Here is a 72089-nt window from a genome sequence, read left to right as displayed (position 1 = left end):
AAAAGTCCTACCTGTTCTGCTTCTTGCATCCTATCTGGCATGTTCATACTCCCACACTTATAAACCTTGTTGGGCTTCCAAACCCACCCTAATTATTCAATTTCTGGAAAATTTCTGAAGTTATCTCCTGGATCTTGGGCCAAAGTCTCTTGGACATGACGGTTCATATACAGTCTTGGATTTGTTTTCACTTTGGATCATGAAAGACCTATTGTTTCATAAACACACCCACATAATTATTGTGTATTACCTGATAACTGTATCAATTATTGTGATACTTTCAACGGTTAAACATTACAAAACTTCCTTACAGTAAACCCAACTACCCCCAACCCCCCCATATGAAACCATGGCAGTATGAACTCTGTACCCTGACATGCAAAGCTCATTGAATGTCAGCATTTACAGTATCGAGATGGTGTGACCAATCACATCGTCTCCTGCTATAGGGTATTTATGTGACATCACCATACGCAGAATGCCTCACTTACTGGGTAGGAATGTTAGCATTCAGCTTGAATGCTGCAGAAACCCAAAACTATAAACTGTAATTAGGCTGCAGAGGGACACCAAACAGCTGCTCAGACAACTTAAATGCAACATTTTAATCAATTTTAAGCAACTCCTCCATATTAATTGGCAGCATTGAACTGTAATGATTATGGAGTCACTTTCGCTGTTGTCATGGCAACAGTTTCAGTCATCTCTTTCAGTTTAAGTTAGTACTGTGGTCACTGTCCCTGTTTGAGCCTGCTGTTTGGAAAAAAAAACAGCTTCATTTCATTGTTTGACTTCTGCTTAAAATTTCATATTTACATGTTTGAAGACGAATATCAACACCAGAATGTTGAAGATTGTGTGTTTTTATTTTTGTTTTTTTGTTTTTAACTGTGAAACAAAATGTTGATTGAAACCCATTTCTTTGGTTTCTTGAAACCCTTATCCTCTGTCTAAATATCTCACATCACTTAATACGGGAAAAGAGGTTGGGATCAAGAAATGTCATTTACATTTACATTACATGGTTGATGCTCATTTTCAGTGTTTTTTTACTGGAGTACTTTCTTTTCTGTGGTTGTGGCTCAACCACTTCCACCATCAACAACAATGATGTTATAAAGAGAAATTCATGACTGTGCAACAGACACGGGTCTGATCTTCATAGCGATGTACTTGAGACCATAATCATAGCCTTTCCAATGTTGCCACACATTTCCAATGGCATAATAGGTGCCGTCACGTCCCCACAGGTATATTCCATTAGGGTTAGCATGGTGGCACTGACTGTACCAAAATCCCCCAAGGTAGGATTTAGCACAGTTTCCACTTGCATGTGAATCCTGGTCTTTATCAAAGGTGGTGAATTTCTGTCCATTGTTTGTTGCCAGAGAATCCCCTGCAGATAACAAATGCGGTCACTACACACTCTGTGGATTATATGTACATTATTTTCCTTGTCATTGCACTTCAGTGTTCATCCTCCTTGGTGTTTGTGGTTGTCTACACATCTCTGACTCTCCCTTACCTGCACCTCCATTGATGAAATTACTAATATGGAGTTTATATCCATCAGTTTCAGATTCTATTGAGAAAGAAGAATACTGGGCATAAACTGTCACTCCATCAAAGTCCTGCAGGTCCACTTTCAGCTCGTATTTCCTCTTGCGTGTGAGTTGGTAGAGATTTTCTAATCCTGGAGGTAAAAAGTGGAATATCATATGCTGAAAGATATTCATGAAAAATTAGGTTCAAGTGCAAAAGGCAGTGGCCATTTGTCGTACACAAATGTGTTACTCAGTGTGACCACATGGGGGAAGCATTGAGTTTAAGTGTTTGGCAATTTTCAATATAAAACAACATTAAATATCAACATTAACCTGGTGATTTGCATCTCAAACAGTTGATGTTACTTAGTGATTTAGAAAATGGTCATTTAAAAAAAAACATAATAGTCACATTGTTGTATCTGTGCTAACAACATATAAATCAAGTGTTGCCAGGCAAAACAAACATCGCCTGGCAGCACTTATTTTATACCTCTGTGTTGATAATGGTAATACAGTGGTGCTTGAAAGTTTGTGAACCCTTTAGAATTTTCTCTATTTCTGCATAAATATGACCTAAAACATCATCAGATTTTCACATAAGTCCTAAAAGTAGATAAAGAGAACCCAGTTAAACAAAGGAGACAAAATATTATACTTGGTCATTTATTTATTGAGGAAAATGATCCAATATTACATATCTGTGAGTGGCAAAAGTATGTGAACCTTTGTTTTCAGTATCTGGTGTGACCCCCTTGTGCAGCAATAACTGCAACTAAACGTTTGCGGTAACTGTTGATCAGTCCTGCACACCGGCTTGGAGGAATTTTAGCCCGTTCCTCCGTACAGAACAGCTTCAGCTCTGGGATGTTGGTGGGTTTCCTCACATGAACTGCTCGCTTCAGGTCCTTCCACAACATTTCCATTGGATTAAGGTCAGGACTTTGACTTGGCCATTCCAAAACATTAACTTTATTCTTCTTTAACCATTCTTTGGTAGAACGATTTGTGTGCTTAGGGTCCTTGTCTTCCTGCATGACCCACCTTCTCTTGAGATTCAGTTCATGGACAGATGTCCTGACATTTTCCTTTAGAATTCACTGGTATAATTCAGAATTCAGTGTTCCATCAATAATGGCAAGCCATCCTGACCCAGATGCAGCAAAACAGGCCCAAACCATGATATGACCACCACAGATGGGATAAGATTCTTATGCTGGAATGCAGTCTTTTCCTTTCTCCAAACATAACGCTTCTCATTTAAACCAAAAAGTTCTATTTTGGTCTCATCCATCCACAAAACATTTTTCCAATAGCCTTCTGGCTTGTTCACGTGATCTTTAGCAAACTGCAGACGAGCAGCAATGTTCTTTTTGGAGACCAGTGGCTTTCTCCTTGCAACCCTGCCATGCACACCATTGTTGTTCAGTGTTCTCCTGATGGTGGACTCATGTACATTAACATTAGCCAATGTGAGAGAGGCCTTCAGTTGCTTAGAAGTTATCCTGGGGTCCTTTGTGACCTCGCCGACTATTACACGCCTTGCTCTTGGAGTGATCCTTGTTGGTCGACCACTCCTGGGGAGGGTAACAATGGTCTTGAATTTCCTCCATTGGTACACAATCTGTCTGACTGTGGATTGGTGGAGTCCAAACTCTTTTGAGATGGTTTTGTAACCTTTTCCATCCTGATGAGCATCAACAACAGTTTTTCTGAGGTCCTCAGAAATCTCCTTTGTTTGTGCCATGATACACTTCCACAAACATGTGTTGTGAAGACCAGACTTTGATAGAGCCCTGTTCTTTAAATAAAACAGGGTGCCCACTCACACCTGATTATCATCCCACTGATTGAAAACACCTGACTCTAATTTCACCTTCAAATTAACTGCTAAGGTTCACATACTTTTGCCACTCAAAGATATGTAGTATTGGATCATTTTCCTCAATAAATAAATGACCAAGTATAATATTTTTGTTGTATTTGTTTAACTGGGTTCTCTTTATCTACTTTTAGGACTTGTGTGAAAATCTGATGATGTTTTTGGTCATATTTATGCAGAAATATAGAGCTATCATGAACCATTTTAAAGTTATAGCCCTTTGAAAACCCATGACCTTCAGTTTGACCTTTCAGGGTCACTCAAGGTCAAAGATCATGGTGCCAAATGAATGGCCATATGGAAATTCCTATATGATCATAATATCTCTTTATCTGCAACCGTTTTTGAGTTATAATGGAAAATGTTATTTTGACCAAAAGGTTGACCTTTCTGGTGACCTTGACCTTCACCTTGACCTAATTATCCCCAAAATTTAAACAGGCAATCTACAGACCATTGCCCACCTACCCTGAAAATTTGAAGTCAATCGGTGCAATTGTCTTGACGCTAAATTGTTAAGGCAGCTGGGCCATAGAAGGTTCACGCTGCATGCTGCACACTACACGCTACACGCGTGTAAAGAAAAGTGGACAAACGTAGCATGACTTGCTCTGGGCCATAGAACGGCGTTCACGTTGCACGCTGCACGCTGCACACTTCACGCGTGAAGCGTGAAATGAACATGCACACTTTTTTCTAGGCGTGAAGATGGAAATTCCAGTCAATGCATGCGGTCACCGCTGCGCCAGCCAATCAGAACGGGTCTAGGGAGATAACTCTATGCTTTCAGGGGAAAACTTCAGAAAAAATATAATTGAATGGTATAATTGAAAAATAGTTCTTCATCGGGATTGTCAAGCAGATTATAGAATGTTCGGTGAAATTCACCATGGGTTTCTCTCAGAAGGAAGTGTTCTCGGCTCCAAATTCTGTTCCTTTTTCTCTTCCTCTGTCTCAGTAAAAGCAGAATGAGGCAATCGTCGTCATCCGAAGAGTCCATATTGTTGGTTACTCGGTCAAAGTAGAACAGGCGCAACACGTGAACATCCAAGCATGAAGTTTAATGGCCCAGGGTCCGGTTCTTCACGTGAACGTGTAGCGTGTAGCGTGCAGCATGCAGCGTGCAGCATGAACCTTCTATGGCCCAGCAGCCTAACAGACAGTCAGACACACACACAAACAAACAAACCGCACTGATTACAATACCTCACCTCACTTACTCCATCGCAGGCGAGGTAAACACTCAATAAAGTGTGTTACTCAGTGTGGCCACATGGGGGAAGCATTGAGCTTAAGTGTTTGGCATTTTCAATAAAAACAATATTCAATATAAACATTAACCTGGTGTTTTGCATCTCAAACAGTTGATGTTAATTAGTGATTAGTGATAGAAATGAGTCATATTTTTAAAAAATGAAAAAACAGTCACATTCTTGTATCTCTGCTAAAACTGTATATAAAGTAACAGTATTTATATGAAATGGACGACTTTTCACTGACTCTTAAAGGGATAGTTCGGGATTTTTGACATGAATCTGTATGGCATCCCCATCGATAGTGTCATGCAAACACACTGACTTACCCCTGACAGCATCCTGTGAGTCCAGTTCTTGTCCAGTTTTGGTCCAGACGAAAGTAGTCCGGCAAGTTTGTTGGGGTCACGAAAGTAAAACGTTTTTTGTCTCAAAACAGTGCGTGTTCAAAAGAGTGATATATTTGCATCACAAAACCATTGTCAAATAAAAAGTCAGACCTCGAAATCGCTTGGCGCTATTTTCTCTCCCTTCTTATCACTGCGCGCTGCCGGCTTCATCCAGCTGCGGCTCCAGCTTCAAGGATAAGCTGGAGCCACATAAGTAGGAGTCCCGGCGGGTGGTTTGTATTCGATTCGTTTATATCCCGACCTTGTCAGCTGTCACATTTATGTTCATGGACCCGGTAAGCTGGTAAATAATTTTTTTTTTTTTTACCAAATTCTAACAGAAAACGAGAGCGCCCGAAAGGGAAAACCGAGCCGCCTCACAGCTGTAATGCAAGTTGCTTTCCTCCTCAGTATACAAGTGCGCTTCCATGTCAGGGAAAAAGAAACTACCACTGCTGCCTATGTAGTGCCCTATTTATACAAATAGGAGTCATTCAGGATTCAGCCATGACACGGAGCAAAAACATGGCTGAATCCTGAATGACTCCTATTTGTATAAATAGGGCACTACATAGGCAGCAGTGGTAGTTTCTTTTTCCCTGCCATGGAAGCGCACTTGTATACTGAGGAGGAAAGCAATTTGCATTACAGCTGTGAGGCGGCTCGGTTTTCCCTTTCGGGCGCTCTCGTTTTCTGTTAGAATTTGGTAAAGAAAAAAAATAATAAATATTATTTACCAGCTTACCAGGTCCATGAACATAAATGTGACAGCTGACAAGGTCGGGATATAAACGAATCGAATACAAACCACCCGCCGGGACTCCTACTTATGCGGCTCCAGCTTATCCTTGAAGCTGGAGCCGCAGCTGGATGAAGCCGGCAGCGCGCAGTGATAAGAAGGGAGAGAAAATAGCACCAAGCGATTTCGAGGTCTGACTTTTTATTTGACAACGGTTTTGTGATGCAAATATATCACTCTTTTGAACACATACTGTTTTGAGACGAAAAACGTTTTACTTTCGTGACCCCAACAAACTTGCCGGACTACTTTCGTCTGGACCAAAACTGGACAAGAACTGGACTCACAGGATGCTGTCAGGGGTAAGGTCAGTGTGTTTGCATGACACTATCGATGGGGATGCCATACAGATTCATGTCAAAAATCCCGAACTATCCCTTTAAAGCAGGTATCAAAAACAGACAAAACTAGTCATAGACCTGTATTTAACAAAACTTCAATGAAACACTGTCAAAAACCAACCAGAGATGAGAAAGGCTTTGCGCCATCACATGATCCTCCATAGCAACAGTAACTACACCGCCATGACAGGAAGCAGATTAAACAAAATGGCCACAAGAGAGAGAGAACACATGCCTTCTCTACTGAAATATCAGGACTGAACAGCATAAAAATTCATGAAAAAAACCTAGACTTCATCAGTAATATCAATCCCTACAATGTCATGAACTGTCATCCGTCCCCCCCCAGAATTGATGGAAATCTGGCCGGATGCGGAATTCCCCAAAAAAGTGACCTACTTGAAACTCTATGAGCCTTTACACAAAAGATCAAATCAAGCCTAGAAGCTTACTGGGGGGTTTTTTTGTGGCTGGCTGGGTAAGATGTGTTTTTGTAGGTAAAGCAACAGAAAATGTGAAGATTCTAATCGGAAGGTTGGGATTTCTGAGGGATCCATCCATCCATCTTCTACCACTTATCTGGATCCGGGTCATGGGGGTTGCAGCCTAAGCAGAGCAGCCCAGACTTCTCTCTCCCTGGCCACCTCCACCAGCTCTTCCAGGGGAATACTGAGGCATAGCTTGTGACCATATGTGAGCTGTGTCACATTCAGAAGTTCGCTGATGACACAGCCATCGTTGGGTGTATCAGTGACGACAGAGAGGAGGAGTATAGGAGCCTGGTGAGGGACTTTGCTGTGTAGTGCAACAGGAACCATCTGCAGCTCAACACCTTGAAGACCAAGGAGCTGGTCATTGACTTTGGGAGGTCCAGACCAAGGTCACAACCACTTCTGATTGAGGGAGTCGAGGTGGAGGCTGTGGATTCCTACAAGTACCTCAGGCTGTGGCTGGACAGCAAGCTGGACTGAACTTGCAACACCAACCACTTATACAGGAAGGGACAGAGCAGGCTATACTTCCTGAGGAGGCTGCGGTCCTTTAACATCTGCAGAACACTCCTGTGGATGTTCTCTCAGTCTGTGGTCACCAGTGTCCTATTTTACACCGTGGTGTGCTGGGGGGGCAGCACATCCAAGAAGGACACATCCAGGCTGGACAAACTGATCAGGCAGGCCGGCTCTGTGGTTGGCATGAAGCTGGACACTCTGGTGATGGTGGCAGAGAAGAGGACTATGGAAAAACTATTGAACATCATGGACGATGCCAGTCACCCTCTGCACACCATCATCAGCAAACAGAGGAGCCTGTTCAGTGACAGAATGCTCCTTCCCAAGTGCAGGACGAACAGACTTAAAAACTCCTTTGTACCTCACGCCATCAGACTGTACAACTCCTCTCTGGGAGGGAGGAGGGGGAACAGGAGGACAGAGGACAGGAAGGAGCTGTAGCCTAGCCTAACAATAAGCAATACCGGACAATGTGCAATATAATGTGCAATATAAAGTGCAATATCTCTCCTGCTGCCCCCTTTTCCTTTTTTCCCTCCTTCCCCCTTCCTCTCTTCCCCATATCTTATTCTTTTTATATTTGTATATGTAAATACTTAATTTAATTTTATTTATCTAGAAGTTTTTTCTCTATTTTCTATTCTCTGTTTATCCTGTAATGATGTTACTGGAATCTTAATTTCCCTGAGGGAACCCTCCCAAAGGGATCAATAAAGTTCTATCTAATCTCTAAGATAGGTCAGAGTGGGAACATAGATGGACCAGTAAATTGAGAGCTTTGCCTTTAGGCTCAGCCCACTCTCACGCAGCCTCTCAGCCTGCTCTCAGCCCGCTCTTGCGCAGTCTTGCTCTCGCTCTCAGCCCGCTCTCAGCCCGCTCTCAGCCCGCTCTCGCGCAGCCTCTCAGCCCGCTCTCAGCCCGCTCTCAGCCCGCTCTCGCGCAGCCTCTCAGCCCGCTCTCAGCCCACTCTCGCGCAGCCTCTCAGCCTGCTCTCAGCCCGTTCTCGCGCAGCTTCGCTCTCGCTCTCAGCCCGCTCTTGCGCAGCCTCTCAGCCCGCTCTCAGCCCACTCTCATGCAGCCTCGCTCTTGCTATCAGCCCGCTCTCAGCCCACTCTCAGCCCGCTCTCAGCCCGCTCTCGCGCAGCCTCTCAGCCCGCTCTCGCGCAGCCTCTCAGCCCGCTCTCGCGCAGCCTCTCAGCCCGCTCTCGCGCAGCCTCTCAGCCCGCTCTCGCGCAGCCTCTCAGCCCGCTCTTGCGCAGCCTCTCAGCCCGCTCTCGCGCAGCCTCTCAGCCCGCTCTCGCGCAGCCTCTCAGCCTGCTCTTGCGCAGCCTCGCTCTCGCTCTCAGCCCACTCTCGTGCAGCCTCTCAGCCCGCTCTTGTGAGTGGTTGGCATTTTAAAGTCAGTATAGTGTGAAGGGCTTCATACAAGGGACTATGAACATCTGGTCCTAAGTCTTAAAATAATATCCAGTGAGTGATCTGTGATGTAATTTCTCACCTAGCCAATATTCTCCATACTTGTTCCCAAACCCTTTCTTGTAGTGTTCCCATGGTCTGTAGAAATTCACACTGCCATCCATCCTCCGCTGAAACACCTGGTATAAAGGTAACATTCAACACTTTAGCTGAATCCCAGTCACTAGTATCTATTTCTGTGATTGATCTGATGATTTATCACAAAAAACACCTGCTCAGATCTACATTTAATTTAAATGAGAATAATGTCCACAGTGTTCATACCGTCCAATTCCCATCTTCTGTTGGGCTTTCTGCACAACCCATATCACAGTACACCTGGACAGGTGTTTTCCCCGTAGGGTAGATGGTGTACACGCCACTGAGTGTCTGTCCGTTAGCGTAAACATCAGAGCAGTCTGTCAGAAACAGATCCTGAGAAATAGGAGTACTTCCAACCAGCAGGGGGAGCACACAGAACACAGCAAACACTGAAAACACCATGTTCTGGAAATCGACAAATAAAAACAATGACTTTTAAAATAAAAACAAAACATGTTGTGAACCTTCCATTATAAAAAGCCATAACACTGAAAAATTGTTGAACACAGCAAACTGGATGAGCACTTTAACAAAGCAAGAGCTAATCAGAATACAGTAATTACATTATGACTTACACTCACTTTAGTCTCCTCTAACAATTTCAAGAAAACAGTCCTTCGATTCTAAAGCAGAGATTGTGGATTTGACCAGAGACACCTGTAAGTTTAACAGCAGTTTTCAGAGAACATGATTCTTTTTACTCACACTTTATCCATGACATTTGTTTTATTTCAAGATCTTATTTTTGTTCCCAAAACTGCACAATTTTAAAGAAAAGCTTTGTATCATGTAAATGAAACTTAACAGTGGAACATACCTGAGGTGTTTATCTTATCTCTTTTTCAGATGTTCATCCTTCCATACTTTTAAACCCTGCTGAACTCCCAAACCCCTCCTACTGTAACTACATCACATGAGTGTGTGTCAATAATGGAAATTACTGAATGAAATTCCAGTCATTGGGTCTATGGCCTTATGGATAAGGTGGTGGATTTGTTCCGACCTTATTTTTTTTTTTAATGAATTTATACAAAACCAATTCCAAAACAGTTGGGACACTGTGTAAACTGTCAATAAAACAATGTGAAGATTTGCAAATCATGGAAACTCTACATTTCATTGAAAATAGTACAAAGACAACATATCAAATGTTGAAACTGAGAAATTTTATTGTTTTTTGAAAAATATATGCTCATTTTGAATTCGATGTCAGCAACAAGTTTCAGAAAAGTTGGGACAGGGTCAACAAAAAACATAAAAAGTCGTGAAAAAAACCTAATTAGGTTAATTGGCAACAGGTCAGTAACATGATTGGGTATAAAATGAACATTCCAGAGGCGGAGTCTCTCAGAAGTAAAGATGGGGAGGGGTTCACCACTCTGTGAAAGACTGCAAAGAATTTGGGGAATCACATCATCTATGGTCCATAATATCATTAAAAGACTCAGAGAATCTGGAGAAATCTCTGTATGTAAGAGACAAGGCTGAAAACTGACATTGGATGCCTGTGATCTTCAGGCCCTCAGGAGACACTGCATTAAAAGCAGACATGTGTCTGTAGTGGAAATCACTGTATGGGCTCAGGAACACTTCAGAAAACCATCGTCTGTGAAAACACTTCATTACTGCATCCACAAATGCAAGTTAAAACCAGATATAAACAATATCCAAAAACACCGCCCCCTTCTCTGGGCTCGAGCTCTTTTACAATGGACTGAGGTGAAGTGGAAAACTGTCCCGAGGCCTGACAAATCAAAAGTAGAAATTGTTTTTAGAAATCATGGACACCACATCCTCCAGGCTAAGGAGGAGAGGAACCATCCGGCTTGTTATCAGTGCACTGCTCAAAAGCCAGCGTCTGTGATGGTATGAGGGGCTTTAGTGCACATGACATGAGTAGCTTGTACTTCTGGGAAGGCATCATTTATGTTGAATGAGAGAGTGTCTTGCAAAAGTATTCATCCCCCTTGGTGTTTGTCCTGTTTTGTCGCATTACAAGCTAGAATTCAAATGGATTTTTGGGGGGTTAGCACGATTTGATTTACACAACATGCCTACCACTTTAAAGGTGCCAATTGTTGTTATATTGCGACACAAACAATAATTAAGATGAAAAAAACAGAAATCTGGAGTGTTCATAGATATCCCCCCCCCAAAAAAAAAAAAAGTCAATACTTTGTAGAGCCACGTTTTGCTCAATTACAGCTGCAAGTCTCTTGGGGTATGTCTCTATTAGCTTAGCACATCTGGCCACTGGGATTTTTGCCCATTCCTCAAGGCATCACTGCTCCAACTCCTTCAAGTTAGATGGGTTGCGTTGGTGTAGAGCAATCTTCAAGTTATGGCACAGATTCTCAATTGGTTTGAGGTCTGGGCTTTGATTAGGCCATTCCAAGACATTTAAATGTTTCCCTTTAAGCCACTCCAGTGTAGCTTTAGCAGTATGTTTAAGGTAATTGTCCTGCTGGAATGTGAACCTTCATCCCAGTCTCAAACCTCTGGCTGACTCAAACAGGTGTTCTCAGGGTGGTGGGTTTGCACCACACATAGCGTTTCCCATGATGGCCAAATAGATCAGTTTTTGTATCATTTGACCAGAGGATCTTCTTCCATGTGTTTGGGGAGTCTGCCACATGCTGTTGCACAAACTCCAAATGTATTTTCTTAAACAATTACTTTTTTCTGACCACTCTTCCATAAAGCCCCACTCTATGGAGTGTACGGCTTAAAGTGGTCCTATGGACAGATACTCCCATCTCCACTGTGGATCTTTGCAGCTCCTTCAGTGTTATCTTTGGTGTCTTTGTTATACTGTATCTCTGATTAATGCCCTCCTTGCCTGGTCTGTGAGTTTTGGTGGGCGGGGTCTTGTCTTGTCAGGTTTGTAGTGGTGCCATATTCTTTCCATTTTGCTATAATGGATTTAATGGCGCTCCCTGGGATATTCAAAGTTTGGGATATTTTTTATAACCCAACCCTGATCTATACTTCTCCACAACTTTGTCTCTGACCTGTTTGGAGGCTCCTTGGTTTTCATGTTGCTTGGTTAGTAGTGTTGCAGAGTCAGGGTCCTTCCAGAACAGGTTGATTTATACAGACATCATGTGACAGATCATGTGACACTTTGATTGCACACAAGTGGATCTTAATCAACTAATTATGTGACTTATTAAGTGAATTGGTTGGACCAGCTCTTATTTAGGAATTTCAAATGAAAGGGGGTGAATACCTATACACACTCCAGATTTCTGGGGGGGGGGGGTGTTATCTTAATTATTGTTTGTGTTACAATAAAAAAAGAAAACAATTTGCACCTTTAAAGTAGTAAGCATGTTGTGTAAATCAAATGGTGCTAACCCCCCAAAAATCCATTTTAATTCCAGCTTGTAATGTGACAAAACAGGACAAATACCAAGGGGGATGAATACTTTTGCAAGATGCTGTATACACGTTTCAAAGCAATATGCTGCCATCCAGACAAAATCTTTTTCATGGAAGGCCTTCCTTATTTCAGCAAGACAACATCAAACTGCTTTCTACACATATTACAGCTGCATGGCCCTGCAGTAAAAGAGTCCAGGTGCTAAACTGGCCTGCTGCAGTCCAGACCTTGTCTTCCATTTTAAACATTTGGCACATTATGAAGCACAAAATACGACAAAGGAGACCCCGAACTCTTGAGCAACTGAAATTGTATATCAGACAAGAATGGGACAACATTTTTCTTTCAAAACTACAGCAATTGATCTCCTCAGTTCCCAAATGTTTACAGAGTGTTGTTAAAAGTCGAGGTAATGCAACATAGTGGTAAACACGCCCCATCCCACTTTTTTTGAAATGTGTTGCTGACATCAAATTCAAAATGAGCATATACTTTTAAAAAAAACAATAAAACATCTCAGTTTCAACATTTGATATGTTGTTTTTGTACTATTTTCAATGAAATATAGAGTTTCCATGATTTGCAAATCTTCATATTCTGTTTTTATTTACAGTTTACACAGCGTCCCAACATTTTGGGAATTGGGGTTGTACATGAAAGTGTTCTGTGCTGCCATATTATATTATATTATATTATATTATATTATATTATATTATATTATATTATATTATATTATATTATATTATATTATAATGTTGTTGTTTTTATTGTACCTTAAACACAAAATCGTACTTATGGCCATTTTACCTCAGGAGCAATCCAAACAGACTCTGTAAATACATGACATATTTGTTCAATATTTACTCTGTACCAGTTGTTCCAGGATTGTGAAACAGAATTACGGATGCGTGACTGTGCTCTGGAACTGTGCCCTGGAACACGCTGAACAAGTCAGTTCAGCCTTCAGTATTTCCAATTACAGATTTCAGCTCTTCCTGGTTGATCCCCAGACATTCCCAAACTGACTGTGAGATATTATCTCTCCTGCTGGTCCTGGATGTGCCCTGTGGTCTCCATCAAGTGGAATGGCCCTAATACAGCTCTGCTGGAGAATTTGGAGGAGCATCAGCTCTACTCCGAGGCTCTGCCGGATTGCTGAACTCCTCACTCTGATTGAAGAGTAAGGCCAGCAACCCTGCATAGGAAACTCACAATAAAGATCTCCTTGATTTACTGACACGTTTCCCAAAATTCCTCTCAGGGATCCATAAAGTCTACAGTATATCCATCCATCCATCTATCTACATTTCTGTTGCCTGTACGCATGCCCATAGGTGAAGACAGGGATGTAGATTGACCAGTGAACAAAGCGCTTCACTTACAAACCAAGTTCCTGCTTCATTACCACAGAATGGTACATCTGCTGCAGACCTGATCCATTTGTCAGTCACACACTCTTTTTCCATCAACAAAGATACACCTTGATGGATTTCAAATTAATACCAAGAATGTAGACACAACTCTCACTCTGCATGTACACAGACTAGATCACATGAAGAATTGACCCAGACACCCTGCACTCATATAGTACCTTCAAAAACAGATATTGAGGCACATAATCATATGCCTTCTTCAAATCCACTACACATGTGCTGACTGGGGCTGGTGATGTAGTGGTTAGCACTGTCGCCTCACAACAAGAAGGTTCTGGGTTCGAGCCCAGTGGCTGACGGGGGCCTTTCTGTGTGGAGTTTGCATGTTCTCCCCATGTCTGCGTGGGTTTCCTCCGGGTGCTCTGGTTTCCCCCCACAGTCCAAAGACATGCAGGTTAGGATAATTGGGGGCTCTAAATTGACTGTACGTCTGAATGTGAGTGTGAATGGTTGTTTGTCTCTGTGTCAGCCCTGTGATGATCTGGCAACTTGTCCAGGGTGTACCCCACCTCTCAGCCATAGTCAGCTGGGATAGGCTCCAGCTCGCCCATGACCCTGCACAGAGTAAGTAGTTATGGATAATGGATGGATGGATATTAGGGTGGAGCTAATTTTTAAAGTTATTAAATATGACCATCTTTATATATATATATATATATATATATATATATATATATATATATATATATAAAATTCTGGTAAGATATTAAGAAAAATGAAGTTTGGCAGCCAAGCCATGAAGTCTGTCACAATTAAGTCCTGCTGTCATTAGAGGCATTATTCAGTATAGGGCCTACAATAATACTACACTGGAATGGATTGGGGCAGCATGAAATATTATCAGTTCATTAAGGGTTGACTGCAAAGTATACAGTGAAATGTACACTGTGCAATTGTTATAGTGTTAATCATTTTAAAAACTGATCACTAACATTATGGAGCTAACCGATCGAGCTGATCCCATTCCACAGTGCCCGACAACATAAGGTGAAAATATGCTCAGGAAAAAAGCCTCTACTGGCCCTCAGTCTCCCTATAACCCATACTGAAGACACTTTTTTGAGTACCTCTGAAGTCTGGATACAGAACTAGTGCATGGTAAATATGTCACATTGCTATAATTGTGAATGTATAAATAAACTATTTTGTTGAACAATATTAGTTTATTTATTTTATTGATAAAATATATCAAAAAGAAAGCACTAATAGGCTAAAAAAACTTGTAGAATGGGTTCTTCTTTTGAATACATGTCTGTGTGCATTTCTCCGAATATGTTCTGAATCTGTAGTTCTGTACAATATATACAAATACAGAGCTGGCCAAGAATACGTTTCTAATTTTTCCAAAACTTACTATACACATACATGAAATAAAAGAAAATAAAATTATATAAATCTTACATTAAACAAGAAGCCATCACAGTGAGCTTTTTCACAGAAATGCAAAGGACTAGAATTGTATACAAACTATATAATAATATAGTTTACAATTTGTACACATGGCAACAAATATAAATAAAATAAATAAATATAAATGAACAAGTGATGCTATAGTACCAACTAGAATACACATAAAATGGACAATTGTAAAAAGAAAATGAATAAAATACTTTTGTAATCTTCGAGTTGATGGAGCTACCATTAAAATTTAAGATATCATGCACAAACTTTGTCTATATGGTTTTTAGTACAAATGGAACAGGTTCAGGAAGTAAGACCAAATAAAATGAATGAAAAACAATTTTCTGTCATTTAAGTTCCACCCTAATGGATATGCTGACTAGATTGGCATACTCAGATGATACGATCACAAAATTGGTCATTGACTGTTAGCCCAGGATGTTCTGATACATAATCCATGGCTCTTCACAGTCAAACACCACCAAGGATCTCCATCATTCCCACATTTTACACTTTTTTGACATCCCATTCCAGATTTATTCCCCTTTACTGTTCTCGTGAGCTCCACTCTTCTCCACGCTTCTCTTCTCTTCTCTTCTCTTCTGGGAAGGCTTTCCACTAGAGTTTGGGGCGTGGCTGTAGGGATTTGTGTTCATTCAGTTCAGCTACAAGAGCATTAGTGAGATCAGGTACTGATGTTGGAATGTTGAGGCTCCAGTTCCAGTTCATCCCAAAGGTGTTCATTGGAGTTGAGTTCAGTCAGGGATCTGTGCAGAACACTCAAGTTCTTCTACTCCAACCTTGACGAACTATATACAGTGTGGGAAATAAGGCCAGACCGATGGACATTGACTGGTAATTTTCACATTTGTCTGTCTGTATTTCAAAAGCATCAAACTGGATGGCCCATGAAAAATTGTAAAGATATGGGTCTAATCTACTTCTAATTTTCTTCCAAATGTTACACTGGGCAAATACATTATGTCATAACATGGTCTGTGAAACGGGGGCCCCGCAGGCCCGATTTAAAAATTCATAACTTGGCCACCGATGGTCCTAGCCCTGCCAAACTTTACAGGCACACCCCACTCCCCAAGCTCTTTCCAACCAGCCCAGGCACAGCCCAGTAGAACCACGGCTCAGCCTGCTATTTGCCCCGGAGCCCCTGAAAAACTTTAACACAAGCTCTGGCTCAAGCCAGCCTTTAAAAATTCCTAACTCGGCCACCAGTGGTCCTAGCCCCACCAAACTTTACAGGCACATCCCTCTGCCTGAGACCTTTCGAATCAGCCCAAGTTCAGCCCAATCTGACATCAGCAGCGAACATGTCAGGGGTTAGGTACCTTGCTCAAGGGCACTTCAGCCCAAAGCTGCCCCATGTTAACCTAACTGCATGTCTTTGGACTGTGGGGGAAACCGGAGCACCCGGAGGAAACCCACGCAGACACGGGGAGAACATGCAAACTCCAAACAGAAAGGCCCCCACTGGCCGCTGAGCTCGAACCCAGAACCTTCTTGCTGTGAGGTGACAGTGCTAACCACTACACCATCGTGCCACCCAGAATTATCTAAGTTCTAGTCCAGCAGATTTGAGTCTGAATGCCAAATGATATGACCATGTTTAATTCTGAGTCATTTTAAGTCATTTTGTTACAAAGTTACTTGGAATCTCATCCTCAAAATTTTAACTCTATTATGTAAGAATAGTTGTATTATTAATTACTAAATTTCTTATAGATTTATTATAAACATAGTATTAAAAAATAGTGTGGCAGCGGGGGCGTGGTCAAGCGCCGCTCTGTGACAGGAGGGCGGAGTCAGGGAAGGTAAGTGGCAGAATCGCGACACCTGAGGGTAATTAACCTGTGTTTTGTGTGTGTTTTCACCAGTAAACCGTGCCCTACTTAAGGAGGGAAAGGGAGAGCGGAAGGGAGCTCCTTCCTGAGCAGAGACGACAGTGTGTGTGCGATTGGGCGGGAGATAAGGTACTCATTCTGTTGCCCACGTCGAGTTCCAAATTAATCGCCAAGTGGCAAGGACCCTTTGAGGTCACACGGCGAGTCGGGTACGTCGACTATGAGGTTAGGCGAACGGACCGGGAGGGGGCGCTACAGATCTACCACCTCAATCTGCTAAAACTCTGCAACGAGGAGGTCCCCGTGGCGTTGGTGTCGGTAGTTCCGGAGAAGGCGGAGCTGGGGCCAGAGGTCCAAAAAGGGACATTGGCATCTCGTACCTCTCCGGTCCCCTGTGGAGACCACCTCTCCCCGACCCAACTCACGGAGGTCGCCCAGTTGCAGGCCGAGTTTTCGGATGTGTTCTCGCCCCTGCCCGGTCGCACTAACCTCATAGAACACCACATAGAGACGCCCCCGGGGGTGGTAGTGCGCAGCCGTCCTTATAGATTACCCGAACACAAAAAAAAGGTGGTTCGGGAAAAACTTCAGGCCATGCTCGAAATGGGCATCGTCGAGGAGTCCCACAGTGACTGGAGCAGCCCGGTGGTCTTGGTTCCTAAGGCCGACGGCTCGGTCCGGTTCTGTGTGGACTATGGAAAAGTCAACGCGGTGTCTAAATTCGATGCGTACCCAATGCCTCGTATTGATGAGCTGCTCGATCGACTAGGCACGGCTCGCTTTTACTCGACACTGGATTTGACGAAGGGATATTGGCAGATCCCCTTGATTCCATTATCCCGGGAAAAAACGGCCTTTTCCACACCGTTTGGCTTACACCAGTTCGTCACACTTCCGTTTGGGCTGTTTGGGGCGCCCGCTACGTTTCAGCGGCTGATGGACCGGGTCCTCCGGCCCCACGCCACCTACGCGGCTGCTTACCTAGACGACATCATTATTTATAGTAATGACTGGCAGCGGCACCTGCAACACCTGAGGGCCGTCCTTAGGTCGCTGAGGCGGGTGGGGCTCACTGCCAACCCGAAGAAGTGTGCGATTGGGCGGGTGGAAGTACAATATCTGGGCTTCCACTTGGGTAACGGGCAGGTGCGTCCCCAAATTAATAAGACAGCAGCGATTGCGGCCTGCCCGAGGCCCAAGACCAAAAAGGGGGTGAGACAGTTCCTGGGGCTGGCTGGCTATTATCGTAGGTTTATACCTAATTATTCGGACGTCACCAGCCCGCTGACTGACCTCACTAAAAAGGGGGCGCCAGATCCGGTCCAGTGGACGGAGCAGTGCCAGCGGGCTTTCTCTGAGGTAAAGGCTGCACTGTGTGGGGGGCCACTTTTGCACTCCCCTGACTTCTCCCCTTTTTTTTGCAGACGGATGCGTCGGACAGAGGGCTGGGAGCTGTTTTGTCCCAGCGGGTGGAGGGAGAGGATCGCCCCATCCTATACATCAGCCGAAAGCTGTCAGTGCGTGAGGGGCGCTACAGCACCATTGAGAAAGAGTGCCTGGCGATCAAGTGGGCGGTCCTCGCCCTCTGTTACTACCTGCTGGGGTGCTCTTTCACCCTCTGTTCGGACCACGCGCCCCTCCAGTGGCTCCACCGCATGAAGGATGCCAACGCGCGGATCACCCGTTGGTATCTGGCACTCCAACCCTTCAACTCCAAGGTGGTCCACAGGCCGGGGGCGCAGATGGTCGTGGCGGACTTCCTCTCCCGTCAAGGGGGGGGGAGTCGGCTGCGGGCCGGACGGGCGCCCGGCCTGAGTCGGGCGGTGGGGGTATGTGGCAGCGGGGGCGTGGTCAAGCGCCGCTCTGTGACAGGAGGGCGGAGTCGGGGAAGGTAAGTGGCAGAATCACGACACCTGAGGGTAATTAACCTGTGTTTTGTGTGTGTTTTCCCCAGTAAACCGCGCCCTACTTAAGGAGGGAAAGAGAGAGCGGAAGGGAGCTCTTTCCCGAGCAGAGACGACAGTGTGTGTGCGTGCGTGTCTCTGACTGTCGGTTTACATTGCAAGACTTAAAAGTTCGGCAATAAAGCCTTCTGTAAACCTTGATCTCTGTCCTGCCGTCCTGGGTTTCGGCACCACTGTAGCGCGAATAGCGTGTGGGTGGAGCACAGAGGACGGCAGGACAGAGATCAAGGTTTACAGAAGGCTTTATTGCCGAACTTTGCAGTCTCGCAATGTAAACCGACAGTCAGAGACACGCACGCACACACACTGTCGTCTCTGCTCGGGAAGGAGCTCCCTTCCGCTCTCCCTTTCCCTCCTTAAGTAGGGTGCGGTTTACTGGGGAAACACACACACAAAACACAGGTTAATTACCCTCAGGTGTCGCGATTCTGCCACTTACTTTCCCCGACTCCGCCCTCCTGTCACAGAGCGGCGCTTGACCACGCCCCCGCTGCCACAAATAGTCATTGTTGACATAATGTTTCATGAGTGCTGTTACAGTACCGATATATGAGGACCAGTAAGTTGTAACCAACTGGAACATCCTTGGCCCCCAGACTTTTTTCTAGACATGGAACTGACCTGTGTGTGCTACTGTTTTCTTGGGTAGAACTTTAAACATGTTTTTCTTGAAGAAGAAACCTTTATTTGTCACATGCACACTTCAAGCACAGTGAAATTCATCCTCTGCATTTAACCCATGTGAAGCAGTGAACACACGCGCACACACACCCAGAGCAGTGGGCAGCCACACTAGAGCACCCGGGGAGCAGTCAGGGGTTCGGTACCTTGCTCAAGGGCACTTCAGCCCAAGGCCGCCCTACGTTAACCTAACTGCATGTCTTTGGACTGTGGGGGAAACCGGAGCACCCGGAGGAAACCCACGCAGACATGGGGAGAACATGCAAACTCCACACAGAAAGGCCCCCGCCAGCCTCTGGGTTCAAACCCAGAACCTTCTTGCTGTGAGGAAACAGTGCTAACCACTACACCACCGTGCCGCCCAGAATTTTCTAACTTCTGGTCCAGCAGATTTGAGTCTGAATGCCAAATGATATAACCATGTTTAATCTTGAATCTTCTGACATGTTCTTGTAAATTATATTCAATTTTTAGTGTAATTAGCAACTAATGTCTGGTGTAATTTGGCCTTTGAAGATCACAAAAATATGCCTGGAAATAGCTGAGAAGCCATCTCCAGGGATCTAAAGCCCTTTGGGCCCCGGACCCCTGGCCGCATTGTTTTAGGCCTTTGGCCCGTCATTCAGACAGGCTGAAATTTGGACAGAGAGACAGACAAACAGACAACATTTCAGACTTGTCTGTCCTGTGACAGTCTGCTTCAAATTCCTTATTTCCCAGACTGTATATATGTAATTTTTTTTAACTTGAGTCGGTTTCATCTATTAGTTTTCTAACCTTGCTGTCTATAAATCATGTGCTGTCCACTTAACTACAGTGGTGCTTGAAAGTTTGTGAACCCTTTAGAATTTTCTATATTTCTGCATAAATATGACCTAAAACATCTTCAGACTTTCACACAAGTCCTAAAAGTAGATAAAGAGAACCCAGTTAAACAAATGAGACAAAAATATTATACTTGGTTATTTATTTATTGCAGAAAATGATCCAATATTAGATCTCTGTATGTGGCAAAAGTATGTGACCCTTTGCTTTCAGTATCTGGTGTGACCCCCTTGTGCAGCAATAACTGCAACTAAACATTTCCGGTAACTGTTGATCAGTCCTGCACACCGGCTTGGAGGAATTTTAGCCCGTTCCTCCGTACAGAACAGCTTCAACTCTGGGATGTTGATGGGTTTCCTCACATGAACTGCTCGCTTCAGGTCCTTCCACAACATTTCCATTGGATTAAGGTCAGGACTTTGACTTGGCCATTCCAAAACATTAACTTTATTCTTCTTTAACCATTCTTTGGTAGAACGACTTGTGTGCTTAGGGTCATTGTCTTGCTGCATGACCCACCTTCTCTTGAGATTCAGTTCATGGACAGATGTCCTGACATTTTCCATTAGAATTCACTGGTATAATTCAGAATTCATTGTTCCATCAATAATGGCAAACCATCCTGGCCCTGATGCAGCAAAACAGGCCCAAACCATGATACTACCACCACCATGTTTCACAGATGGGATAAGGTTCTTATGCTGGAATGCAGGGGGTTTTTTCCCCCCTCCTAGAACTGCCACCTTATTGTGGTGGAGGGGTTTGTGTGCTTGAATGATCCTAGGAGCTATGTTGTCGGGGGCATTATGCCCCTGTTAGGGTTTCCCAAGGCAGACAGGTCCTAGGTGACAGGCCAGACCAAGAGCAGTTCACCAAAAAACCCCTATTGAGAAAAAATCCAGGACCGTGACGTCGCCCGGTAGGATGCAGCCGGGGCCCCACCCTGGAGCCAGGCCCGGGGTTGGGGCTCGTATGCGAGCACTTGGTGGCTGGGCCTTTGCCCATGGGGCCCGGCCGGGCTCAGCCCGAAGAGGTGACGTGGGCCCGACCTCCTGTGGGTTCACCACTCACAGAGGTAGCAGTAGGGGTTTGGTGCAGTGTGGATTGGGTGGCAGTCGAAGGCAGGGGCCTCGACAACCTGATCCCCGGACACAGCGGCTGGCTGTTGGGACATGGAATGTCACTTCGCTGGGGGGGAAGGAGCCTGAGCTTGTGCGGGAGGTTGAGAGGTACCGGCTAGAGATAGTCGGGCTCACCTCCACGCACAGCTTGGGCTCTGGAACCCAGCTCCTCGAGAGGGGCTGGACTTTCCACTTCTCTGGAGTCGCCCGTGGTGAGCGGCGGCGGGCTGGTGTGGGCTTCCTTATAGCTCCCCAGCTCAGCCGCCATGTGTTGGAGTTTACCCCAGTGAACGAGAGGGTCGCCTCTCTGCGCCTTCGGATTGGGGAGAGGGCTCTTGCTGTTGTTTGTGCCTACGGGCCAAATAGCAGTATAGAGTATCCGGCCTTCTTGGAGTCCCTGGGAGAGGTACTGAGGGGTGCTCAGACTGGGGACTCCATTGTGCTACTGGGGGACTTCAATGCTCACGTGCGCGATGACAGTGACACCTGGAGGGGCGTGGTTGGGAGGAACAGCCTCCCCGATCTGAACCCGAGTGGTGTTTTGTTATTGGACTTCTGTGCTAGTCACAGTTTGTCCATAACGAACACCATGTTCGAGCATAGGGGTGTCCATAAGTGCACGTGGCACCAGGACACCTTAGGTCGGAGGTCGATGATCAACTTTGTAGTCGTGTCATCTGATCTCCGACCCTATGTCTTGGACACTCGGGTGAAGAGAGGGGCTGAGTTGTCAACTGATCACCACCTGGTGGTGAGTTGGATCCGCTGGCGGAGGAGGAAGCTGGACAGACCTGGCAGGCCCAAACGTATGGTGAGGGTCTGCTGGGAACGTCTGGCCGAGCACTCTGTTGGGGAGGTCTTTAACTCCCACCTCCGGGAGAGCTTTTCCCAGCTTCCGAGGGAGGCGGGGGACATTGAGTCTGAGTGGACCATGTTCTCTACCTCCATTGTGGACGCAGCTGTTCGGAGCTGTGGCCGCAAGGTCTCCGGTGCCTGTCGTGGCGGCAATCCCCGAACCCGGTGGTGGACACCGGAAGTAAGGGATGCCGTCAAGCTGAAGAAGGAGTCCTATCGGGCCATGTTGACCTCCGGGACTCCTGAGGCAGCCGACGGGTATCGGCAGGCCAGGCGTGCTGCAGCTCGGGCAGTTGCGGAGGCAAAAACTCGGAACTGGGAGGAGTTCGGGGAGGCCATGGAGAAGGACTATCGGTCGGCCTCGAAGAAATTCTGGCAAACCGTCCGGCGCCTCAGGAGGGGGAAGCAGTACTCTGCCAACACTGTTTACAGTGCGGGTGGGGAGCTGTTGACCTCGACTGGGGACATTGTCGGGCGGTGGAAAGAATACTTTGAGGATCTCCTCAATCCCACCGTCATGTCTTCCACTGAGGAGACTGAGGCTGATGACTCAGAGGTGGACTCGTCCATTACCCAAGCCGAAGTCACTGAGGTGGTTTGCAAGCTCCTCGGTGGCAAGGCACCGGGGGTGGATGAGATCCGCCCTGAGTATCTCAAGTCTCTGGATGTTGTGGGGCTGTCTTGGTTGACACGCCTCTGCAACATCGCGTGGCGGTCGGGGACAGTGCCTCTGGAGTGGCAGACTGGGGTGGTGGTCCCTCTTTTTAAGAAAGGGGACCGGAGAGTGTGCTCCAATTATAGGGGAATCACACTTCTCAGCCTCCCAGGGAAAGTTTACTCCAGGGTACTGGAGAGGAGAATTCGACCAATAGTCGAACCTCGGATCCAGGAGGAACAATGCAGTTTTCGTCCTGGTCGCGGAACACTGGACCAGCTCTATACCCTTCATAGGGTGCTCGAGGGTTCATGGGAGTTTGCCCAACCAGTCCACATGTGCTTTGTGGATCTGGAGAAGGCATTCGACCGTGTCCCCCGTGGTATTCTGTGGGGGGTGCTTCGGGAGTATGGGGTTCGGGGCTCTTTGCTAAGGGCTGTCCGGTCCCTGTACGAACGGAGCAGGAGTCTGGTTCGCATTGCCGGCAGTAAGTCAGACCTGTTCCCAGTGCATGTTGGACTCCGTCAGGGCTGCCCTTTGTCACCGGTTCTGTTCATAATTTTTATGGACAGAATTTCTAGGCGCAGCCAGGGGCCGGAAGGAATCCTGTTTGGGAACCACAGGATTTCATCTCTGCTTTTTGCGGATGATGTTGTCCTGTTGGCTTCTTCAAACCAGGACCTTCAGCATGCACTGGGGCGGTTTGCAGTCGAGTGTGAAGCGGCTGGGATGAGAATCAGCACCTCCAAGTCCGAGGCCATGGTTCTCGACCGGAAAAGGGTGGCTTGCCCTCTCCAGGTTGGTGGAGAAGTCCTGCCTCAAGTGGAGGAGTTTAAGTATCTCGGGATCTTGTTCACGAGTGAGGGAAGGATGGAGCGTGAGATCGACAGGCGGATCGGTGCAGCCTCCGCAGTGATGCGGTCGCTTTACCGGTCCGTCGTGGTGAAGAAGGAGCTGAGCCAAAAGGCGAAGCTCTCAATTTACCGGTCGATCTACGTTCCGACTCTCACCTATGGTCATGAGCTTTGGGTAATGACAGAAAGAACAAGATCGCGGATACAAGCGGCTGAAATGAGTTTCCTTCGCAGGGTGGCTGGGCGCTCCCTTAGAGATAGGGTGAGAAGCACAGTCACTCGGGAGGAGCTCGGAGTAGAGCCGCTGCTCCTCCACATCGAGAGGAACCAGCTGAGGTGGCTCGGGCATCTTTTTCGGATGCCTCCTGGACGCCTCCCTGGGGAGGTGTTCCAGGCATGTCCCCCCGGGAGGAGGCCCCGGGGAAGACCCAGGACACGCTGGAGGGACTATGTCTCTCGGCTGGCCTGGGAACGCCTCGGTGTTCTTCCCGAGGAGCTGGCCGAGGTGTCTGGGGAAAGGGAAGTTTGGGCTTCCATGCTTAGACTGCTGCCTCCGCGACCCGGTCCTGGATAAGCGGAAGAAGACGAGACGAGACGAGACGAGACGAGGCAGTGTTTTCCTTTCTCCAAACATAACGCTTCTCATTTAAACCAAAAAGTTCTATTTTAGTCTCATCCATCCACAAAACATTTTTCCAAGAGCCTTCTGGCTTGTCCACACGATCTTTAGCAAACTGCAGATGAGCAGCAATGTTCTTTTTGGAGAGCAGTGGCTTTCTCCTTGCAACCCTGCCATGCACACCATTATTGTTCAGTGTTCTCCTGATGGTGGACTCATGAACATTAACATTAGCCAGTGTGAGAGAGGCCTTCAGTTGCTTAGATGTTACCCTGGTGTCTTTTGTGACCTCGCCGACTATTCCACGCCTTGCTCTTGGAGTGATCTTTGTTGGTCGACCACTCCGGGGGAGGGTAACAATGGTCTTGAATTTCGTTCATTTGTACACAATCTGTCTGACTGTGGATTGGTGGAGTCCAAACTCTTTAGACATGGTTTTGTAACCTTTTCCAGCCTGATGAGCATCAACAACGCTTTTTCTGAGGTCCTCAGAAATCTCCTTTGTTCATGTCATGATACACTTCCACAAACATGTGTTGTGAAGATCAGACTTTGATAGATCCCTGTTCTTTAAATAAAACAGGGTGCCCACTCACACCTGATTGTCATCCCATTGATTGTTGAAAACACCTGACTTTAATTTCATCTTCCAATGAACTGCTAATCCTAGATGTTCACATACTTTTGCCACTTACAGATATGTAATATTGGATCATTTTTCTCAATAAATAAATGACAAAGTATAATAATTTTGTCTCATTTGTTTAACTGGGTTCTCTTTATCTACATTTATGACGTGTGAAAATCTGATTATGTTTTAGATCATATTTATGCAGAAATATAGAAAATTCTAAAGAGTTCACAAACTTTCAAGCACCACTGTAAATACATAAGAAAAATATTATTTCATGATGTTCCTAAATGTGAAATAAGCTCTGTATCTGTAATCCTACCAGTATATCCAGTGCCAGTATTTTATTTTCCTACAATTTTAAGGAACAGACACAAACCCCAGGAAGTAGATCAATACACATTTATTTCTGTAAAATCATGTGGTAAAAAAAGAAATACAGTGACGAAATCAAATCCAGGCAGACGACAAGACAGAATTCTATCAAACTCATCACTTTGTCACAATGAGTCTAAGACACAGGTCTGATCTTCAGAGTGATGAACTTGACACCATAATCAAAACCTTTCCAATGGTACCAGACATTTCCAATGGCAAAAAAAGTACCATCACGTCCCCACAGGTATATCCCGTTGGGGTTAGCATGGTGGCACTGATTGTACCAAAAACCCCCGAGGTAGGATTTAGCACAGTTAGCATCTTCTTTGGAGTCCTGGTCTTTATCAAAGGTAGAGAATTTCTGCCCATTGCTTGTCTCCAGAGAATCACCTGTGAAGCAATTTTAATGGTTATAAAGGATGTAGTTTATGTATCAGTGTTGCCTTTTGACTCATTTTCAGCAGTAATATCACAGGATTTAAAATGTTCCCATGTAGGACAATAGTCCCCTTGGTGTCCTTAATTATTCTCATATTTCCTCATTCTCACCTGCACCTCCATTGGTAAAGCCGCTAACATGGAGTTTATAGCCATCAGTTTCAGATTCTATTGAGAAAGAAGAATCCTGGGCATAAACTGTCACTCCATCAAAGTCCTGCAGGTCCACTTTCAGCTCGTATTTCCTCTTGCGTGTGAGTTGGTAGAGATTCTCCAATCCTGTCAGAATGTTAGCATTACACACATGAGATATTACACAGTGCTCATACATCAGTCAGTATAAGTGTAGAATTATTAAGACCATCGCTTCCTGAATTGTGGAAAATTTGTTTGTGTCCTCAACGTGAAATGTATTTTGAAGACAACTAAGTGAAGCTGTATTAGGTTAGATGTATGGGATATATTAATGCTGTGTATTAATCTTAATTCTAGCCCATAAGTTGGTAGAGACGATTTAAACATCTGCTTAAAGGGATAGTTCGGGATTTTTGACATGAATCTATATGGTATCCCCGTCAGCAGTGTCGTGCATCCACACTGACTTACCCCCGACAGTGTTCTGTGAGCCTAGATATTGTACAGTGTTGGTCAGTGCACAAGTAGTTCCAGCAGGTTTCCTGGGGTCTGCAAAGTAACACGTTTTTCTTCTCAAAACAGCTCGTGTTTGAATGAGTGATTTATTAGCATAACAAAACCCTTGTAGTCCAAAAAGTCACACCTTGTAATTGCTTGGGGCTACTTTCTCTCAATAGCGATCAGTGCGCGCTGTCACTGTTAACAGTTGTGTGCGAGCTAGCCAACAACTTTCATTAGTTGTTCGACAGTATTTAGCAGCAGCAAATTGCTTTCCTCCTCAGTATACAAGTGCGCTTCCATGGCAGGGAAAAAGAAACTACCATTGCTGCCTATGTAGTGCCCTATTTATACAAATAGGAGTCATTCAGGATTCAGCCATGACACGGAGCAAAAACATGGCTGAATCCTGAATGACTCCTATTTGTATAAATAGGGCACTACATAGGCAGCAGTGGTAGTTTCTTTTTCCCTGCCATGGAAGCGCACTTGTATACTGTCGTAATGGATTTTTTTCCGTGGACACTGGTGGAAAGTGCAACACCTGGTACTCCATAGGGCACTTTTGCCTTATCATCACAAAAAAATAGTTGAGCTTCCTCTTTGTACAAGAGGGCATACTGTTTCAAATATTTCAGTTGGGCCTGGCAGTAATGATCATCTGGATGACTTATCCTGAGTTGTCTATGCTGCACCTTGTACTGGACATCCAATTTGCTGGTAAATTTCAGAGCTGCATGTGTATAGGCGTTGCGGGGAGTGAACTGGAGCCTTACTAGAGCTGCAGATGGTATTTTTGTGTTTTCTGGGCATTTTTCTTCTGTTTGTTTCATTAAATCTGCCAAGGATAACCATTGAGACAGATGTGCCACATTGTGGCGTCTCTCATCTGCAGCAGTAACCTGTTCTATAACCTCGTTCATTTTTTCAAAAAAGACATCAAAGCTACAAGGATGCCCTGGGTTCAGTTCTCTCAAGTCAGGTATAATGCCAGTCTCTCCCATAAGAATCATGTACATTCTCTGCTGTACAACACTGGTTATACAAGATGCATCAATAGCTAGATCTCTGTATATGACTTCCAAAACAGATGATCATATATTTGCAGTGCGTCCTACTTTGTCCTTAAACTCCCTTTTCATGGCTCGTGTGTGAAATTCTGGAAACAGAACTTTTACTTTACACATGTACTTTCTGACACTTGTCTGACAGGATGAGCCAGCATATGGTTTGATTGTATTTCCTCAGCCTTGGATTTGAGGTAAGTAGCATAATTATGTAGACAGTCAGCAAGCCTTTTTATCACAGAACAACCCTTCTGCCACTCAGGTGTACTGTTCATCACTGGCCGGGTACAGAGACTATACACACTCTGTGCATGAGTTTCCAGAAGTCCACTCTGTAACCTTTCGGTTTTCTGTTTTGTTTTTTTTTCGCTTAATGTCATTGTAGTTAACAAATGCAGCAAACTCTGCAGGGAAAGGCAAGACCTTGGCTGATTCTCTCTGACTGGCACTGTTAATTTTATCATGATGGTTTGTCACATACCACAAGGTATTTGTCAATACCTGAAGAAAATGTTTTTTAAAAAAATTACATATAATTTGCAATAAATGACTTTGCCAAAAATAAAATAGTGTTTTTACAATGTCTTTCAGCTTTGTGGTTTGGATATGGTTTCAAAAAAATAATGTGTTACTTTACCTGCAAAATGTATTTTCCATCAGTATCTGCATTCAGCATTGTCAATTTCATATTTCCAAGTAGCTCAACTAGGTCATTGTACATTTGGTCCTTTTTGTTCAGAGAACTGCCACTACTGAAACGGTAAAAGAAATGAAATCTGAGGAAAGTTGATATTAAATTATTTCACTATCACAACACACATATTTGTAAATATTAGTAAAAATTGTTTTAAATACACAAACTTATATTCCATGACATTCTACTTTAACCTTCATCCTACCAAGTGGGGTCCATCTGGACCCCACACCTATATGTTTGTTTGTCATTTTAAAAATATGTGACATACTGCCTCACCGTTTTATGAATTTGTCGGAATTTATGTCTTAATTAAAACACTAAAGCACCGGAAGATCAGCTTTTTGCATTGTGAAGGTATAATTAATTTGTTACTGGGGTCCAACCGGACCCCAGAGTAAAGTTTATCTGTCTTTCATTTTATAATTGAATAGCACACTGAAAGTTAACTTCTTTTATTTCTTTTATGTTCCATAATGAAACTACCAAGGCATTCCTTCTTGGGGTCCGTGTGGACCCCACTGCTGCAATAAGCACAGGCTGCAAAACAAAAGCCCTAAATTATTTTACAATTACTTTTTTGTTTTAAATTCTGTAAGAAAAGGCCTAAGTTGTAATCCAGAATGTTTTACAGCTGCATGAGCTGCAAAAATCATGTATATAATGCCAGGTTTTTTTTTTGTGGCGCTATAATTTGCTACATGTATGCTAGTTATTGCAATATTATTGCAATGTTATTGCATTTATAATACATCATTGATATTCAGCCATAGTGGATTTTGTTCTTCAATAAAGTTATGTCTGTTTGCTGCGTTGAATTGGTTCTTACTGCATTGATTTCAAGGTATTCCCTCCTGGGGTCCATACGGACCCCGCCTGGTAGTTTGTGTATGTAAAATTGGCTGGTAGGATGAAGGTTAAGTGTGTTCTTTATGCCTTGGGCCCTTTAGTGTATTGCTGTTATTAATACAAGATGTTCTGAACAAAACTTATCTGGTGATTTTGTCTTTATAAGCTTTAATTTTAAAGAAAAGTATTGGGGTCCAAACAGACCCCACATGGTAAGATTAAGGTGTAAAATAGCATGGTAGGATGAGGGTTAATATCACAGGTACCAGTGCTAAAAACTTTTTTTTAAAGCCTTGAAGGTTCAGGATATCTAAACAAGCAATGAACCATGTCATGAAAAGATTTAACTGAGTTTTGATGCTGTCACAGTCCTGAATTAACTCTGATAAATTGCAGATTTTTTCTGTCCAAAAATAATATATGTTGGCATCAATAGACCACCTTACCTGGCAACTTTTTTGCTGGACAGAGAATATTTGGCACGATGGGATGTAGCTTTCATCATGATATCAAATGCATTGGTTCGTGCTATCTTGTTTGGGGGTTCAGCAGCTGCTTCAGAATCATTTTGTATACATTTCAACTTCAAAACTTTTAAATTCTTGAAAACACCGAACACATTTTTTGAGTGGCTGTCTGTACATTTGGTCAGTGTTATCCAAAGTTGTCCATGGTCCTTTAGCTGATTCTGACATCGATATCTCCAGATTTGTTGTTGACAAACATGCAAAGTCAGATTCAATATCTTCAAATGTTTTACGGGTATCCAAAACATGAAATATGTTCAATCCTCCTCCGTGTTTGCAAGAATCTTGTAAAATATTGACAACAACATTCTCGGCATCCATCATGGCGTCCATCTTCTCGCGCTAGCAACAGCAACTTCCCATCCCGTATGTAACGGGGACGCTGATTGGTTGGTGCGCTGGAACAGCCTCAATATGGCGCCGGCGATATTCCAGTCTAACTTTGGTGAAATGTTTGATAAGCATTTCGCTTTTATTTGTCAACGTGTATCTGTTTTAGAAAATCTGATAAAATAGTTAGATTTGCCAGCTAATTTCAGGGTCAGTCGGGAAACCCGAAACAGAATTTTTTTTTTTTTTCATATTTTGGCATTTAGACATGCACAGTCAGCTCCATTTCAATGGGTCGGTCGGGAAACCCGAAACAAAGGTAATTTTTTTTTTGGCCTTACCTTTACCTAGTCCCATCCTCATGCCTGAGGGTTGGGGACTATGGTGGCATCCAGTATCAGCCTCTTCCACTCCCTCCTGTCTCTGGCTCTGTGAGAACACTCTGCTAGTGATGTGCCCATCCAGTCTCGGATGTCGTCACCCCACCTCCTTTGTGGTCTCCCACGGCTCCTCTTACCGTTGATGGTCCCTTGTAACATGTGAGTGGTGATGTTACCCGCTCTTGTGACATGACCAAAGTATTGGAGTTTCCGCCTTTTTATGATGTTAAGTAGTGTTCTTCCCACTCCCAGCTCTTCTAACACAGAGTCATTTGTGCGATGGTCAGTCCAGCTGATACGCAGTATCTTCCTGTAGCATTTCATCTCCAGGGTCTGGATCCTGCGGATGTCACTGGCGTGTAGAGTCCATGCCTCACAGCCGTAGGTTACCACAGGCCAGACAAGAGTCCTCAGCACTTTCAGTTTAGTGGCTGTCTTGAGGGCTCTGTCCTTCCAGATTACATCTAGACTTCGGAGGGCTGCTCGAGCTGTTCCTAGACGTATACTGATCTTGTGGCTACAGCTGGCTGTTTGTTCCATTGTGGACCCCAGGTACTTAAAACTAGAGACCTGTTGTAATTGTTCTCCTCTGCAGGTGGCTGTTACGTGGGTAGGTTCCTTGGTTATGGCCATCACTTTGGTCTTTTTGGTGCTGATGACACGGAGCAAAAACATGGCTGAATCCTGAATGACTCCTATTTGTATAAATAGGGCACTACATAGGCAGCAGTGGTAGTTTCTTTTTCCCTGCCATGGAAGCGCACTTGTATACTGAGGAGGAAAGCAATTTGCTGCTGCTAAACACTGTCGAACAACTAATGAAAGTTGTTGGCTAGCTCGCACACAACTGTTAACAGTGACAGCGCGCACTGATCGCTATTGAGAGAAAGTAGCCCCAAGCAATTACAAGGTGTGACTTTTTGGACTACAAGGGTTTTGTTATGCTAATAAATCACTCATTCGAACACGAGCTGTTTTGAGAAGAAAAACGTGTTACTTTGCAGACCCCAGGAAACCTGCCGGAACTACTTGTACACTGACCAACACTGTACAATATCTAGGCTCACAGAACACTGTCGGGGGTAAGTCAGTGTGGATGCACGACACTGCTGACGGGGATACCATATAGATTCATGTCAAAAATCCCGAACTATCCCTTTAACATAAAGCACAATTTTTTTAATTATAATAATTCATAATACGATAAATAATTTCCTTTATATAGTTTTTCATTTTGACTGTTGCACTTTTAGCTTTCATTTTATTTATTCAGCATTTCAGCTCAGAATACAGTGGGTCTATTTATGATTTCTTTCATAGCCAATGAACAAGTCACTGCTGTAATTTCTCACCAAGCCAATATTCTCCGTACTTGTTCCCAAACCCTTTCTTGTAGTGTTCCCATGGTCTATAGAAATTCACACTGCCATCCAGCCTCCGCTGAAACACCTGGTGTAAAGGTAACATTCAACACTTTAGCAGAAGTAAAGACAATACGAGGACCTCTCATTTAAAAAAAATGTCTCTAATATACCGTCCACTTTGCATCCTCTGTTTGGCTTCCACCACATCCCATATCACAGTACACCTGGACAGGTGTTTCCCCTGTAGAATAGATGGTATACACTCCACTGAGTGTCTGTCCATTAGAGTAAACATCAGAGCAGTCTGTCGGAAACAGTTCCTGAGAAATAGAAGTACTCCCAACCAGCAGGGGGAGCAGGAGAGTCCATAACACACCCTGGGAAAATGAAATACAACACAATGATATGAAACATTAAAGAACATAAGTTGCCCTGGCACGGTGGTGTAGTGGTTAGCGCTGTCGCCTCACAGCAAGAAGGTCCTGGGTTCGAGCCCCGGGGCCGGCGAGGGCCTTTCTGTGTGGAGTTTGCATGTTCTCCCCGTGTCCACGTGGGTTTCCTCCGGGTGCTCCGGTTTCCCCCACAGTCCAAAGACATGCAGGTTAGGTTAACTGGTGACTCTAAATTGAGCGTAGGTGTGAATGTGAGTGTGAATGGTTGTCTGTGTCTATGTGTCAGCCCTGTGATGACCGGGCGACTTGTCCAGGGTGTACCCCGCCTTTCGCCCGTAGTCAGCTGGGATAGGCTCCAGCTTGCCTGCGACCCTGTAGAAGGATAAAACGGCTAGAGATAATGAGGTGAGATGAGATGAAGTTGCCCTGGTTTATGGCCACCATGCATGATTTCTTCACAAAGTCTCACCAAAATAATATATTAGAATAACATCCAGGAAACTGAAATGATGTACGAAATGATATAAAAAGCACATTTGATTAACTCACACTACTGTGACTTACAATCATTTTAGGCTCCTTCAGTTGTTCACAAAAAAAAAGCAGCTCAATTCTGAAGCACCTTCCAAACCTAGACAATGAACCAAGGATTAATTTTAAAGAACTTTAATATCTGTTCAATATGAAGACATGTACTGTTTATGTTTTTAAACATGGTTTCTTTGTGATTCAGACCAGAAGCAAATCTATTTTGATTACAAAAAATATCTGAATTTCAAAAATAACTATATTTTCTTTGCATTTCAGGACCTCACAGATACACAATGGGTGGAAGAATGATTGTACTCTATAAACTACAAAAATACAACGTACCTGCTGTGTTTCTCTGATCCTCTATTCATCCTGGGGGATCAGAGAATGATCCTCACACTTATAAACCCTGCAGGACTCCAGAACTCCTCATAATGTGTGTGTGGGTGGAAATTCCTGAAGAAATTCCTGTAACAGTCCCTGACTTCACCAGTGTGTTGGACCATTTGGTACATTCTTGGATTTCTACATACACTCCTTTACCTTTAGGCCAAAAAAAAATTAATACTTTGTTTAGAGTTTCATACTGTTTTGAGTTTGGCTCAGTAGGTAGGGATTTTTTTTTTTTTTTTTTTGAGAGATGATAAAATAGGGTCGGGTTTTAGAAAAAAATTTTTACCCATCGAGATTTCCCGGCAGCCAATTCATAGTATTCTGAATAAGGGGGAGCAAATTGCATACATTTCAAAGTCTTAGCTGCAACATTGTAATGGTGTAAAGAAGACACTTTTTCATAAAACTTCCAATATTTATTAAACCTGTAATGAAAACTTTCATTTATTAAAACACCAAGAAAATCTTGTGACAAGAAAATCTTCAATAAACACTTCAACATATTCAAGTTACAAACCAACAACAGGAGCACTTAGTATATTCATAGTACATGTATTGCTGTCCCACAAATACTTCATGAAGTCAAAACTTCTTCAAAACTTCCAGGAAAACTTTTACTGACAGATTTCTTAACAAACTTGAGTGAGAACTTCAGCATTCATTGGTAATACAGAACAAAACACTGCAAGAGAACATATGAAGTCACCCTTCTGTAATCAACAAACATCAATATTACAAAATGTTCATCAAGGCAGATTCAGCCACCCTTAACTAAACAAAAGTCTTTTCCAGACAGAGAATTACATGAATTACATGCAAGACGTACAAACACAGGTAAGTATGGCAAGTATGAATGTTTATTGAGTGTTCTTTGTGGCTTTTTTTTGCAGCTTTGCCAAATGGTCTCATGCAGGCATGTTTTGCTCCTATTTGTGTGCATGCCGGACACAAAGGGAACACCGTCTTGTACCTTTTGGTCAAGTCCTTGTCTACCAGTCCCTCGTCATTACCACAATAATAACAGGTATCCTTTCTGCCAATGTCACTGCTGTAGTAGGCTTTCTCCATTGGACTGCTACACTGTATGTTCAGTCTCACCAAAACTTTACCGTGTAAAGTGTGGTTTGGTTCAGTGAGGGGAGCTCCACAAGTATAGTCATTCTCAGATAACAACATAGCGATTGATAATTTTTGTCTCTGACTTAGACTTGTCTTACTGTATATTATTCTCTGTTTTCCACATTCAACACAGGTTGCTAAAACCCTGGCGTTCTGACTTGTGAATGTAGCAGCATCACCCCTGAGTTCTGGGTCATCTGGCACAATGTTCACAATACCTTTAGATGTAACTGTGGGAGTTCCTGTGGCGTCAGGTGTAATATTCTGAGCTGTGGCAATCTTGGTTGGACATTGATCCACTGTTTCGGTGCCTAAGCCTGCTTCAAAGGACTTGTAATGCTCACCACTGTCATCCAGGACAGGGTCTGGCAGCCACTGAAGTTTAGATTTGCTTTTGACCTCGGAACAGCAATTGCGATCTTCACACTTTTTAATTTGGAAAGTATACTGCCTTTGACGACAGTGACGCTGCATCCAAAGTCCATATGTGGGCACTTTACTAGTGTGCTGCTTGTTTAGTTTAGTAATGTCCAAAGTTGGAAAAAGTCTGGTTAGATGTTGTTCCAGTTGGTTGATGGCTTCATCAGAAATCGGATCTTGAACTTCCAGGGGTTCATCCTGTAAAGCAAGGCGTCGAAATCTGTTGCCAATGCATGACTGCACTGGTTCAATACTTTGTGTCCACTTTTCTCTCATTTCAGGTGAATCTGATAGTTTGTTCCTCATTGCTTCCATTCCTGAACATTGTTTTATAAGCTTCTCTGTGTTTTCATCAAGCTGGTCCCGTTGCAGGGTGCAGTTTTGGAGACCAAGGTTTAATATTGACATCACACACTCGGCAGGGTTGGACCAACTCTGTCCTGGAGCACAAAGTGCAGCAACATACATATCCAAGTTCAACTCCTTGAATAAAACTATGGCAGAACATTTTACTGCCTCAAGTGTGTTCCTGTGGTCAGTTCCACCATCTGAAAATTTTATCAAAATATTTGGGGGATTTCCACGAGACTGGACTTGTCTCACAATAGCTGCTGCATGACATATTGGTTTGGACATTTGCAGGACTGAGTCATTGACAATGACACAGACTTTTCCTCGGACAAAGGACTTGGAGATATCATCGGGAATATTGCACCGCAAATAAATGGATGGGGTCAAGCTGCCTTTGTGATGAAGATCATGGTCTGTGGCACTAAGAGTAGTGTCTGTTGGTGTAATGGATTTTTTTCCGTGGACACTGGTGGAAAGTGCAACACCTGGTACTCCATAGGGCACTTTTGCCTTATCATCACAAAAAAATAGTTGAGCTTCCTCTTTGTACAAGAGGGCATACTGTTTCAAATATTTCAGTTGGGCCTGGCAGTAATGATCATCTGGATGACTTATCCTGAGTTGTCTATGCTGCACCTTGTACTGGACATCCAATTTGCTGGTAAATTTCAGAGCTGCATGTGTATAGGCGTTGCGGGGAGTGAACTGGAGCCTTACTAGAGCTGCAGATGGTATTTTTGTGTTTTCTGGGCATTTTTCTTCTGTTTGTTTCATTAAATCTGCCAAGGATAACCATTGAGACAGATGTGCCACATTGTGGCGTCTCTCATCTGCAGCAGTAACCTGTTCTATAACCTCGTTCATTTTTTCAAAAAAGACATCAAAGCTACAAGGATGCCCTGGGTTCAGTTCTCTCAAGTCAGGTATAATGCCAGTCTCTCCCATAAGAATCATGTACATTCTCTGCTGTACAACACTGGTTATACAAGATGCATCAATAGCTAGATCTCTGTATATGACTTCCAAAACAGATGATCATATATTTGCAGTGCGTCCTACTTTGTCCTTAAACTCCCTTTTCATGGCTCGTGTGTGAAATTCTGGAAACAGAACTTTTACTTTACACATGTACTTTCTGACACTTGTCTGACAGGATGAGCCAGCATATGGTTTGATTGTATTTCCTCAGCCTTGGATTTGAGGTAAGTAGCATAATTATGTAGACAGTCAGCAAGCCTTTTTATCACAGAACAACCCTTCTGCCACTCAGGTGTACTGTTCATCACTGGCCGGGTACAGAGACTATACACACTCTGTGCATGAGTTTCCAGAAGTCCACTCTGTAACCTTTCGGTTTTCTGTTTTTTTTTTTTTTCGCTTAATGTCATTGTAGTTAACAAATGCAGCAAACTCTGCAGGGAAAGGCAAGACCTTGGCTGATTCTCTCTGACTGGCACTGTTAATTTTATCATGATGGTTTGTCACATACCACAAGGTATTTGTCAATACCTGAAGAAAATGTTTTTTAAAAAAATTACATATAATTTGCAATAAATGACTTTGCCAAAAATAAAATAGTGTTTTTACAATGTCTTTCAGCTTTGTGGTTTGGATATGGTTTCAAAAAAATAATGTGTTACTTTACCTGCAAAATGTATTTTCCATCAGTATCTGCATTCAGCATTGTCAATTTCATATTTCCAAGTAGCTCAACTAGGTCATTGTACATTTGGTCCTTTTTGTTCAGAGAACTGCCACTACTGAAACGGTAAAATAAATGAAATCTGAGGAAAGTTGATATTAAATTATTTCACTATCACAACACACATATTTGTAAATATTAGTAAAAATTGTTTTAAATACACAAACTTATATTCCATGACATTCTACTTTAACCTTCATCCTACCAAGTGGGGTCCATCTGGACCCCACACCTATATGTTTGTTTGTCATTTTAAAAATATGTGACATACTGCCTCACCGTTTTATGAATTTGTCGGAATTTATGTCTTAATTAAAACACTAAAGCACCGGAAGATCAGCTTTTTGCATTGTGAAGGTATAATTAATTTGTTACTGGGGTCCAACCGGACCCCAGAGTAAAGTTTATCTGTCTTTCATTTTATAATTGAATAGCACACTGAAAGTTAACTTCTTTTATTTCTTTTATGTTCCATAATGAAACTACCAAGGCATTCCTTCTTGGGGTCCGTGTGGACCCCACTGCTGCAATAAGCACAGGCTGCAAAACAAAAGCCCTAAATTATTTTACAATTACTTTTTTGTTTTAAATTCTGTAAGAAAAGGCCTAAGTTGTAATCCAGAATGTTTTACAGCTGCATGAGCTGCAAAAATCATGTATATAATGCCAGGTTTTTTTTTTGTGGCGCTATAATTTGCTACATGTATGCTAGTTATTGCAATATTATTGCAATGTTATTGCATTTATAATACATCATTGATATTCAGCCATAGTGGATTTTGTTCTTCAATAAAGTTATGTCTGTTTGCTGCGTTGAATTGGTTCTTACTGCATTGATTTCAAGGTATTCCCTCCTGGGGTCCATACGGACCCCGCCTGGTAGTTTGTGTATGTAAAATTGGCTGGTAGGATGAAGGTTAAGTGTGTTCTTTATGCCTTGGGCCCTTTAGTGTATTGCTGTTATTAATACAAGATGTTCTGAACAAAACTTATCTGGTGATTTTGTCTTTATAAGCTTTAATTTTAAAGAAAAGTATTGGGGTCCAAACAGACCCCACATGGTAAGATTAAGGTGTAAAATAGCATGGTAGGATGAGGGTTAATATCACAGGTACCAGTGCTAAAAACTTTTTTTTAAAGCCTTGAAGGTTCAGGATATCTAAACAAGCAATGAACCATGTCATGAAAAGATTTAACTGAGTTTTGATGCTGTCACAGTCCTGAATTAACTCTGATAAATTGCAGATTTTTTCTGTCCAAAAATAATATATGTTGGCATCAATAGACCACCTTACCTGGCAACTTTTTTGCTGGACAGAGAATATTTGGCACGATGGGATGTAGCTTTCATCATGATATCAAATGCATTGGTTCGTGCTCTCTTGTTTGGGGGTTCAGCAGCTGCTTCAGAATCATTTTGTATACATTTCAACTTCAAAACTTTTAAATTCTTGAAAACACCGAACACATTTTTTGAGTGGCTGTCTGTACATTTGGTCAGTGTTATCCAAAGTTGTCCATGGTCCTTTAGCTGATTCTGACATCGATATCTCCAGATTTGTTGTTGACAAACATGCAAAGTCAGATTCAATATCTTCAAATGTTTTACGGGTATCCAAAACATGAAATATGTTCAATCCTCCTCCGTGTTTGCAAGAATCTTGTAAAATATTGACAACAACATTCTCGGCATCCATCATGGCGTCCATCTTCTCGCGCTAGCAACAGCAACTTCCCATCCCGTATGTAACGGGGACGCTGATTGGTTGGTGCGCTGGAACAGCCTCAATATGGCGCCGGCGATATTCCAGTCTAACTTTGGTGAAATGTTTGATAAGCATTTCGCTTTTATTTGTCAACGTGTATCTGTTTTAGAAAATCTGATAAAATAGTTAGATTTGCCAGCTAATTTCAGGGTCAGTCGGGAAACCCGAAACAGAATTTTTTTTTTTTTTCATATTTTGGCATTTAGACATGCACAGTCAGCTCCATTTCAATGGGTCGGTCGGGAAACCCGAAACAAAGGTAATTTTTTTTTTGGCCTTACCTTTACCTAGTCCCATCCTCATGCCTGAGGGTTGGGGACTATGGTGGCATCCAGTATCAGCCTCTTCCACTCCCTCCTGTCTCTGGCTCTGTGAGAACACTCTGCTAGTGATGTGCCCATCCAGTCTCGGATGTCGTCACCCCACCTCCTTTGTGGTCTCCCACGGCTCCTCTTACCGTTGATGGTCCCTTGTAACATGTGAGTGGTGATGTTACCCGCTCTTGTGACATGACCAAAGTATTGGAGTTTCCGCCTTTTTATGATGTTAAGTAGTGTTCTTCCCACTCCCAGCTCTTCTAACACAGAGTCATTTGTGCGATGGTCAGTCCAGCTGATACGCAGTATCTTCCTGTAGCATTTCATCTCCAGGGTCTGGATCCTGCGGATGTCACTGGCGTGTAGAGTCCATGCCTCACAGCCGTAGGTTACCACAGGCCAGACAAGAGTCCTCAGCACTTTCAGTTTAGTGGCTGTCTTGAGGGCTCTGTCCTTCCAGATTACATCTAGACTTCGGAGGGCTGCTCGAGCTGTTCCTAGACGTATACTGATCTTGTGGCTACAGCTGGCTGTTTGTTCCATTGTGGACCCCAGGTACTTAAAACTAGAGACCTGTTGTAATTGTTCTCCTCTGCAGGTGGCTGTTACGTGGGTAGGTTCCTTGGTTATGGCCATCACTTTGGTCTTTTTGGTGCTGATGACACGGAGCAAAAACATGGCTGAATCCTGAATGACTCCTATTTGTATAAATAGGGCACTACATAGGCAGCAGTGGTAGTTTCTTTTTCCCTGCCATGGAAGCGCACTTGTATACTGAGGAGGAAAGCAATTTGCTGCTGCTAAACACTGTCGAACAACTAATGAAAGTTGTTGGCTAGCTCGCACACAACTGTTAACAGTGACAGCGCGCACTGATCGCTATTGAGAGAAAGTAGCCCCAAGCAATTACAAGGTGTGACTTTTTGGACTACAAGGGTTTTGTTATGCTAATAAATCACTCATTCGAACACGAGCTGTTTTGAGAAGAAAAACGTGTTACTTTGCAGACCCCAGGAAACCTGCCGGAACTACTTGTACACTGACCAACACTGTACAATATCTAGGCTCACAGAACACTGTCGGGGGTAAGTCAGTGTGGATGCACGACACTGCTGACGGGGATACCATATAGATTCATGTCAAAAATCCCGAACTATCCCTTTAACATAAAGCACAATTTTTTTAATTATAATAATTCATAATACGATAAATAATTTCCTTTATATAGTTTTTCATTTTGACTGTTGCACTTTTAGCTTTCATTTTATTTATTCAGCATTTCAGCTCAGAATACAGTGGGTCTATTTATGATTTCTTTCATAGCCAATGAACAAGTCACTGCTGTAATTTCTCACCAAGCCAATATTCTCCGTACTTGTTCCCAAACCCTTTCTTGTAGTGTTCCCATGGTCTATAGAAATTCACACTGCCATCCAGCCTCCGCTGAAACACCTGGTGTAAAGGTAACATTCAACACTTTAGCAGAAGTAAAGACAATACGAGGACCTCTCATTTAAAAAAAATGTCTCTAATATACCGTCCACTTTGCATCCTCTGTTTGGCTTCCACCACATCCCATATCACAGTACACCTGGACAGGTGTTTCCCCTGTAGAATAGATGGTATACACTCCACTGAGTGTCTGTCCATTAGAGTAAACATCAGAGCAGTCTGTCGGAAACAGTTCCTGAGAAATAGAAGTACTCCCAACCAGCAGGGGGAGCAGGAGAGTCCATAACACACCCTGGGAAAATGAAATACAACACAATGATATGAAACATTAAAGAACATAAGTTGCCCTGGCACGGTGGTGTAGTGGTTAGCGCTGTCGCCTCACAGCAAGAAGGTCCTGGGTTCGAGCCCCGGGGCCGGCGAGGGCCTTTCTGTGTGGAGTTTGCATGTTCTCCCCGTGTCCACGTGGGTTTCCTCCGGGTGCTCCGGTTTCCCCCACAGTCCAAAGACATGCAGGTTAGGTTAACTGGTGACTCTAAATTGAGCGTAGGTGTGAATGTGAGTGTGAATGGTTGTCTGTGTCTATGTGTCAGCCCTGTGATGACCGGGCGACTTGTCCAGGGTGTACCCCGCCTTTCGCCCGTAGTCAGCTGGGATAGGCTCCAGCTTGCCTGCGACCCTGTAGAAGGATAAAACGGCTAGAGATAATGAGGTGAGATGAGATGAAGTTGCCCTGGTTTATGGCCACCATGCATGATTTCTTCACAAAGTCTCACCAAAATAATATATTAGAATAACATCCAGGAAACTGAAATGATGTACGAAATGATATAAAAAGCACATTTGATTAACTCACACTACTGTGACTTACAATCATTTTAGGCTCCTTCAGTTGTTCACAAAAAAAAAGCAGCTCAATTCTGAAGCACCTTCCAAACCTAGACAATGAACCAAGGATTAATTTTAAAGAACTTTAATATCTGTTCAATATGAAGACATGTACTGTTTATGTTTTTAAACATGGTTTCTTTGTGATTCAGACCAGAAGCAAATCTATTTTAATTACAAAAAATATCTGAATTTCAAAAATAACTATATTTTCTTTGCATTTCAGGACCTCACAGATACACAATGGGTGGAAGAATGATTGTACTCTATAAACTACAAAAATACAACGTACCTGCTGTGTTTCTCTGATCCTCTATTCATCCTGGGGGATCAGAGAATGATCCTCACACTTATAAACCCTGCAGGACTCCAGAACTCCTCATAATGTGTGTGTGGGTGGAAATTCCTGAAGAAATTCCTGTAACAGTCCCTGACTTCACCAGTGTGTTGGACCATTTGGTACATTCTTGGATTTCTACATACACTCCTTTACCTTTAGGCCAAAAAAAAATTAATACTTTGTTTAGAGTTTCATACTGTTTTGAGTTTGGCTCAGTAGGTAGGGATTTTTTTTTTTTTTTTTTGAGAGATGATAAAATAGGGTCGGGTTTTAGAAAAAAATTTTTACCCATCGAGATTTCCCGGCAGCCAATTCATAGTATTCTGAATAAGGGGGAGCAAATTGCATACATTTCAAAGTCTTAGCTGCAACATTGTAATGGTGTAAAGAAGACACTTTTTCATAAAACTTCCAATATTTATTAAACCTGTAATGAAAACTTTCATTTATTAAAACACCAAGAAAATCTTGTGACAAGAAAATCTTCAATAAACACTTCAACATATTCAAGTTACAAACCAACAACAGGAGCACTTAGTATATTCATAGTACATGTATTGCTGTCCCACAAATACTTCATGAAGTCAAAACTTCTTCAAAACTTCCAGGAAAACTTTTACTGACAGATTTCTTAACAAACTTGAGTGAGAACTTCAGCATTCATTGGTAATACAGAACAAAACACTGCAAGAGAACATATGAAGTCACCCTTCTGTAATCAACAAACATCAATATTACAAAATGTTCATCAAGGCAGATTCAGCCACCCTTAACTAAACAAAAGTCTTTTCCAGACAGAGAATTACATGAATTACATGCAAGACGTACAAACACAGGTAAGTATGGCAAGTATGAATGTTTATTGAGTGTTCTTTGTGGCTTTTTTTTGCAGCTTTGCCAAATGGTCTCATGCAGGCATGTTTTGCTCCTATTTGTGTGCATGCCGGACACAAAGGGAACACCGTCTTGTACCTTTTGGTCAAGTCCTTGTCTACCAGTCCCTCGTCATTACCACAATAATAACAGGTATCCTTTCTGCCAATGTCACTGCTGTAGTAGGCTTTCTCCATTGGACTGCTACACTGTATGTTCAGTCTCACCAAAACTTTACCGTGTAAAGTGTGGTTTGGTTCAGTGAGGGGAGCTCCACAAGTATAGTCATTCTCAGATAACAACATAGCGATTGATAATTTTTGTCTCTGACTTAGACTTGTCTTACTGTATATTATTCTCTGTTTTCCACATTCAACACAGGTTGCTAAAACCCTGGCGTTCTGACTTGTGAATGTAGCAGCATCACCCCTGAGTTCTGGGTCATCTGGCACAATGTTCACAATACCTTTAGATGTAACTGTGGGAGTTCCTGTGGCGTCAGGTGTAATATTCTGAGCTGTGGCAATCTTGGTTGGACATTGATCCACTGTTTCGGTGCCTAAGCCTGCTTCAAAGGACTTGTAATGCTCACCACTGTCATCCAGGACAGGGTCTGGCAGCCACTGAAGTTTAGATTTGCTTTTGACCTCGGAACAGCAATTGCGATCTTCACACTTTTTAATTTGGAAAGTATACTGCCTTTGACGACAGTGACGCTGCATCCAAAGTCCATATGTGGGCACTTTACTAGTGTGCTGCTTGTTTAGTTTAGTAATGTCCAAAGTTGGAAAAAGTCTGGTTAGATGTTGTTCCAGTTGGTTGATGGCTTCATCAGAAATCGGATCTTGAACTTCCAGGGGTTCATCCTGTAAAGCAAGGCGTCGAAATCTGTTGCCAATGCATGACTGCACTGGTTCAATACTTTGTGTCCACTTTTCTCTCATTTCAGGTGAATCTGATAGTTTGTTCCTCATTGCTTCCATTCCTGAACATTGTTTTATAAGCTTCTCTGTGTTTTCATCAAGCTGGTCCCGTTGCAGGGTGCAGTTTTGGAGACCAAGGTTTAATATTGACATCACACACTCGGCAGGGTTGGACCAACTCTGTCCTGGAGCACAAAGTGCAGCAACATACATATCCAAGTTCAACTCCTTGAATAAAACTATGGCAGAACATTTTACTGCCTCAAGTGTGTTCCTGTGGTCAGTTCCACCATCTGAAAATTTTATCAAAATATTTGGGGGATTTCCACGAGACTGGACTTGTCTCACAATAGCTGCTGCATGACATATTGGTTTGGACATTTGCAGGACTGAGTCATTGACAATGACACAGACTTTTCCTCGGACAAAGGACTTGGAGATATCATCGGGAATATTGCACCGCAAATAAATGGATGGGGTCAAGCTGCCTTTGTGATGAAGATCATGGTCTGTGGCACTAAGAGTAGTGTCTGTTGGTGTAATGGATTTTTTTCCGTGGACACTGGTGGAAAGTGCAACACCTGGTACTCCATAGGGCACTTTTGCCTTATCATCACAAAAAAATAGTTGAGCTTCCTCTTTGTACAAGAGGGCATACTGTTTCAAATATTTCAGTTGGGCCTGGCAGTAATGATCATCTGGATGACTTATCCTGAGTTGTCTATGCTGCACCTTGTACTGGACATCCAATTTGCTGGTAAATTTCAGAGCTGCATGTGTATAGGCGTTGCGGGGAGTGAACTGGAGCCTTACTAGAGCTGCAGATGGTATTTTTGTGTTTTCTGGGCATTTTTCTTCTGTTTGTTTCATTAAATCTGCCAAGGATAACCATTGAGACAGATGTGCCACATTGTGGCGTCTCTCATCTGCAGCAGTAACCTGTTCTATAACCTCGTTCATTTTTTCAAAAAAGACATCAAAGCTACAAGGATGCCCTGGGTTCAGTTCTCTCAAGTCAGGTATAATGCCAGTCTCTCCCATAAGAATCATGTACATTCTCTGCTGTACAACACTGGTTATACAAGATGCATCAATAGCTAGATCTCTGTATATGACTTCCAAAACAGATGATCATATATTTGCAGTGCGTCCTACTTTGTCCTTAAACTCCCTTTTCATGGCTCGTGTGTGAAATTCTGGAAACAGAACTTTTACTTTACACATGTACTTTCTGACACTTGTCTGACAGGATGAGCCAGCATATGGTTTGATTGTATTTCCTCAGCCTTGGATTTGAGGTAAGTAGCATAATTATGTAGACAGTCAGCAAGCCTTTTTATCACAGAACAACCCTTCTGCCACTCAGGTGTACTGTTCATCACTGGCCGGGTACAGAGACTATACACACTCTGTGCATGAGTTTCCAGAAGTCCACTCTGTAACCTTTCGGTTTTCTGTTTTTTTTTTTTTTCGCTTAATGTCATTGTAGTTAACAAATGCAGCAAACTCTGCAGGGAAAGGCAAGACCTTGGCTGATTCTCTCTGACTGGCACTGTTAATTTTATCATGATGGTTTGTCACATACCACAAGGTATTTGTCAATACCTGAAGAAAATGTTTTTTAAAAAAATTACATATAATTTGCAATAAATGACTTTGCCAAAAATAAAATAGTGTTTTTACAATGTCTTTCAGCTTTGTGGTTTGGATATGGTTTCAAAAAAATAATGTGTTACTTTACCTGCAAAATGTATTTTCCATCAGTATCTGCATTCAGCATTGTCAATTTCATATTTCCAAGTAGCTCAACTAGGTCATTGTACATTTGGTCCTTTTTGTTCAGAGAACTGCCACTACTGAAACGGTAAAAGAAATGAAATCTGAGGAAAGTTGATATTAAATTATTTCACTATCACAACACACATATTTGTAAATATTAGTAAAAATTGTTTTAAATACACAAACTTATATTCCATGACATTCTACTTTAACCTTCATCCTACCAAGTGGGGTCCATCTGGACCCCACACCTATATGTTTGTTTGTCATTTTAAAAATATGTGACATACTGCCTCACCGTTTTATGAATTTGTCGGAATTTATGTCTTAATTAAAACACTAAAGCACCGGAAGATCAGCTTTTTGCATTGTGAAGGTATAATTAATTTGTTACTGGGGTCCAACCGGACCCCAGAGTAAAGTTTATCTGTCTTTCATTTTATAATTGAATAGCACACTGAAAGTTAACTTCTTTTATTTCTTTTATGTTCCATAATGAAACTACCAAGGCATTCCTTCTTGGGGTCCGTGTGGACCCCACTGCTGCAATAAGCACAGGCTGCAAAACAAAAGCCCTAAATTATTTTACAATTACTTTTTTGTTTTAAATTCTGTAAGAAAAGGCCTAAGTTGTAATCCAGAATGTTTTACAGCTGCATGAGCTGCAAAAATCATGTATATAATGCCAGGTTTTTTTTTTGTGGCGCTATAATTTGCTACATGTATGCTAGTTATTGCAATATTATTGCAATGTTATTGCATTTATAATACATCATTGATATTCAGCCATAGTGGATTTTGTTCTTCAATAAAGTTATGTCTGTTTGCTGCGTTGAATTGGTTCTTACTGCATTGATTTCAAGGTATTCCCTCCTGGGGTCCATACGGACCCCGCCTGGTAGTTTGTGTATGTAAAATTGGCTGGTAGGATGAAGGTTAAGTGTGTTCTTTATGCCTTGGGCCCTTTAGTGTATTGCTGTTATTAATACAAGATGTTCTGAACAAAACTTATCTGGTGATTTTGTCTTTATAAGCTTTAATTTTAAAGAAAAGTATTGGGGTCCAAACAGACCCCACATGGTAAGATTAAGGTGTAAAATAGCATGGTAGGATGAGGGTTAATATCACAGGTACCAGTGCTAAAAACTTTTTTTTAAAGCCTTGAAGGTTCAGGATATCTAAACAAGCAATGAACCATGTCATGAAAAGATTTAACTGAGTTTTGATGCTGTCACAGTCCTGAATTAACTCTGATAAATTGCAGATTTTTTCTGTCCAAAAATAATATATGTTGGCATCAATAGACCACCTTACCTGGCAACTTTTTTGCTGGACAGAGAATATTTGGCACGATGGGATGTAGCTTTCATCATGATATCAAATGCATTGGTTCGTGCTATCTTGTTTGGGGGTTCAGCAGCTGCTTCAGAATCATTTTGTATACATTTCAACTTCAAAACTTTTAAATTCTTGAAAACACCGAACACATTTTTTGAGTGGCTGTCTGTACATTTGGTCAGTGTTATCCAAAGTTGTCCATGGTCCTTTAGCTGATTCTGACATCGATATCTCCAGATTTGTTGTTGACAAACATGCAAAGTCAGATTCAATATCTTCAAATGTTTTACGGGTATCCAAAACATGAAATATGTTCAATCCTCCTCCGTGTTTGCAAGAATCTTGTAAAATATTGACAACAACATTCTCGGCATCCATCATGGCGTCCATCTTCTCGCGCTAGCAACAGCAACTTCCCATCCCGTATGTAACGGGGACGCTGATTGGTTGGTGCGCTGGAACAGCCTCAATATGGCGCCGGCGATATTCCAGTCTAACTTTGGTGAAATGTTTGATAAGCATTTCGCTTTTATTTGTCAACGTGTATCTGTTTTAGAAAATCTGATAAAATAGTTAGATTTGCCAGCTAATTTCAGGGTCAGTCGGGAAACCCGAAACAGAATTTTTTTTTTTTTTCATATTTTGGCATTTAGACATGCACAGTCAGCTCCATTTCAATGGGTCGGTCGGGAAACCCGAAACAAAGGTAATTTTTTTTTTGGCCTTACCTTTACCTAGTCCCATCCTCATGCCTGAGGGTTGGGGACTATGGTGGCATCCAGTATCAGCCTCTTCCACTCCCTCCTGTCTCTGGCTCTGTGAGAACACTCTGCTAGTGATGTGCCCATCCAGTCTCGGATGTCGTCACCCCACCTCCTTTGTGGTCTCCCACGGCTCCTCTTACCGTTGATGGTCCCTTGTAACATGTGAGTGGTGATGTTACCCGCTCTTGTGACATGACCAAAGTATTGGAGTTTCCGCCTTTTTATGATGTTAAGTAGTGTTCTTCCCACTCCCAGCTCTTCTAACACAGAGTCATTTGTGCGATGGTCAGTCCAGCTGATACGCAGTATCTTCCTGTAGCATTTCATCTCCAGGGTCTGGATCCTGCGGATGTCACTGGCGTGTAGAGTCCATGCCTCACAGCCGTAGGTTACCACAGGCCAGACAAGAGTCCTCAGCACTTTCAGTTTAGTGGCTGTCTTGAGGGCTCTGTCCTTCCAGATTACATCTAGACTTCGGAGGGCTGCTCGAGCTGTTCCTAGACGTATACTGATCTTGTGGCTACAGCTGGCTGTTTGTTCCATTGTGGACCCCAGGTACTTAAAACTAGAGACCTGTTGTAATTGTTCTCCTCTGCAGGTGGCTGTTACGTGGGTAGGTTCCTTGGTTATGGCCATCACTTTGGTCTTTTTGGTGCTGATTTTCAATTGGTACTCACTAGAGGTGCTGTCTGTGGAGTCCAGCAGTTCCTGGAGTCCTTCCGGTGAAGTAGCTATCAGTGCTATGTCATCGGCAAAGCGGAGGTTGTTGATGATCCTGCCACTTACATTGACACCAATCGTGGGCTGTTCCTCCACAGATTCCCTCATTACAACCTCTGAGTAGAAGTTGGAACACGTCGGCGACAACAAGCAGCCTCGCCTAACCCCCTTCCTGACTTCAAACCACTCTGTTAGGTCATCTTCTACTCTCACTGCAGCTTGCTGATCCCTATATAGATTGCGTAGCAGCTTTACCAAGTGCCCTGAGACTCCCATAGTTTCCATCACCTTCCACAGGGTTTGATGTTTAACTGAGTCAAAGGCTTTCTTGTAGTCGATGAAGGCCATAAAGAGCTGCACGTTGCTTTCCCTCGCCTTTTCCATCAGTATCCTTAGGTTAAAGATCTGGTCCCTTGTACCCACTCTCTTCCTAAAACCCATCTGCTCCTCAGCAAACTCCTGCTCTGCCACTCTCTCCATACGCCAAAGGAGGATTCAGAGGAGGACCTTACTAACATGGGATATTAGGGCTATAGTGCGGTGTTCAGAACAGTCAGTGGTGCCAGGTACCTTGGGGATAGTGAGGAAGACAGACTTCACCCAGTCAGATGGCCACTGTCCAGTGCTGACGATCTTGTTGCAGAGTTTACACAGTAGCTTAGGTATTGTTGGGTTACCAGTCTTCAGTAGCTCTGCAGGAACGTCATCTACACCTGCTGCCTTGTTCTTTGATAGACGTTGGATTGCTTCTTCCACCTCTGCCTCCAGGATTTCCGGGAAGTTGTCACTCCCATCTTCCTCTGGTGTGCTGTGGTTATCTCCATCATCTCCATTGTCACTGTACAACTTCTCGCAGTACTCCTTCCATCTTTGAAGAATGCTTTGTAGGTTGGTCAGTATGCGGTTATCAGCTGCTTTAATGTTCCTTTGTCTAGGTTGAAAACCTCACCGCAGCTTCTTGATAGTGGAGTAAGATTTCCTTAATGTGCTGTTGCATTGCAGTCCCTGTTCTATATCGGCACACTGTTCTTCTAGCCACTTTGCCTTGTAGTTCCTCGCTTCTCTCTGGATTTGTCGGTCCAGCTCCCTGTAGTGTTGGCCACCGTTTACCGTGATGCTGCACTGGGTTTTCAAGTCCCGTCTTCTGTCCATAAGGTCCAGTATACTTTGTTTAATCCATGGGTGGTTCGCTCTTCTTGGTGCTTTACCAAGGGTCTTTGCTGCTGTGGATTTTATTACTTCATTAAATGCCGTACAGATGTTGTCCGGTGTGCTTTCTTCTTCCAGCAGGTTCAGTGCTTCAAACCTGTTGTTGACTTCAATCTTGTACTTTTCCCGCACTGCAGGTATCTCTAGTGCTGCCAGATTCAGTTGGTTCCTCTTGTTCCTCTGGGCATTCCGTTTGATCTGGAGCCTTAGGGTTGCAATTACAGCGTTGTGGTCAGATCCGTAGTCCGGTCCAGGGTAGGATCGGCTGTTGGTGACACAATTTCTCCATCTTCTATTGATGAGAATGTAGTCTATTTGATTCCTGTACCTTCCCCTGGGTGTCTGCCAAGTGTAGCGTCTTCTTACATGGTGCTTGAAGCCAGTGTTTGTGATGAACAAACCATTATCCTGGCAGAATTCCACTAGGCGCTCTCCATGTTCATTGGCTGTTCCTAGACCAAAAGGACCACACACCTCTTTCTCGTCTCTGTCAGCTCCTACTTTGGCATTAAAGTCCCCTGCTACCATCACCATGTCCTGGCTTGGGCAGTCTTGCAGTATCTGCTGCAACTTGTCATAGAAAGCTTCCACTTCTTCATCTGGGGCGTCTACAGTTGGAGCTTACACCTGTACGAAAGATAAGTTGAAGGGTGAGGCCATGATGCGCATGTAGAGGAGTCTGTTGCTTACTGCTTTGTAGGCCAACATGCTCCTAGCAGCTGCTTTAGACATCAAAACCGCCACTCCCCTCCTGTGGATATCCCCTCCTGAATAGACAACTAGTTCCCCTCCTGTTGTGGTGAAGTAACCTGTACCAGTCCAATGGGTTTCGGCAACACCTAGGACACTGATGTTACACCTTTCCATTTCCCTGGTAACATTGTCTAGCATCCCTGCTTTGTACAGTGTACGCACATTCCATGTTGCAATTCTTATGGTTGATCATAGGTTGATTCTGCCGGAATTCTCCATTCTGTCTGTAGTGGGCCTCCCGTCAGTGTTACCATCTGGGTTTGAGTCCACCATGTCATCCTCTGTCCTCGGGTGGATACCAACAGCACCCCCCCTCTTCTCCAGTAGCCATTCGGGCGGGATACAATCTCCTGGAGGGACCAAGACTCCCGTCCATCACTCTCTGCTGATACTGTTGTGCTTCCATAGTACTCATGGGAAAGTTACGCTAGTGGGTTCCCAATCCTCTTCTGGCTGTGACACCATGTAATGGTATCACCCCCTCACATGGTTTAGCCCGCCTGCTGAAGCGGTGTACCGGGATGTGGCGCTTGGAGCCAACACATGAGAGTTTAGGGGATGAGTGAGGTCCAGTGGCACCTGTCGACCCTACTGTTGGTCGGTCGGGTGCAGCAGACAGGCAGCCAAAGGTGCAGACCAAGGTACGATGTGCAAGCCCATGGTGTGAACCATGGTACGGTGTGTAAACCCGAGTTACCAAGGTACAAACCCCTACCCAGAGCCCCCTACACCCCGACATACACTCCAACCCCACTAAAATGAACTCCTTGTGTGACATCCAAATAGTTCATTATACAGAAAAATTCATAATACTGAATGGAGCCGCTCATCACACCAAATACTCACTCTTACATAAAACAACAACAACTGAGTTTAATTTATATTCATGCTGAATTCACTTACATATTTATGAAGTAAAGGAAATGTCACTCTTTCAATGTGTCATGTAAAGGAGGCGGCTGGACGGATGTAACTGCAGAAAGAGTGTTTATTTACAGACAGGCAGGCAAACAGTTCAAAAATGTAATGTGATAGCAGAGCGAGGAAACACGGTGGTGTAGTGGTTAGCGCTGTCGCCTCACAGCAAGAAGGTCCTGGGTTCGAGCCCTGGGGCCGGCGAGGGCCTTTCTGTGTGGAGTTTGCATGTTCTCCCCGTGTCCACGTGGGTTTCCTCCGGGTGCTCCGGTTTCCCCCACAGTCCAAAGACATGCAGGTTAGGTTAACTGGTGACTCTAAATTGACTGTAGGTGTGAGTGTGAGTGTGAATGGTTGTCTGTGTCTATGTGTCAGCCCTGTGATGACCTGGCGACTTGTCCAGGGTGAACCCCGCCTTTCGCCCATAGTCAGCTGGGATAGGCTCCAGCTTGCCTGCGACCCTGTAGAACAGGATAAAGCGGCTAGAGATAATGAGATGAGACACACCACCTAGTGGTCAGTGTTAGTAATTACCAGTCATACACACCGCCTCGTGGTCAGTGCTAGCCAGTAAAGAAATAAAGCAAAAGAGACTGGCTATGATATAAGAAAATTCTACAACCCAGAAACAGATGGGAGCTCCGCTTTTAGGCAGTGCCTAAATCTATATATTATTTTAGCGCTAGAACCCTTTGCCATCTCCATTAGAAATCACCCTATTATTAAAGGAATTCAGATTGCAGATGTAGAGTATCGCATAGCTTGGTTCGGAAATGATACATTACTTTTTCTGACGAACTTGGAACAGTCTTTCTTAGCCCTTGCTGACATGATCAATAGGTTTGGGAAGTTCTCAGGATACAGAGTTAACAAAACTAAATCCTCTGTTCTCTTCCTCAATGAGTGGGAAAGACTCCACCCCACAGTCCGGCACCCATTTATGAATGCGCCTCAAGGATTCAGGTATCTTGGTATCTTTATTACTCCCAATTTAAACTCATTAATCTCTGCCAATTACAGCCCAGTTATTTCAAAAGTCAAGGAATTGCTCAGCAGATGGATCTCACTTCCCTTGTCTGAGATTGGACGTATAAATGCTTTCAAGATGAATGTCCTCCCCAAATTTCTTTATGTGTTCCAGTCAATCCCACTCCTTCCTCCTCCCAAATTCTTCCAAGATATGAAAACAACTCTTACAAAATTCATTTGGAAAAACAGGCGCCCGAGACTCCAACTTACACTACTGTACCTTCCATTTGACACAGGAGGCCTAAAGGTACCAAACCTAGTATCGTACTACTGGGCACCCCAGCTTAGAGCTGCCCGTTTATAGTTCTCATCACATCCAGACTTACCTTGTGTAAAAATGGAAGCATCGTCCACAAGAGGGCTCGCGTTAGATTCATATTTATATTCTGACTCTCTTAAGAACTTGAAAAATACACTAAATTCATTTGTTAGAAACACCTTGATGATATGGCATGAAGCTCATAATGCTGTAGGTGACAATCCACCTTTGTCCTGCCTTGCACCTATCTGGGGAAATACAGAGTTCAAACCTGGCGTGAAAGACTTAGGATTCAAACAATGGTCACACAAAGGGATTAGAAGGATCATAGACCTCTATAATGGTGATACTCTGATGTCCTTTAACGAAATCAAAGTAATGAAGTTGATGAAATGTGTCTCTTTATAGGGTAGTTCAAGGTTTCTTTATTTGTACCGTACCATAGTACTGGTAAATTCGTTGCGCAGGCAGGAATTCAGCGATCCCAGTACAAAATGACAGCTACGTAAAATACATTGTGACAGACAAGACAACAACAGTACACACATCCTAACATATACAGTCCTTAAAAGTGTGGTCATTAAAAAGTGCTTCAACATCAATTGTTCAGTATGAACAAGATTGTTCACCTCTGGGCCTTACTGTTCAGCAATACAATTGCTGTTGGTACAAACCTTTCTGTACTGTTTTGTCCTTCCCTTAGGGACCCCAAAACGACGACCAGAGCGAAGGAGCTGGAACTCACCAAGCAAAGGGTGTGAGCCATCTTTAAGAATACAGGTAGCTTTATGTTGTAACTGTGTGTCATCAAGAGAAGACATGGTGAGTTGAGGCTTCCCAATTAGCCACCCAGCCCATTTAATGATTTGGTTCAGGGAGTTTTTGTCCTGAAGTGACAGATTACCAAACCAAGACAAAAGATAACAGTGACTCAATAAAAGCACGATAAAATAGGGTCAGCATAGTTTTGTCAATGTTAAAACGGAACAATTTCCGAAGATAAAACAGCCGCTGATGTCCCCTCTTGCATACTGCTTCGCAGTTCTTGTTAAAAGTCAGTTTGTCATCAATGACAATCCCAAGATACTTAGTTATAGTCCCAAGATAAAGGTTATTTATTACCTTATATGATTTGTCCCATTTTGTTTTAGTAATGTTCTTGGACTTGTCTGTGTTGTTTTGTGTTTTATTGTTTTTATGTATTAACATCAAGGACCATGATGGAAATAAGTGTTTTTCACTTTAACATATTATCCTTTGGAATTTATCATCAATCTAAAATAAAATCACTCACTCACTCAAAACATTTTTGTAATGTCTTTACTGTTACTTGTCACATTTTCTGAGAATGGCCCATTTAATGAATTTAAAAAGTTGAATAAAGGAACTTAAATATACAACTAAATTTAAGGTTCCTTTAAGGTTGAGATTAAATGCACTAATATTCACATCTTCAGCGAGTGTGTTGTGTATTTTTACAGTACAGGAGCAAATCTTAACTCACAGATTACTACTATTATTATTATTACGTGTTAAACTCATCATGACAAACCTGTATTCATCATGTGATCATTTTATTGGTCATTATCCATCGCTGCAGGTTCGACATCGTGTCCAGGATGAAGGTAATGAGAGACACAGCAGGAAAAAGAATCAGGGCTTTGATGAAATATGAAGTCTGATATCAGGCCTGTTCAGTGCAGACACTTTTATTCTACTCTTTATTTTATTACAGGTGTTTTATTGTAAACAGTTTGAAAGTGATTGTGTGGTGTGTGTTGGATTTGAAGTCCATGGACTTTTCTGTATAATGGAATAAAAGACACAGACGGACTGATGGATGGAGGGAGGGAGGGAGGGAGGGAGGGAGGGATGAGATTTATCCTGTACGCAGGATGATGTGAACACCGGAGTCAGTGAACACCGGACCGCTCATGTCTCCGATCTTCAGCGCAAATGAGGCGTCTTCAAACGGCTTCTGCATCTGACCTGTTCAACACACACACACACACACACACACACACACACACACACACACACACACACACACACACACACACACCTTAAAACAGGAAAACATCAGTCACTGTACACAGGCTGGGCATGTTATTATTTACTAAAATGACACCAGTACTGCTGAAATTCACTGCTTTTTAATATGAAGCTCGTGTTAAGTGCTGGACACACGGTTTCGTGTATAAATTTACACCCCCTCAGTCTCTGAGTCGGGGTAACAACGTAACGGTTTCTCAGTCAGCAGTTCTGAGATTAGAGAAAACAGAAGCACAACTTTTTCAGTCTTTTGTTGCCCGTATTTGTTCCAACTTTTCTGAAACATGTTCCTGACATCAAATTCAAAATGAGCATATAGTTTTCAAACAACAAGCTTTCTCAGTTTCAGCATTTGCTATTTTGTCTTTGTACCATTTTCAATGAAATATGTGACCCCTCATCGAATCCAGGGACGCATGTCGGCCGAAACGAATCCGAGATAATCGCAAAAGAAGCTTTTTTTTTTCGAAATTTGTGATTTTCGTTTTTTTCCATCATGTGCAAGTTGAGATCTTGAAGAATGCAATCAGTATTTCAGATAATAGATTGTTTTGTTGGAAAAGCATACATTTTTTGTTGCAAATTGTCTCGTTTTTGTCAGGACTGTAGCCTGCTGGGGGGTGTGGGTAAATTACCATATGGGCCATTCACATGATGATTTAAGTCTTTTGTTGTTGTTTTTCGCGAATCAGCAGTATGATCCGAGCTGAGCTCGTGTCTACTTAACTGCATACAGGCGTGTGATTTCACTATGGAATGAGTTACTAAACAGAGCGCAGAGGAGCTGAAACACCGCGAAGCAAACAGACACTCGGTATTTACATCGGAGATCACCATTTCTAGCAAAAAAAACCGCAACCTCGTTTTCCAGATTGAATGGAATACTTGAATGATCGGATGATACACGGACCGTTCTAGGATTACATTCCATCGGAGGCATTGGTGTGTGCAAGGCGCCGTTTCTCTTTCTGATGGGGTGAGTTTATTAATCTAAGGCTGTGTGGTTATTTTTGCATGTAACGGAGAGTGCTGTGGTTTGGTTAAGCCAAGGTCACAACCGGACGTACGATTTTTTGGCCGTGTGATTTTTGGCGTTTCCCAAATCGCTGCGGGTTTTTTTTTTGTTCACGGAGAAAGACGCGCGTTGGCCGTAAGTTTGTCTTGCAACCTGAAAAAAACGTAATCGCCTGTAGAGCTTGTTTGACATGACAAAGAACCTCTGCGGCCAGTCTGCAGCTCGAAAATCAGCACAACACACGCGCGCTCTCGTGCGTTTCATGCGCGCTCTCGTGCGTTTCATGCGCGCTCTCGTGCGTTTCATGCGCGCTCTCGTGCGTTTCATGTGCGCTCTCATGCGTTTCATGCGCGCTCTCGTGCGTTTTTTGCGTGTAGACCGGCTGTAGGAGCGCGTACTGTACAGCCGGTTGTGACCGAGGCTTTACATGAAACTAGTGTTGTGTTAGTTGTGTCATCATCGTGCTATCTTTCTTTCTTACGGTGTGAGTAATTTTTCAACCACAAAACGTTAAAGTATACTTTAGGACTTATTTTTGTACTTCATAATTGTGTTGGGCATACTTTGCATGGAAGGAAAATTGACGTGGTGATCTTTGTTTACATGAAAGTAGCATCGTGCTAGCTCGTAGGGGGTAGAGCTTTCCTTAATGTCATGCAGATGAGCAGCATTATGTGCCCGCCCTGCACCCAGAGTAGCTGAGATGGAAAACTTTGAGGGCGATTTTCTCCCTTTTCTGTTTTAAGAAGTATACACTTTCAAAAGGCCACACATTCTTCAAATATTGTCAGATCTCCACATGGAAGGCATCATTGGAAAGCTTAGAAACTGTACTTTCTGAATCTGTCAATAACTCAAAATGCCCCCGGGCCGACATGTGTCCCTGGATTCTGTTTTCTGACACATATGTGAAACAGGGTTTCCGTGATTTGTACAGTAAATCTTCTGTTTTTATGTGTTTCACACAGCGTTCTGGAAACAGTTATAGAAGCTCTCTTTGCCTTTTGAATGTTTTATTTAACTGCATGAATGTCAGCAAATGCAAACCTTCCTTCTTTCTGCACATATTAAAACTGCATGGCTCTGTAGTAAAAGAGTCTGGGTGCTAAACTGACCTGCTGCAGTCCATACCTGTTTCCCATTTAAAACATTTGGTGCATTATGAAGCGCAAAATACGACAAAGGAGACCCCGAACTGTTGAGCAACTGAAATTGTATATCAGGCAAGAATGGGACAACATTTCTCTTTCAAAACTACAGCACTTGGTCCCCTCAGTTCCCAAATGTTTACAGAGTGTTGTTAAAAGTAGAGGTGATGCAACACAGTGGTAAACACACCCCTGTCCCAACTTTTTTGGATTTGGGGTTGGATTATTAGTTGTCAAAGCATTTCATGGTCCGGCATCTTCAAATACCATTTCCAATCTCATTCACTTCCACTCCACACCAGTCAGTCCCTCAGGTTCACAATCCAGTCGTTCCCCATCAATCCCACGGACTCGTCTACAAAGGAAACATGATTGTGCATTTTCTGCTGCTGGTCTTAAACTGTGGAATAGCTTCCCACTCAAGGTTCACCTGTCTGTCTACATTATCGCTTTTAACTCCGTCTTAAAACTCATTTTCACTCTCATAGCATCTGGGTGCGTTTGATGTTTTAGTGCGTCTTTTTCGTCGTTGTTGAGTTCTTTCTGTTATTACTCGCATTTCATGTCTTATCAGAACTTACTGCTTTTAAATCGTGTTTAAAATATTTTTCCTGATACTGTTTGTCAGTTTTAAACCATTTATATTGTTCTTGATTCCACTCCAGAAGTGGAACCACACGTCCCTGTGACGCAGACTGCACCAACTGTGATTGGTCCACTTAAAAATATCCTTTTCCTTCTTACATCCAGCTGTTCCTTCCACTGACTCTCACGATACTGTGTTAGTATAAAATACCTAAAGCGTGACGCTCCGTAACGGCTGTAGTTCGTTATAACAGTCTGTTTACTCTTGTGAACTTCAACACTAGTTACAGTGAAGTGCCTCAAGCTTCTCATCCTGCTGAAAACAGACGAGTTCAAACTTCAGAAACGCTTTCGGTGAGAATCCAGTTCACCACCAGAGGGTTCTTTACTCAAAGGACGTTTATTTCAAAGCAACGTTATTTATCGTTTATTATTCCTGCAGTGAAACACAGAATCTGTTACTTTTTCTGCTCTTCGTGTTAAATCAGTAAATTATGGTATTTCGTGCAACAGCGCCTCCTAGAGGACACACACTTGACGTGCAGGTATAAACACTTCACCCTGTGTGAGGGTCAGGGCATAAATCCTACACAGACGTCTAAGTCAGTGTTAACTCCTCAGCGATGGCACGTTCCTGGACTGGACTGGACAGGGACATGTAAAGTGGGCGGAGCTAGAAGCTGTGCAGATCAGTGATTGGTCCCTGAAGCTCTTCCACTCTTTTACTGGGTCAGGTGATAAACTCTCACCACACCCTCAGGCAGAAAAGCCAGTAGGGGTGTGTGTGTGTGTGTGTGTGTGTGTGTGGTGTTACCCTTGCCGAACAGGCCAAGGTCTCCTCCGTTGCGTGCGGAGCTGCAGTCACTGAACTGAGATGCCAACGTCTCGAAGTCTTCCTCACCAGACTTTATCTGTTCTATATACCCTACACACACACACACACACACACACACACAGAGAGAGAGAGGAACTTTTACCACCAAACCTTTATAGCTGCATGGTTCCAGTTCCTGCTCAAAAATCAGCAGAACTAACAGTACTTTTGGGCGGGGCTAGCAGCACAACTCAGTGCTGACTGGCTAAACACACTGAATAAAAACACACTAGTCTGGCTCTGTGGCAATATTATACACTCATTAATATTCATGATGCTCTCACTGTGTATGAGCTGCACAGCTTCTTCTTTGGTGCGTGTGATGTTCTCCTGTCTCCATGACGACGGTCTGCGTGATTGGTTGTGTTTGACCAGCAGGTGAGAGCAGCGCACCTTGTCCACCGCTGCACCGCCAACCCCGCTCGGCCGCTCCCACTGACTCGCATTCGTGCTGTGGTTAAAGTAGTACACCCTGCCTGGAAAAGGGGGTGGGGCAGAAAGAGAGAGAGAAAATTTTTGACTCAGGATTTAAACGTCCCACACAGACCCACCATCACGGTGCAAAAGAGAAAGGAAGGTTTTTTTCCTGGAAGTGCTCCCTCTTGTGGTGACAAAGTAGTGTCTCATCTCATCATCTCATTATCTCTAGCCGCTTTATCCTTCTACAGGGTCGCAGGCAAGCTGGAGCCTATCCCAGCTGACTACGGGCGAAAGGCGGGGTACACCCTGGACAAGTCGCCAGGTCATCACAGGGCTGACACATAGACACAGACAACCATTCACACTCACATTCACACCCACGGTCAATTTAGAGTCACCAGTTAACCTAACCTGCATGTCTTTGGACTGTGGGGGAAACCGGAGCACCCGGAGGAAACCCACGCGGACACGGGGAGAACATGCAAACTCCACACAGAAAGGCCCTCGCCGGCCCCGGGGCTCGAACCCAGGACCTTCTTGCTGTGAGGCGACAGCGCTAACCACTACACCACCGTGCCGCCACAAAGTAGTGTATGCCATTAAATTTTATGAATCATGGTTCCAATAACATTATGAACTAACAGTCCTTTAAAGGTGCAGTCTGGGGTTTTTTTTGTTTGTTTGTTTTTTAAAGTGGCCCCAGACCTGTGTTAGCAATATAATTTCAGAAATACCTTTACATTCATGATAGATAGATAGATAGATAGATAGATAGATAGATAGATAGATAGATAGATAGATAGATAGATAGATAGATAGAACAACGGATCGCGTCTCAGTTCGGTTTATATTGCTAGGCCAGAAATTTGCTCCACCCCCAACCAAAGCAGAGCTGCTCAGGCCTGAACGTCTGTCAGAAGGCATAAGTGGATCTAAAACAGAGGTTGGCAAAGAAAGTAAAGATTTACCCATGCTTGAATTGCAACTGCAATTCATCTCACAGACAGATGGGGTAAATTATATACTGCCCCTTTAATTACAACAATAAACATACTGCACCTGCTGAATTATCAGTCACATGACATGATGGACTAAACACTTCCTGCTATCATGACGTGACATGTAACCAAGGCAACGACAGCCCATACGATATTACACACACTCCTCCAAGACCAGCATCTGGGTACCTTTGGATGGCAGCTGAACCAAACGTCATGCATGTGAGATGTTCTCCACCTGCATCACAACACTCACTGCTGGTCCTGAGTTAGACTTCAACAGCTTCTCCTCAGCTCTGTTAGATTGTCCTTCACCTGGACGGTGTTCCTCAGTCTCATCGCGTTCCTGTGGGTTCTCCTGCTGCTGCTTAAAGGGTTAGAGACGTCCTCGGAGCAGACGTTAAGGCCGTGGCTCCTGCTGCTAACACTATTTTCAGTGTCAGTACAGGCTTGGGTGTTAGCGTTAACATTAGTATCACTGGTGTTGTGTTCAGTGCTGATCTTGTTCATCTAAGACTCCACACTCTGGTCTCCGGTTCCCTGTGGCCCTCCCACAACGGTGCTGCTGCTGTATTTGGACTGAACCGACCTGGAGCCAGACCCTCACCATCACTGCACTCAATCTTGCATCCAGGTTCTCACATGGATTAATCAGAAACATGAATCCTGTGCTTGAGAAGACAAGATCAGTTTCACTGCAGGGTTCTTGAAACACATTCACTTGACAGACGTGATGTGGCAGCAGGTGACCCAAACCACCTCCCAACGCGGTTTCATTGATCAAAGGACAAAAAGTTCTTCAAGATGTACTGGACCCCATCACACGAGGGCTGAGCGATTAAAAGCCCCACTGTTTGCCCTGTTGGCTGTAGACGGTGCTGTTATTATTTCTGGACAAATTAATGAGCCTTCTTTGTGGACAGAGGACACAGGGACCATGGGATGAAAAGCCCCAATGACTGAAGGTAACCGAGTCGTCTCCTCTAATTTGGGTTCCTTCCCTGGTTACAGCATGACGCCAAATCAACATACAGCATCAGCAACAAACCGAATAAAACCTCTGACCTTTAAAAGGAGTTACAGTGTGTTTACAAACAAAATACAAACATGAGGGCATAAGTTTTACCACTTCCAGGAGACAGACATAGAGGGACAGAGAGACAGACACAGCAACAGCAAGCGAGCATGCCAGACAGACACACAGCGAGTGAGACAGCCAGAGACAGCAAGACAGACAGACAGATAGAGACAGACAGAGAGATGACAGGCGAGACAGCCAGACAGAGAGATGGCGGGCAAGCGTGCCAGACAGACACAGCGAGCAAGACAGCCAGAGACGGCGGGCTAAACAGAAAGAGAGATGGCGGGCGAGACGGCGAGCGAGACAGACAGCAAGACGGCGAGCGAGACAGACAGCGAGACGGCAAGCGAGACAGACAGACAGGGCCAGACAGGGCGGGCGAGACAGCCAGACAGGGCGGGTGAGCGAGCCAGCCAGCCAAACAGCCAGACAGACAGGGCGAGCTAGCCAGCCAAACAGCCAGACAGCCAGACAGACAGGGCGAGCGAGCGAGCCAGACAGACAGACAGGGCGAGCGAGCGAGCCAGACAGACAGACAGGGCGAGCGAGCGAGCCAGACAGACAGACAGGGCGAGCGAGCGAGCCAGACAGACAGACAGGGCGAGCGAGCGAGCCAGCCAGACAGACAGGGCGAGCGAGCCAGACAGACAGGGCGAGCGAGCCAGACAGACAGACAGACAGGGCGAATGAGCGAGCCAGACAGACAGACAGGGCGAGCGAGCGAGCCAGACAGACAGACAGGGCGAGCGAGCGAGCCAGACAGACAGGGCGAGCGAGCCAGACAGACAGACAGGGCGAGCGAGCCAGACAGACAGACAGACAGGGCGAGCGAGCCAGACAGACAGGGCGAGCGAGCCAGACAGACAGACAGCCAGACAGACAGGGCGAGCGAGCGAGCCAGACAGACAGGGCGAGCGAGCCAGACAGACAGACAGCCAGACAGACAGGGCGAGCGAGCTAGACAGACAGGGCGAGCAAGCCAGACAGACAAACAGACAGGGCGAGCCAGACAGACAGACAGGGCGAGCCAGACAGACAGTGAGACAGGGCGAGCCAGACAGACGGTGAGACAGGGCGAGCCAGACAGACAGACAGACGGTGAGACAGGGCGAGTGAGACAGACAGACAGATGGTGAGATAGGGCGAGCGAGACAGACAGACAGATGGTGAGACAGGGCGAACCAGACAGACAGACACAGCGAGCGAGACAGACAGACAGGGCAAGCGAGCCAGACAGACAGACTTGGCGAGCGAGCCAGACAGACAGACAGACAGAGAGGGCGAGCGAGCCAGACAGACAGACAGGGCGAGCGAGCCAGACAGATGGACAGACAGAGAGGGCGAGCGAGCCAGACAGACAGACAGACAGGGCGAGCGAGCCAGACAGACAGACAGACAGGGCGAGCGAGCCAGACAGACAGGGCGAGCGAGCCAGACAGACAGGGCGAGCAAGCCAGACAGACAGGGCGAGCGAGCCAGACAGACAGACAGGGCGAGCCAGACAGACAGACAGACAGACAGGGCGAGCCAGACAGACAGACAGGGCGAGCCAGGCAGACAGACAGGGCGAGCGAGCCAGCCAGACAGACAGACAGGGCGAGTGAGCCAGACAGACAGACAGACAGGGCGAGCGAGCCAGACAGACAGACAGACAGGGCGAGCGAGCCAGACAGACAGACAGGGCGAGCCAGACAGACAGACCGGGCGAGCGAGCCAGACAGACAGACAGGGCGAGCCAGACAGACAGACAGAGCGAGCCAGACAGACAGACAGGGCGAGCGAGCCAGACAGACAGACAGGGAGAGCGAGCCAGACAGACAGACAGGGAGAGCGAGCCAGACAGACAGACAGGGCGAGCCAGACAGACAGATAGGGTGAGCGAGCCAGACAGACAGATAGGGCGAGCGAGCCAGACAGACAGCCAGCCAGACAGACAGGGCAAGTGAGCTAGACAGACAGGGCGAGCAAGCCAGACAGACAGACAGACAGGGCGAGCCAGACAGACAGGGCGATCCAGACAGACGGTGAGACAGGGCGAGCGAGACAGACAGACAGACGGTGAGACAGGGCAAGCGAGACAGACAGACAGACGGTGAGACAGGGCGAGCCAGACAGACAGACACAGCGAGCGAGCGAGACAGACGGACGGTGAGACAGCGAGCAAGACAGACAGAGACAGACAGAGAGAGTGAGCCAGACAGACACCGACAGACAGGGCGAGCCAGCCAGACAGACAGACAGGGCGAGCGAGCGAGCCAGACAGACAGACAGACAGACAGGGCGAGCGAGCGAGCCAGACAGACAGACAGACAGGGCGAGCGAGCGAGCCAGACAGACAGACAGGGCGAGCGAGCCAGACAGACAGACAGACCGGGCGAGCGAGCCAGACAGCCAGACAGACAGACAGGGCGAGCGAGCCAGACAGACAGACAGACAGACAGGGCGAGCGAGCCAGACAGACAGACAGACAGACAGACAGGGCGAGCGAGCCAGACAGACAGACAGACAGACAGACAGGGCGAGCGAGCCAGACAGACAGACAGACAGACAGGGCGAGCGACCCAGACAGACAGACAGACAGACAGACAGACAGGGCGAGCGAGCCAGACAGACAGGGCGAGCGAGCCAGACAGACAGACAGACAGACAGACAGGGCGAGCGAGCCAGACAGACTGACAGACAGACAGGGCGAGCGAGCCAGACAGACAGACAGACAGGGCGAGCGAGCCAGACAGACAGACAGACAGGGCGAGTGAGCCAGACAGACAGACAGACAGGGCGAGCGAGCCAGACAGACAGACAGACAGACAGGGCGAGCGAGCCAGACAGACAGACAGACAGACAGACAGACAGACAGGGCGAGCGAGCCAGACAGACAGACAGACAGACAGACAGACAGACAGGGTGAGCGAGCCAGACAGACAGGGCAAGCGAGCCAGACAGACAGGGCGAGCGAGCCAGACAGACAGACAGACAGGGCGAGCGAGCCAGACAGACAGACAGACAGGGCGAGCGAGCCAGACAGACAGACAGGGCGAGCGAGCCAGACAGACAGACAGGGTGAGCGAGCCAGACAGACAGACAGGGTGAGCGAGCTAGACAGACAGGGCGAGCGAGCCAGACAGACAGACAGACTGACAGGGCGAGCCAGACAGACAGGGCGAACCAGACAGACAGGGCGAACCAGACATCTGGGAGTGTGCTTTTTTTTTAGTTATGGCCCCCAGATTTTTCTGCCTGTACTCCGTGATGTGTTGCAACCCTTGCTACATGTGCTGGGAATCTGCAGCGGTGTAGTGTCCCTCCACTGTATAATGTGTAAAGGCAACATTCAACACTTTAGCTAAAGCACTTGGACCTATATCAAGTTGGTCTGATGGTTTATTGCACAAAACATGTGCTCTGGACCACATTTGATTTAAATAAAAAAATTTAACGAAAAAAACCAGATTTTCAGACTGTGAAAAATGAGGCACTACATTATAATTCCTGTAAAGGAGACACACATTCTAACATACCGTCTACTTCCCGTCTTCTGCTTGACTTCCTCCATATCCTGTATCACAGTACACCTGGACAGGTGTTTCCCCTGTAGGGTAGATGGTGTACACTCCACTGAGTGTCTGTCCGTTAGTGTAGACATCAGAGCAGTCTGTTGGAAACAGTTCCCTAGAAATATTGGTACTCAGAACCAGCAGTGTGAGCAAGAGAGTCCAGAACACTGAAAATGCTGAAAATGCCTTGTCCTGGAAAAAGACACAAAAATATAACTAAAGCACAATTATATTCATTTTGAAGTCATAAAACAAAAAAGTTAGATAGTTTAGAAAATCGCAAACAGAGCAAACTGACTGAAAAAAAGCCTAATCAATATGTAATAACAATACAAAACAGCTAATTGGTAGTAATTAGGCTGTGTACTTACAGTCATTTTAGTTGCTTCCAGCTGTTCACAAACACACTTCAATTCCAATGCAGAGGTTCAGGATTTTGCCAGAAACAGCTGTAAATTAAACAATGAATTTAAGGATATTTTTACTTTCACTTTGTCCTTTATGTTTTTAAGTTCATAATCATCCACCTTCAAAACTAACACAGTTCAACAGAAAGTGCTTATAAATTAAAAATATAACACACATAAGGTGCCTCTTGAATCTCTTTCCAGATGTTCATACTCGCATACTTTTAAATCCTCCTGTACTCTGAAATTCCACCTCATTACATTAAATGTGTGTCAGAATTGAAATTCCTGAAGGAAATTCCAATAATTGAAGCCATAATCGCATGGATCTGGGATTTGGTTAATCTGTAACCAATGTACACATGCAGCTTTTGTGCATTCCAAATAAATAGGTAAACTATTATCGCAGCTTAAAGGAGGTATGCAGAGCCTTTATTTTTAAATAAATTTCTGAGTGGATAGTCTCTCCATCCTTGACTCTTGTCTGCTCCATAAATGGGCATAAAAATATATGTTTGAGAGTTAAAATCGACCGCAAAGTTGTGATTGGCGCTGCCCCGCTGAGCCAGCCAGCCCTGAGTGCGTGATGTCACTGCGATAACCGGTTTTAAAGATGAGGCTTTTTACAGCTATAGACCAAAGTCATATAAATAAAAATTTATGGTGAAAGTAAGAAATACCATTACTGACTTGCTCAACTAAGACTGATTTGACTTCACTGATTGTGGGTTGACTCACATTAAAACAGGATGGGTGTTATAACTTATGCATCATACATGTACATGCATGCATTTTCACTGATAAAATGTAAAAGGCTCATTAAATAATCAGATGAACTGAGACAATCACATTCTGAAGCAAATTAAATAATCTTATACCGCTAACTTAAACACACAATACAGGTTACATGGATTAATCTAAATGCAGGTAAACGTTCATTCACTTCTTCCATGTAAAGGCGAGGTGGCAGCAATATCCAGTTTAGAAATCAGATGGCTGCTCCACTCATTCTCCATTTTCTCCATACTGAGTACTCTGCCATTACTGCTCGGCTCAGGCAATTACTAAAACCCGGGACGGAACGGAACGTCACCGGTTTTAGCAACAACTGTGGGCAGGTCACTGCCTGAGCGATATATCCCATCCCATTCCATCCCAGGTTTGACCAACAACGCTCAGCTCACACTCCAGGAGAACTGGTGCAACTGAACTTACTTTCCTTTTAAAAAAGAAATAAAATGAATTCTTTCCTTTTCTTGTAGTTTTATTTAATTGTTGGTACTGCACCCTCTTTCAATACGGGCTTATAGCCAACGTTCCTCAACAGATCAGAGTTCTTGTACGAGTCCTCGGTAAAATGTGCAGAGCAGAGGAGAGACCACTTCGTATGCACCCAATGTGCCCATGAACTTCTCGCAAAACACGTCCAAATCTTTGCAGTTTGAACATTCTTGGGCCATGAATGCAACGTAAATTCACCTTCTGTCATGTTGCTGGCACATCTACGTGGCATGGCGATAAATTAGCTCAAATTGGAGCCTCGGAGTTGCAGTCAGCTCTGTGTTGTAGTGTAGTGGAAATGGCGATGAGACTAATAGCCTTTCTGCTGTGGCATTACAGACGTCAAGTTCATTCACTCAGACCGCTACTTATATGAATCACTTTAATTGTAAAAATTACGATATTAGATTTATTGTTAATGCTTAAAACTATTCCTGTGCCATTATTGAGGTCTCAAGGCATTCATAAATGAAAGTGAGGCCATGATTCTGCGTATATGCTTTAAAGACAAGTAGTAAATATGCATATTCCCCCAGATTTTTGAGTTCCTCTACATTATCCAATAACAATCCAGGACAGGATTGTTATTGTTGTCTGTTCAGACAATAAATGAATGCAAATGTTAAAAGACACAGACGTTGAATGTAATTACTCTTAATTACTCCATTTTAAAAATTACTTTTGAGTCAATCTCTTATTCTTCTAATTTGATTTCTGAATATATCACAGAGCTGTTCATTATTTTTTTTTTCTTGTAGTGTTCGATGGTCTGTAGAAATTCACACTGCTATCCATCCTCCTCTGAAACACCTGGTAGAAAGGGAACATTCAACACGTTAGTGGAACCAAAAGCAACAGTCCATATTAAGTGTGACAAGGCAATGAACTTTTCCCCTCTCCACCAGCAGAGGTCGCACTGTCTAACATTCTACCACAACCTCTGACACTTGTGCCTTGTACAGGCCACTTCCTATTTTATCAGTATCCAAGCAGTTCATGGATATTCAGCCATTGCAAAACCTTGGTGATCTCATGTTGTATAATTTCTGAGCTGTTTAATTTGTTTGTCTAGATGACCCTCATCTAGTTCCCTGGTGTTGAGTTTGGGATTTTTCTTTGGCTTTGACTTCTCTACTGGCTGTTGTTTTGGCTCACACTTGTCACATGAACATTTAACACTGGATTCCAAATTTAACATCTATTGTGTGATTATTTATTAATCTTCTGCACATGGATCCTCATCCATTAGCTTCTCATTACATTAAGATTGTCTAAAGGCCCCATTTAGAAAACAGTACTTTCAGCCTGAGTTTAATTTAAATAAAAATGATTGTACTATTTTACATATTTATTTGAAAATGTATTTCAGAAAAGCAAGTTAAATGAGGGTAGAACTGTGGTGTAGTGGTTAGCACTGTCACCTCACAGCAAGAAGGTCCTGGGTTCAAGCCCAGTGGCTGATGGGGGCCTTTCTGTGCGGAGTTTGCATGTTCTTCACGTGTCTGTGTGGTTTTCCTCCAGGTGCTCCAGTTTCCCCCACAGTCCAAAGACATGCAGGTTAGGTTAACTGGTGACTCTAAACTGACCGTAGTAGGTGTGAGTGTGAATGGTTGTGTGTCTCTATGTGTCAGCCCTGCGATGATCTGGCAACTTGTCCAGGGTGAACCCCGCCTCTCACCCACAGTCAGCTGGGATAGGCTCCAGCTCGCCTGTGACCCTGTACAGGATAAGCAGCTACAGATAATGGATGGGTGGGAGTTAAATGAGGTCGTTCTTCAAAAGCAGAGTTACGTTCTGACGTACTGTCCAATTCCCATCGTCTATTTGGCTTCCCCAGCAGCCCATGTCACAATACACCTGTACAGGTGTTTCCCCTGCAGGGTAAATTGTGTACATTTCACTGACTGTGTGACCATTAGCATAGACATCAGCACAGTCTCTCGGAAACAGTTCCTGAGAAAAAGGAGTACTCCCAACCAGCAGGGGGTGCAGTAGAGCCCAGAACATAGAAAATACAATGACCTGGCCAAAAGACAAACAAACAAAGTGGTCTACAGCATGATGTTTAATGTGTTTTATGATTTTGGTGTTTTGGAGGAATAAAATTTGCAAAATGGCTTCCAAATGAAGCTCAGTTGATCCAGCAAAGGGTGATCACCCGTATTATAGAAAACATTTAATAAACAGTTGGTATGTACAGCAAACCAAAATAAACTTAGTGTGCAAACACATAATATGTGATAAGAAAGGTACAATTACACTGTAACTTCCAGCCATTTTAATTTCCTTCAGCAGTTCATGTAAATAACAGCTTGATTTTGATGCAGAGATTGAACTGCTGTCCCTAAGAAGATTTAATTCAACATCTCATCTCATCTCATTATCTCTAGCCGCTTTATCCTTCTACAGGGTCGCAGGCAAGCTGGATCCTATCCCAGCTGACTATGGGCGAGAGGCAGGGTACACCCTGGACAAGTCGCCAGGTCATCACAGGGCTGACACATAGACACAGACAACCATTCACACTCACATTCACACCTACGGTCAATTTTAGAGTCACCAGTTAACCTAACCTGCATGTCTTTGGACTGTGGGGGAAACCGGAGCACCCGGAGGAAACCCACGCGGACACGGGGAGAACATGCAAACTCCACACAGAAAGGCCCTCGCCGGCCCCAGGGCTCGAACCCAGACCTTTTTGCTGTGAGGCGACAGCGCTAACCACTACACCACCGTGCCGCCCTTAATTCAACATAATTATATAAATAAATTCATACTCATTTGTAACATATAAAATCCTATATTTTTGCTTAGAGATGTGTTGTAATGTTTTGTTCTCCTATACAAAATCATGGCATTTGACAAACAATTCAGGCTTTACAGTATGCATGCCTATGAACAGTACACAGAATTGATTAACATAACCATCTTCTTGACCACACAGATCAAGAGCAATGTGTTTGGATCTTGTAAATTAAAACTAAAAGTCCTACCTGTTCCGCTTCTTGCATCCTATCTGGCATGTTCATACTCCCACACTTATAAACCTTGTTGGGCTTCCAAACCCACCCTAATTATTCAATTTCTGGAAAATTTCTGAAGTTATCTCCTGGATCTTGGGCCAAAGTCTCTTGGACATGACGGTTCATATACAGTCTTGGATTTGTTTTCACTTTGGATCATGAAAGACCTATTGTTTCATAAACACACCCACATAATTATTGTGTATTACCTGATAACTGTATCAATTATTGTGATACTTTAAACGGTTAAACATTACAAAACTTCCTTATAGTAAACCCAACTACCCCCAACCCCCCCATATGAAACCATGGCAGTATGAACTCTGTACCCTGACATGCAAAGCTCATTGAATGTCAGCATTTACAGTATCTAGATGGTGTGACCAATCACATCGTCTCCTGCTATAGGGTATTTATGTGACATCACCATACGCAGAATGCCTCACTTACTGGGTAGGAATGTTAGCATTCAGCTTGAATGCTGCAGAAACCCAAAACTATAAACTGTAATTAGGCTGCAGGGGGACACCAAACAGCTGCTCAGATAACTTAAATGCAACATTTTAATCAATTTTAAGCAACTCCTCCATATTAATTGGCAGCATTGAACTGTAATGATTATGGAGTCACTTTCACTGTTGTCATGGCAACAGTTTCAGTCATCTCTTTCAGTTTAAGTTAGTACTGTGGTCACTGTCCCTGTTTGAGCCTGCTGTTTGGAAAAAAAAAAACAGCTTCATTTCATTGTTTGACTTCTGCTTAAAATTTCATATTTACATGTTTGAAGACGAATATCAACACCAGAATGTTGAAGATTGTGTGTTTTTATTTTTGTTTTTTTGTTTTTAACTGTGAAACAAATGTTGATTGAAACCCATTTCTTTGGTTTCTTGAAACCCTTATCCTCTGTCTAAATATCTCACATCACTTAATACAGGAAAAGAGGTTGGGATCAAGAAATGTCATTTACATTTACATTTATATTACATGGTTGATGCTCATTTTCAGTGTTTTTTTACTGGAGTACTTTCTTTTCTGTGGTTGTGGCTCAACCACTTCCACCATCAACAACAATGATGTTATAAAGAGAAATTCATGACTGTGCAACAGACACGGGTCTGATCTTCATAGCGATGTACTTGAGACCATAATCATAGCCTTTCCAATGTTGCCACACATTTCCAATGGCATAATAGGTGCCGTCACGTCCCCACAGGTATATTCCATTAGGGTTAGCATGGTGGCACTGACTGTACCAAAATCCCCCAAGGTAGGATTTAGCACAGTTTCCACTTGCATGTGAATCCTGGTCTTTATCAAAGGTGGTGAATTTCTGTCCATTGTTTGTTGCCAGAGAATCCCCTGCAGATAACAAATGCGGTCACTACACACTCTGTGGAATATATGTACATTATTTTCCTTGTCATTGCACTTCAGTGTTCATCCTCCTTGGTGTTTGTGGTTGTCTACACATCTCTGACTCTCCCTTACCTGCACCTCCATTGATGAAATTACTAATATGGAGTTTATATCCATCAGTTTCAGATTCTATCGAGAAAGAAGAATACTGGGCATAAACTGTCACTCCATCAAAGTCCTGCAGGTCCACTTTCAGCTCGTATTTCCTCTTGCGTGTGAGTTGGTAGAGATTTTCTAATCCTGGAGGTAAAAAGTGGAATATCATATGCTGAAAGATATTCATGAAAAATTAGGTTCAAGTGCAAAAGGCAGTGGCCATTTGTGGTACACAAATGTGTTACTCAGTGTGACCACATGGGGGAAGCATTGAGTTTAAGTGTTTGGCAATTTTCAATATAAAACAACATTAAATATAAACATTAACCTGGTGATTTGCATCTCAAACAGTTGATGTTACTTAGTGATTTAGAAAATGGTCATTTAAAAAAAAAACATAATAGTCACATTGTTGTATCTGTGCTAACAACATATAAATCAAGTGTTGCCAGGCAAAACAAACATCGCCCAGCAGCACTTATTTTATACCTCTGTGTTGATAATGGTAATACAGTGGTGCTTGAAAGTTTGTGAACCCTTTAGAATTTTCTATATTTCTGCATATATGACCTGTATGACCTAAAACATCATCAGATTTTCACACAAGTCCTAAAAGTAGATAAAGAGAACCCAGTTAAACAAATGAGACAAAAATATTATACTTGGTCATTTATTTATTGAGGAAAATGATCCAGTATTACATATCTGTGAGTGGCAAAAGTATGTGAACCTTTGTTTTCAGTATCTGGTGTGACCCCCTTGTGCAGCAATAACTGCAACTAAACGTTTGCGGTAACTGTTGATCAGTCCTGCACACCGGCTTGGAGGAATTTTAGCCCGTTCCTCCGTACAGAACAGCTTCAACTCTGGGATGTTGGTGGGTTTCCTCACATGAACTGCTCGCTTCAGGTCCTTCCACAACATTTCCATTGGATTAAGGTCAGGACTTTGACTTGGCCATTCCAAAACATTAACTTTATTCTTCTTTAACCATTCTTTGGTAGAACGATTTGTGTGCTTAGGGTTGTTGTCTTCCTGCATGACCCACCTTCTCTTGAGATTCAGTTCATGGACAGATGTCCTGACATTTTCCTTTAGAATTCACTGGTATAATTCAGAATTCATTATTCCATCAATAATGGCAAGCCATCCTGACCCAGATGCAGCAAAACAGGCCCAAACCATGATATGACCACCACAGATGGGATAAGATTCTTATGCTGGAATGCAGTCTTTTCCTTTCTCCAAATATAACGCTTCTCATTTAAACCAAAAAGTTCTATTTTGGTCTCATCCATCCACAAAACATTTTTCCAATAGCCTTCTGGCTTGTTCACGCGATCTTTAGCAAACTGCAGACGAGCAGCAATGTTCTTTTTGGAGACCAGTGGCTTTCTCCTTGCAACCCTGCCATGCACACCATTGTTGTTCAGTGTTCTCCTGATGGTGGACTCATGTACATTAACATTAGCCAATGTGAGAGAGGCCTTCAGTTGCTTAGAAGTTATCCTGGGGTCCTTTGTGACCTCGCCGACTATTACACGCCTTGCTCTTGGAGTGATCCTTGTTGGTCGACCACTCCTGGGGAGGGTAACAATGGTCTTGAATTTCCTCCATTGGTACACAATCTGTCTGACTGTGGATTGGTGGAGTCCAAACTCTTTTGAGATGGTTTTGTAACCTTTTCCATCCTGATGAGCATCAACAACAGTTTTTCTGAGGTCCTCAGAAATCTCCTTTGTTTGTGCCATGATACACTTCCACAAACATGTGTTGTGAAGACCAGACTTTGATAGAGCCCTGTTCTTTAAATAAAACAGGGTGCCCACTCACACCTGATTATCATCCCATTGATTGAAAACACCTGACTCTAATTTCAACTTCAAATTAACTGCTAAGGTTCACATACTTTTGCCACTCACAGATATGTAGTATTGGATCATTTTCCTCAATAAATAAATGACCAAGTATAATATTTTTGTTGTATTTGTTTAACTGGGTTCTCTTTATCTACTTTTCGGACTTGTGTGAAAATCTGATGATGTTTTTGGTCGTATTTATGCAGAAATATAGAGCTATCATGAACCATTTTAAAGTTATAGCCCTTTGAAAACCCATGACCTTCAGTTTGACCTTTCAGGGTCACTCAAGGTCAAAGATCATGGTGCCAAATGAATGGCCATATGGAAAT

At 43.7% G+C, this 72089-nt stretch overlaps 4 protein-coding genes across 4 annotated transcripts in view; all 4 read right to left on the bottom strand.

Annotated features, from left to right (window-relative positions):
- Positions 1-1127: 1127 nt before the first annotated feature.
- On the bottom strand, positions 1128-9491 carry LOC132865833 (microfibril-associated glycoprotein 4-like). Its single transcript, XM_060898329.1, has 6 exons — positions 9483-9491; positions 9339-9398; positions 8959-9180; positions 8717-8813; positions 1526-1693; positions 1128-1396 (listed from the first exon to the last, which is right to left on the bottom strand). The coding sequence occupies exons 1-6, from the start codon at positions 9489-9491 to the stop codon at positions 1128-1130; spliced, it is 825 nt and encodes a 274-aa protein (XP_060754312.1).
- Positions 9492-25563: 16072 nt separating this feature from the next.
- Positions 25564-35035, bottom strand: LOC132865832 (angiopoietin-2-like). The gene is made up of 5 exons (XM_060898328.1): positions 34292-35035; positions 31883-32089; positions 31701-31797; positions 25980-26147; positions 25564-25820 (listed from the first exon to the last, which is right to left on the bottom strand). The coding sequence occupies exons 1-5, from the start codon at positions 35033-35035 to the stop codon at positions 25564-25566; spliced, it is 1473 nt and encodes a 490-aa protein (XP_060754311.1).
- Positions 35036-53813: 18778 nt separating this feature from the next.
- On the bottom strand, positions 53814-59011 carry LOC132865831 (peptidyl-prolyl cis-trans isomerase NIMA-interacting 1-like). The gene is made up of 4 exons (XM_060898327.1): positions 59008-59011; positions 57904-58095; positions 57560-57670; positions 53814-53934 (listed from the first exon to the last, which is right to left on the bottom strand). The coding sequence occupies exons 1-4, from the start codon at positions 59009-59011 to the stop codon at positions 53825-53827; spliced, it is 417 nt and encodes a 138-aa protein (XP_060754310.1). The 3' UTR covers positions 53814-53824.
- A 10465-nt stretch (positions 59012-69476) lies between these two features.
- The window catches only part of LOC132865830 (microfibril-associated glycoprotein 4-like), an 8725-nt gene continuing 6112 nt past the window's right edge, over positions 69477-72089 (bottom strand). Inside the window, exons 5-6 of the mRNA XM_060898326.1 lie at positions 69875-70042; positions 69477-69745 (exon numbers count right to left, since the gene is read on the bottom strand). Coding sequence (XP_060754309.1) covers positions 69477-69745; positions 69875-70042 — 437 coding nt within the window. The remainder of the gene's footprint in view (positions 69746-69874; positions 70043-72089) is intronic.

The sequence above is a fragment of the Neoarius graeffei genome, chromosome 18 (genome assembly GCF_027579695.1).
Source record: "Neoarius graeffei isolate fNeoGra1 chromosome 18, fNeoGra1.pri, whole genome shotgun sequence".
Taxonomy (NCBI): domain Eukaryota; kingdom Metazoa; phylum Chordata; class Actinopteri; order Siluriformes; family Ariidae; genus Neoarius; species Neoarius graeffei.
This window is presented reverse-complemented; position numbering and strand designations above follow the sequence as displayed.

Bases quoted from the DNA above. Each gene is read 5' to 3' on its own strand.
- LOC132865833 (XM_060898329.1), bottom strand. The intron at 8,814-8,958 runs GTATGAACACTG...CCTTTATACCAG, and splicing joins CAGAAGATGGGAATTGGACG to GTGTTTCAGCGGAGGATGGA. The intron at 1,397-1,525 runs GTAAGGGAGAGT...TGTTATCTGCAG, and splicing joins TTTCATCAATGGAGGTGCAG to GGGATTCTCTGGCAACAAAC.
- LOC132865832 (XM_060898328.1), bottom strand. From the start codon at position 35,035: ATGTATGTTGCTGCACTTTGTGCTCCAGGACAGAGTTGGTCCAACCCT. The intron at 32,090-34,291 runs GTTTTAGCAACC...TCATTTTCCCAG, and splicing joins TCACAAGTCAGAACGCCAGG to GGTGTGTTATGGACTCTCCT. The intron at 26,148-31,700 runs GTGAGAAATTAC...ACATTCTGACAG, and splicing joins GTACGGAGAATATTGGCTTG to GATTGGAGAATCTCTACCAA.
- LOC132865831 (XM_060898327.1), bottom strand. The intron at 57,671-57,903 runs GTGAGAGCATCA...GTGTGTGTGTAG, and splicing joins AGCTGTGCAGCTCATACACA to GGTATATAGAACAGATAAAG. The intron at 53,935-57,559 runs GTAACACCACAC...TGTGTTGAACAG, and splicing joins CCTTGGCCTGTTCGGCAAGG to GTCAGATGCAGAAGCCGTTT.